General features: G+C 34.1%; 4 protein-coding genes across 5 annotated transcripts in view; 1 reads left to right on the top strand and 3 right to left on the bottom strand.

The window, feature by feature from the left end:
• LOC134255013 (serine-rich adhesin for platelets-like) overlaps positions 1-16,437 on the bottom strand; it is a 20,960-nt gene extending 4,523 nt beyond the window's left edge. Inside the window, exons 1-9 of one of the 2 annotated variants that reach the window (XM_062737546.1) lie at positions 16,044-16,437; positions 5,144-5,204; positions 4,300-4,440; positions 3,701-4,000; positions 3,181-3,459; positions 2,144-2,437; positions 948-1,753; positions 548-845; positions 45-164 (exon numbers count right to left, since the gene is read on the bottom strand). In XM_062737546.1, coding sequence (XP_062593530.1) covers positions 45-164; positions 548-845; positions 948-1,753; positions 2,144-2,437; positions 3,181-3,459; positions 3,701-4,000; positions 4,300-4,440; positions 5,144-5,201 — 2,296 coding nt within the window. In that variant the 5' untranslated portion in view covers positions 5,202-5,204; positions 16,044-16,437. Of the gene's footprint in view, positions 1-44; positions 165-547; positions 1,754-2,143; positions 2,438-3,180; positions 3,460-3,700; positions 4,001-4,299; positions 4,441-5,143; positions 5,205-16,043 lie in introns of both variants that reach the window. The other variant, XM_062737545.1, reaches the window with a different exon arrangement.
• Positions 16,438-22,054: 5,617 nt separating this feature from the next.
• On the bottom strand, positions 22,055-23,614 carry LOC134255009 (caveolin-2-like). The gene is made up of 2 exons (XM_062737541.1): positions 23,301-23,614; positions 22,055-22,668 (listed from the first exon to the last, which is right to left on the bottom strand). The coding sequence occupies exons 1-2, from the start codon at positions 23,370-23,372 to the stop codon at positions 22,126-22,128; spliced, it is 615 nt and encodes a 204-aa protein (XP_062593525.1). The 5' UTR covers positions 23,373-23,614; the 3' UTR covers positions 22,055-22,125.
• Positions 23,615-24,769: 1,155 nt separating this feature from the next.
• On the bottom strand, positions 24,770-48,185 carry LOC134255008 (disintegrin and metalloproteinase domain-containing protein 10-like). The gene is made up of 14 exons (XM_062737540.1): positions 48,025-48,185; positions 42,402-42,580; positions 42,029-42,164; positions 41,797-41,915; positions 32,659-33,099; positions 31,019-31,278; positions 30,280-30,408; positions 29,593-29,770; positions 29,111-29,273; positions 28,434-28,529; positions 27,703-27,784; positions 26,142-26,339; positions 25,678-25,812; positions 24,770-25,351 (listed from the first exon to the last, which is right to left on the bottom strand). The coding sequence occupies exons 2-14, from the start codon at positions 42,469-42,471 to the stop codon at positions 25,244-25,246; spliced, it is 2,115 nt and encodes a 704-aa protein (XP_062593524.1). The 5' UTR covers positions 42,472-42,580; positions 48,025-48,185; the 3' UTR covers positions 24,770-25,243.
• Positions 48,186-50,288: 2,103 nt separating this feature from the next.
• Positions 50,289-71,824, top strand: LOC134255011 (multiple epidermal growth factor-like domains protein 11; the record flags this gene model as incomplete). Its single annotated transcript, XM_062737543.1, has 20 exons — positions 50,289-50,574; positions 57,412-57,532; positions 58,680-58,781; positions 60,552-60,652; positions 62,175-62,276; positions 62,765-62,909; positions 63,241-63,361; positions 64,799-64,935; positions 65,190-65,332; positions 65,578-65,647; positions 65,921-66,103; positions 66,892-67,004; positions 67,104-67,267; positions 67,612-67,720; positions 67,919-68,065; positions 68,184-68,321; positions 68,503-68,634; positions 68,856-68,984; positions 69,098-69,187; positions 71,621-71,824. Coding segments are annotated over exons 2-20 (2,440 nt in total), but the record flags the coding sequence as incomplete, so codon positions are not given.
• Positions 71,825-72,089: the final 265 nt, after the last annotated feature.

The raw sequence follows: 72,089 nt of genomic DNA, 5'->3' as shown, positions 1-72,089 counted from the left end.
TTAGCCCTCTTTGACTATAATGATATTGGGGAGGGACTACTTACTACATATTGATAGTGATTCGTCTCTGCCATCCGGGCAGTTCCTCTCGCCGTCACAAACCCAACTGGAGGGGATACACAGAATCTCAGAGCAGATGAAAGAATGGGACTCACACAGGTAATCTATAGATAGAAAATAATCTATATATAGAAGAGAGGGGATACAGAGAATCTCAAAGCAGATGAAAGAATGAGACTACACAGATAATCTATAAATAAAAAATAACAATCTATATATAGAACAGAGGGGAAACAGAGAATCTCAGAGCAGATAAAAGAGTAAGACTCACACAGGTAATCTATAAATAGAAAACAATCTATATACGAAGTATAGAAGAGAGGGGATACTGAGCATCACAGATAATCTATATATGGAATAGATCTGATTTGAAAAGGTAAATATACATGTAACAATGGCGATTTATGAATAAAAAATACGATTTATTATCTAAAAAAAGGAGGGAATTGACAAAAAAAGATGTCTAATATAAACTATTTTAACTTACGATCATGGTCGTTATGACCTGGTCCAAAAGGAAAATGTGAGGAGTTTTTATGTACTGTTCTGATGGTACTACTGAGGGTAGCATTCCCACCTGAGGGTGTAGAAGGAATCTGTTCTACTTTGCTAGGGAATCCTGATTTATTTGACGTTAGATTAGGTGGAGAATCAGTTTTAGGCGTAGAAGATTTAACTACTTCATAAGCACTGATTGAGGATGTTGTAGCTTTTGAAGTGTTGGTTACGTCTACAGAACCACTTTCGGTAAGTGTGGAGGTGCCAGCGTCACCATTTGTGGGTACCTCTGTTGTAGAAGATCTTTCTGATTTATACAACACGGACTTTGTGGGTACCTCTGTTGTAGAAGATCTTTCTGATTCATGCAACACGGACTTTGTGGGTACCTCTATTGTAGAGGATCTTTCTGTTTCATACGAAACAGATTCCTTTCTAGTATAGCTTACTGATGCTGACTCTTTTGATTGTTTTGTCCGTGTTGTTGATTCTTTGGAGGGCTCTGATTTTCCTGTTGTTGACTCTGATGGCATTGTTGATACCTCAGTGGTTGTTGTAAATGTCTTGCTTTGTAATGATTTAGAGGAGGTTGTCTCCGCCAGGAAGGAAGCAGCTGTGGGTGTCGTTTTCGAAGAAGTTGTGGTGGTAACATCAGCACTTTTTAAATTGGTTACAGTTGAAACAGAAGTTGAAATAGAATCATTTTCGGTCACAATAGAAGACGGCTTAATTGGTACTGTCGTTGTAAGGGATTTCTTTGTTGAAGTAAAAGAAGTAACAGGAGTTATAGTTGTAAGATCATTTGGTGAAGTTACAAATGGAACATCTGAAGATGAATGCGTGTTCGGTGAAGTAGATTCTTGCATTAGCGCTGACACAGTTGATGAGGCTGTTGAAGTTGACACAGTTGATGAGGCTGTTGGAGTTGACACAGTTGATGAGGCTGTTGAAGTTGACACAGTTGATGAGACTGTTGAAGTTGACATCACGAGTGTTGTTCTGGAATTTGTATAATTGATGGCTGTTGTTGTACGGTCATGATGTGTAGTTTGATCGAGTTCTGACGTTGGCATTTTCTTTGATGTTGAGGTCGTTTGTTCTGTTGTTACTGGATCCGAGTGTTTTTCTGTATTGCCGTTTGTTTCCTCAGATATAACAGCTGTTGGTTTCGTTACCTCCATGCCTTTACAAGTAGCTAAAAAGATAACATTATTATGTAAGAGTTATATATCTTTATACAGACGAAATTTGAAGGGCTGTATTTCTTCAATTCCAAAAACGATCATTTTCTGGTTATTAAAATATAGAATCTTTTTAATATTTTAAAACTCTGCAGATAAAATGGATATGCTAGGAAACTTAAACGAAGTAAGACATGTCTGCAATTATCAGATTTATTTGACGAACAAATTCGGATTAACCCTAAGCCATATTCTTTTTAAAAATGTTTGGTTGTAAAGCTTCGTTAAATTTTACACGTGTATTCCTTTCTTTGAGTACCAACATTTTAAACTTTTGACGATAACCTTATTGCATTTTTAACAGCTTTAGAATTAGCCCTAGCCGTATTTTGGCAGACACATACCTAATGACGTATCGTTTTTGGCACATTGCCAGATATTGGTTGGGTCTATCCAGAACTCCTCGGTTGTTATCGCTCTGTACTCCCCTACACACTGACAGGATCCGCCCACGCATTTAGCCGGGTACTCACACTCGTCCGTACTACATTCCTCCCCCACAAAACTGATATCCGGAAGTTTACATCGTCCGTCGGAGGAAGGGACAAAGACGTCTAGACACCGACAGACGCCGTCACAGAAGGCGAACGGCGAGATACAGCTAGTGTTGGTGTTACAGGGCTCGCTGATTTTGGAGGCTAGGGAAATATAGATACATAAATGTATATGCTACAAAACAACTGTAACATTTAAGGAATGACTCTAATTCTTGGCCAGATTATCGAGTATAATATGGTTTGGGTCAGTTTACGCTTTATAATCCGCGAAGCGGATTATAAAAAAGCGTAAACTGACCCAAACCATATTATACTCGATAATCTGGCCAAGAATTAGAGTCATTCCTTATAATTTAATTTTAAAATAATTAAACAACTGGGGATGTAAAATTGTGTTGTTTTTATTAGTTCAAATTTACCGCGCAATAATACAACCGTAGTAACGGAAGTGATGGGAAGCAAGGGGAGGTAAAAACTGATACATAGATCTAGCAGCCATGATGCTTGTTTACATGAGGTAAGATCGAGCAACTGTTTGAAGTTAAAGGTACATTCATTAAATCTGGAATTTTTCATGAATCCGAAGGACTAGAAATGAGGGGATTGATGGATACAGATGATTCAGCTGGTTGTCAAGGGGGTGTGTCCCCATACCAAACCAGATTATACAAAATGTTATGCGTTCCTTTTTGGAAATCAACCAATGAGAGACAAGAATACAAACAGAATTAAATTATAGGAAAATATAGATACATATAAGTATAGCTACAGTACTTGCATAATAGTAAACTGCCATAATAAAGACAATACCGGGGTATCTCAAATCAAATGGTGCAGAAAACATGTTGATAGTACAATATTTTAAAAGTTTGTAAATGGTTTACCTTTTACACAGTAAGTTCTGTCCGGGGTGGCCATGAATCCCTCGTCACACAAACAACTGTAACCTTTACAACCCTGAGGACGACACTGCGCATGCTCTGGACATTGTTTTGACTTGGTACACGTTTCGTATATTTTTGTGTCAGTAATTATGGATCCAGCATTCGCTAGAGATGCTGATAGACTAGGATCTGTGGTGGAAACTGCAAGCGAGGCTGTTGGTGGAATTGGTGTAGTTATCAGGCCTTCTGGGATATTTATCTGTGTTCCGTTACATAAATCTAGGTGAATAAGGAAGAGATACACGTGCATGTAATGGATATTTACATTTTGTTCGACGTAAAGCTATATAATATATTTTAAAATCGTAAAATTAGTATTTGAGGGAGAATTCGATAAGAAACAGTCAACAATTGGAACATATATTTTATTTTCATAAAAAAATGAATTGTATAGTAAAACTAACTATCCAACACAAAAAAATACTGTATATATCAATATTCAAGTTTATCATCTACTTACGGACAGAGAAATCTTTATCAATGCATGTGTCAGTATTCATTGGATCGATCCAGAACTCCTCATCGGTCAGTCGCCTCAGGTGCTCGGGACACACACAGGTGCCCCCCTGACAGACGGTCCCCCCGGCACACTCACTGGTCTGACAGGACTCCTCCAGGACGCTGTAGAAGGGGTCCTTACACCGACCGTCCGGGGTCACTTCCATCAGGTCGTTACACCGACAGGCGCTATCCTCACACAGAGCGAAGTGGGACAAACATTTACTGGACGTAGAGTTACACGAGTATCCAATTCGTCGGGCTGATCAAGAAAAGATATAGATGGGCGTGGTGTCATGTTATGGAATAATTTGAAAGACGTTTCATGCAGATATATGCAAGTATGTCAAAGAACATGTTAATAAAAGAGGATAATATGTTCCAAACGGTTATCGTTAAATCCAATGTTTGCAATAAGTAGATTTATTGATATGTTTGGTAAATAATGCATTGAACGTTTAGATAACATGACACAATTTTGTTAAACTAATAAACATACAGCTTTAATTAATGAAGCTAATGAATTTTATGTTTTTCCTTTGTAAGTTTGCATATATGTACCTGGTAAACAACTCGATTTTTCATCATTGGAAACAAAATTGACGTCACATCGACACGTGTAACCATCACAACCTGAAGGGCGACATCTAGCGTTGACAGGACACTGTTCATGACTCGTACATTTTTCGTAGATTGAAACAGCTGTAAAATATCGGAAAAAATAAGACGGAGAATAAAACAGTTAATCTTCATCTTCTTTGTTTTATTTGTGTTAGTTTTTTTTCTGCAAAAAAACTGGATATTAACCCCCACCCCATTTGAATTTTGATTTGACAATCTAAACTGAATCTGTCGCCATCATGACTGTCCTTGAGCCACACTTTACTTCTATACGTATGAGGTGGTGATGAAGAACAGAGATTGGTCCCCAAAAACCTAAAACAATATAAATTGTGAAGAGAACACAGAACGGGTCCCTGGGGATTCCAGAGATGGGATCCCGTGACTTGGACAAGTAAGCGTCCCCTTTTGACCGTCAAGGATAATTTTCATAGTGAAATCTGGCATTAAAAACGAAGAGCTAACATTTATCTTAAAATTGAAACAAGTCATCCAAAAAAACGATCTAATGGTACGTTATATCGTACAAATTTATCCCGTACTGGTACCAGAATATGAAATTCTTATGTGCACAAGTTAGAGTCTTTAAACTTTTTTTTCTTAATTAATAGGAGATAATTAAAGAAAATAATATTAAGCATACCAACGCTTAAAATATGTAATAAATAATTTGTGCTAGTGTTTTATTCTGCAACAGATAAAGAATTAGTTCGAACACGTATTTGATATATTAATTACTGTTGTAATTGTAATGCACACAACAAAGTAAACTCAGGTCACTTACCAATGGCAACTGATAGGTAGGTATATATCACAAAGAGAAGGGAGGAAATTTGTGTCATCACCTGAAAATATCACGAATTGTCATTAAAAGACTATATATAGGAGATAGACTTTTATGTCATAAGAAAGCTTGGAATTCAGAAGAAACCGTAAGCCTGTAATCAAGGGGAGATAAAATGGAATGGAATGTGATGTTACTGAAAAAGAGTTCAATCATTTGGCTTGGAATGTTAAATAAGAAAATCTTATACAGGAGTATAAAATAAATGTAATGTTTCAGTCAGAATGTAAACAAGGGCACCACAAAAAGGAACATCCTCTGGCACAGATCATGGAAGTGTTTGACATCGATCCTGATGCATTTAGTTACTTCCGTTTCGTACAGTGGCCACTCACTGACAAACAAACACACAACAATTGCGTTACTAATCGAGCCCCACCCACCCTCATCCCACAACTCTGTTACCATGTGCGGATCTAGAGGGGGTGGGTGTCAGGACCCCCCCTGGATTTTGCAAGGTTATTAAATTTACATACAAAAGCAAAAAAAAAGTTAACTTGGACCCTCCTCGGAAAACGAAGACCCCCCCCCCCTGGTAAACGCGACTTTGTATTAAAGTGGTATGAAAAGTCATCGACCCCCCCAAAGAAATTGGTTTTTGAAGTTTGGGCGAGTTTACTTTTTTTATGTCAAGAAATTTCTGGCTTAATAGTTTGCATATTGTTTTTAATTAACCTCACGTGATGCACTGACAAAATTGACTTAACCGAGGACGTAATATTTTGCATAACAAAATATTTTTTTTAAAACAGTAATAAAATAATTAAGAGTGCATTGTGACGTTTTGTTATTGTCTTAGACAAGATCCATGTTTCTATTTATTAGGACCGTATAGTTTACGTTTCCCAAGGACACACCAGTCTCGTGGGAGTGTTATTTTCTTTCGGCGAGATTTTTTTTTTGTACAAGCCTGTGGTTTTTGATTGACAGATTTTTGCAGAAACTCTTCTTAATTATGTAACAAGTTCAGTAAATGGCCTGAAGTTGGAATCATAAATAAAATTTCATCTTATGGTGGTAAAAGCAGTGTTTTGACACATATTGTATTACGCCTTACCGACGCAATTGCTTAATTAATGATGGCGTGAAAGTTTGTTCATTGAAAACAAAGTTTTTTGTTTTTTTCCCAAGATTGAAAACAATTTAAACTAGTTTTCATACTTTTAATTAGGTGCTTTTAAAATAAAGTTATGAACCACATTTAATACCTGTCCAACCTGCAAACTGTAAAACACGTTAAACATGAAATCAGTAATGTATCGAATTGACGTTTCTTGCCAAGCTTTTTAGATCTCCGCAGAAATTTCTTATAATTTTCGGTACAATATTACAGTAATAATGAATAGACTTGTATAGTAAAGGGAACTAATTTGTTTTCCAAATATAAAATCAAAGTACTCAGAAGTACAGAGAGCCGGGCGCATTTACAGAGTAGAATGGATTTCTTACATGAATCACGTTTATATTCTGGTGAAAAAATTATTTTAAAACTATCAATATAAATGATAAGACACTGACAGTGAGTTTTTCAATCCTAAACCACGGTCCGATTTTGTCAGAATCAGAATTAATCTGGTACCGCAGCTGAATGTAAATAAACAGGCCAGTCTGGTTCCCTCTCCTGCTTTACCTCGTATGTGCAGAGAACTACGGTAACACTGATTATCAAAAGTCCTTACGCTAATGAACTATGTTCTTTGACTTGTGATGTTTTCAAAGTCATTACTACAAATGTTTATTTTATATGGATAAAACTTCGTTTTATTTTTGTTGCTTTATTTAGCGTTTGTATTATCTCAAAAGTACGGAAGCCCATTAGTGCCAACTTCTATATATAAAGGAAAAGCAATATATATAAGCAAACCTCTACATATAAAGAGAACGCAATATATATAAACAGAACCTCGATATATATAAAGAAAATGCGATATATATAAACAGAACCTCGATATATATAAAGAAAATGCGATATATATAAACAGAACCTCGATATATATAAAGAAAATGCGATATATATAAACAGAACCTCGATATATATAAAGGAAATGCGATATATATAAACAGAACCTCAATATATATAAAGGAAATGCGATATATATAAACAAAACCTCCATATATATAAAGTTAAATGCGATATATATAAACAAAAACTCGCTACATATAAAGAGAAAATTTTCCATGGCGTGACCTTTACTGACCTTTATTACATCAGTGATGCCCCCAGCATCCCACTGAGAGGCTCCTTGTCTTAATACATGGCATCACAATTCATGTTTGAACGCAAACTTACAAGATGAATAATTGTCAATCTTGTGGTGCAGACGATCAAAGAGATATCTTTTGCTCAATCTGTGGCGAAAAATTGGCTTCAGGGAGACAAGATGGTGAGTGTGTATTCAAATACGTTAATTTTTTGTACATTTCATTAATTATCCAGAATGTAAAACTTTATTTAATTCTATCCAGAATGTAAAACTTTATTTAATTCTCAACCAATCATAGCTTACAGCAAACACAAGAATATAGGTGACTAAATCTCTTGCAAGTTTATTTTACTAGGTTGAGATATTCATAAATTGCAGAATCGTCACAGATAGATTTAGATTTCGTGTTTTGTCGGAGATGTTCGATTTCCTGTGCAGTGACGGGCCTTTTAAAGTCACATTTAGAATAAAGTTCTGGTAGGAAAAAAATTTCGTTTGGAATTCCAGCCGGACAAGACCCAGTATTTGGTCTTATTCTTTGACAATTCCATGCCATTGCAGTTTCATTCAACTGCCTTTGGATGAAGTCCATGAAACAGTATTGAAAACATGAACGTTGGAATTTATTATCTGGATTATACATTCCAAAGTCATATATGTCCGAAAAATAGTCCATCCACCACTGTGCTCTGTTCCTTTTAAAATAACTCCACCAAGCTTCTATTCTTTGATTTCTTACTGACGTTACATAGGAATGACTGGAAGGATCATTGGTAAATATTGTCTGAATTGTAGCTAGAATACCATTTTCAGTGCCTGGGTCTGTTCGAAGATTTCTAGGACATCCTTGCAATTGTTCGACACAATTAAGAAAATATTCCCCAATTACGGCCGGGTCGCTGTTAGATGCAGCCACCTCTAACCAAAGAACTCGTCTTGAAAATCCGTCAATTGCACCGTGAATGGCAAACCCATATGGTTTTAACTTGTCAAAGCCATCAATATGCCATGTAAAATTGGGGCCATTACTTACATAGACACGCCTTTGAAGACGGCGTCTGATTCTTCTTACACTTCCCTCGGGATTCAATCTTTGTAATAGCCGCATTACTGTATTCTTAGAAACACACAACTGATACTTAGACTTCAACAATTTCCACAATTCTCTGTAACCTACATTTCCGCTGGGTCCACTCAACTCTAAACTAATTTTTTCTTCTACAGTTCCTATCGGACTTGGGTTTTTCCTCCGAAACAAGTTAAATGATTTAAGCCTTCTTTTAAGAGTCCTTAAACCCCATTCAAAACCATGATACATGGTCAGAGACATCAGTATTATATCGTAAGAATATCCTTCTGACATATACGCCCTGAGTAATTCCTCTTCAGTCTCATAATTTCTTAACTGTGGAGCCAAAGGTAAAGTAGCAAAGTTTTTTTTTTGTAAAGCATAGAACAAGGAAGGTCGTCAAAATAAAGCTCACCTAAAACATGAAAAATATATGAGCAGAAAAAAACTTCATTAAATTATTCAATAGATTACATGTATGCGCTCTTTTGCAAAGTTATACAACTCATTGATACATTGTGTATGAACATGATGAAATATAGATAAAAAGTATTAAATAATACATACCATTATGCTGCTTCTGTGAAGTGAACGTAATTACAAGAGAGCTATTAATGGTTTCTCCCCTGCCTGGGGTTAATCTGTATATCATTTGATCGAGATCTGTGGGATACGGATCACGTGATGGAAAATTTTTCCTTTATATATATCGCATTTCTCTTTATATATATCGAGTTTTTGTTTATATATATCGCATTTTCTTTATATATATCGAGGTTCTGTTTATATATATCGTTTTCTTTATATATATCGCATATATATCTTTTCTTTATATATATATCGAGGTTCTGTTTATATATATTGCGTTCTCTTTATATGTAGAGGTTTGCTTATATATATTGCGTTTCCTTTATATATAGAGGTTGGCACTAATGGGCTTCCGTAGTTTTGCGGTTGAGCGTAAGAACTATATTTTTGCACATAACTTTAAAATGGCGACTATTGGGTTAACATCCTGCCTTGAACAGGATCACATAAGCCGGCAATTGCTCTTTGAGCAATAAGCCCGGCTAAAAATTATGCATTTCGTACTAGTCTTGGTTCTCATAACATATTTAAAAGTCATATTTAAAGGATATAATGTACAGATACATGTATATATTGCATAGTCGAAAAACATTGTTTTTAAGGAATCTTTTTGTGGATAATACATACCACAGATTTAGTGAAGGACTTTCATAAAATATAGAGTTTGAAGACTTTTTAATACAGATAATTCATTGACTACATGCACAATGCTCAATTTCGTTCTTCAATTAAAATCAGATTCGTAATTCAAAGGTAAACTAACAAAAAGAAAATCCTAAAATATTTTTTTAATTGTAAAAATGAGGGTTCTCAAAGGGATTGAAGCCCTTAATAAAATTAGAATACCAAAGATATCAAAACACAAAATACCATTATTTTTCACCAAAATTCAAAAGTGCATAAGAAAAATTTAAAACATTTTTTTTCGCCGTAGTCGGTCCTTTTTAGTAAAAGTTCGGATAAAGTTAAAGAATGACACATGGACCTTTATCAATCTCAATAGAAACAATTAAGTGACACTTTACAAGAAAGAACATGTGTTTAAAGACAACAAAAATCCAGATCTCGCTTTAATCTCGTGACCTAGGTCAAATTAAGCGTCCATCACGCTGATTAATGAGCCCGATCTATCAACAGGGAGGTAACTCATCAGTGGATTTCAGTCAACAGACTCATATAAATAAAACTTTCACAAAAATTAGAAATTTTCAAGCGACCATTTTGCAGGAAAATTCTTTCTAGTTCCTGTACATTAAATGAAATATTTTTATTCTAAAATTCTGCATCTTTACATTAAATGAATCATATGAAGATAACGAACAGTATTCAAGATTCAAAGGTCCGTAAAACAATACAAAACAGGGGCAGAGCAAACACGGACCTCCAAACAACAGAGGTGGGATCAGGTGCCATGTAGGAGTGAGCATCCATTTATGAAAACGTACTTAACTTACTCTAACAATATTCTGTTATCATTAAGAATGATCTTGGTGTTATTTTTCTGGGGGGGGGGAGGATTTTATTCTGCTTATTCAAAAACAATGCCATACGAGGGCTGTCCCAATATTTCATAGACCGAGCTCATATCTTTTAAAGAAAATAATGTATCTTTATAAAATTTTCTGGTGGGATAAAGCGTGTTCTTGGCAGATAAATTACGGAGTTTTATCATGTTTACTTGAAAACAATGTGAGGAATAAGATTTTAAGTGATATCGTTCTCTAACACCCGGAGCAATCTGCAACGTCAAAAAAGACAAACGTCAACGGTTCAAATTTTTAAAGAAAGTATTCCAATTACCAGAATCAAATTCTTTAATTAATCAATTCGATTATAGATTTAATGTGAAATATCTGAATTACTATGATATGATCAAACATTAAAATATGTAAACAAAGTATACGCATGGACAGGTATGAAATAATAATAATGTGAAAAACCTATATTTATACGGGCTTTTCGTCTGATTTCTCAAATAGAGTTGCACAGCAGCACTCTTGCCCAATTCTCAGATCTGTCCTTTTTTTAAGTTTCCGTTATTCGCTTACATAGAGAAACCATTTCAGTAATTTTAAATACTAAGGACCAGAAAACATTTCCTTGCACACCAAACATTTATGACTCGTACATTTCTGTAAGAGTGAATTCAGAATCAAAACACTTGATCATTGTCCAGTCCGCCGCCTGTGCCAAAAAGTCGGATTTCAACCCGGCGTACATAAAACGTTATAAAATTCATATTTGAGAAAGCATAAACTCCAAAGTTTGAGAAAATATAGTTTATAATACAATATTAAGAATTTTCATTTGCATTTGAAACATACAGAGTAGTAATTATTTTTTCCGGAGGATTTTATATGTAACATACAAATTTTTAATTGCAACTTTTGGGTACTGCGTCGCCTTCTTACACAAGAGAATGAAATGTATCATTTAAATAGGGCTAATTTATGTAGTTATTCGACATTTGTCCATAAATTTATTAGAAAGTGTTGGTTGAATATATGTACGAAGTTTCATTAATATATGATATCGGGTTCCTACAAAACAACGCTTGTCTACGGAATTTTTGAACAACCCTCGTAGATCCATCAATTTGTTTGTTACTCTAAAGAATTTAACTTATTGCTTTAATTGATTTTGCTTTAATTGATTTGTGAACTTGTTTCTCCTTTGCTTCTTTTAACGAACTCGATGCGATATATACCATTATGACTAATTTCAGCTACAACTTTGATAAGCTGTTCGTCGTGTCTTTCCTCTTTTTTTTTTTACTTATTAATTTAAACTAACTAATTTGAGTGCCTTGCATGTCCAATTTCTTTTTTTTAAAACGTTGTCTTAATAACAAACATGAGGATAATAAACACTGACCGATCGAAAAATAATCTACAAAACAAACATAGGAACAGAGCATGGGCCCCAGGAAACTCCGGTGGAGGGATCAGGTGGTCGTGGAGGAGTAAGCATCCCCTCCTCATCAGTCACATCTGCCTTGATATCTCTGTATTTGTTGTAGTCAATTCAGTAAAAAAAAGACCTTACAGTAAGTATTAAACAAGTCAGTCAAAGTTCGACTGAATGTTTATATTATTTTTAGCTGTATAACGACCACTGAATAACAATAACATGGAATGTAGTCTAGAATGTAGTTTAGAACAAAACAAAAAAAAAAAAAAAAAAAAAAAAAAAACAACGACTTGATTTTTATGAAAATCAATAAATTTAGACGATCGAAACACATTCATCATGTATTATTTGTAGCTTAAAGCTCTTTTATTCGCGATTGTTTATAATTTTCTCGTCCTCTCGCTTCCAATTGCCGCCCGCCATCAAATAGGTCCATTAAATATGGCGACTCTAGTAGTCGGGTTAGACATCCTTATACAGTATACATGGACAACTAACGTTCTCTGTGAATGACCCCATTAGATTCTGGCCAGGGACAGGGAGTGATGGCACACAGGTGACCACTGTAGACATTAAATATAGGGCGGGGTCCTATCGTAAACATCCGGTCACGCGGCGTGTAGAACACATCTATAGCAGTTTATTTACACTCAGTAGATGTAAATCAATTTCTTATTTGTATTTGTCGTCATAACTTTGCTGTTATGTGAAAATTTTCGGCTATAAGTGAAATTGATTTATTTTTCTTTCAGATAAAAATGATGGCAGGACAGAAAGGGGTGGGGCTTATTCAAATATCTTGGCTGAAATTGCTGGATAAGCGAAAAATGGAAATTTGTTATAAAATTCTTTATAGAAATATAAGCTACAACGTACATTGATGCTGTATTATTATTTTCAAAATACCATTAATTTTCAATATCAATTTTATCTTGTATTGCATAAGACATCACAGAAAAAATTGTTTAGTTCAATGATCTATATTGATCTGTTTAAACAAATTCTAAAATGAGGTAAGTTATTGACAAAAAAGTTTATGAAACAAAAGCACCAGCATTCTTATTAAATGTCATAATATTGAATATTCTTTGGTCGATACAATGCCACTGTCAGCCAATACAATTTATCAGTGAGTCAAATGGTGACTGACATTTTTCATACTAATTGTTAGATTATAATCTATACGCTAAAATGTGGAAGAATTTTCCCGTTATTCCGAAACTTGTTTTTATTGATCATCCATTAATCATTATTTTTAATCATATCTTAATAACGTGCATCTAAAAGACTGTTTATAGAATATTACCAGGCATTTTTAAAAAATCTTTTCTTGTATAAATTGAAATCTACCCAATTCACCATAGACTGCATCGTTACTGGTGCTTTGTCTGGTCTATAAAACTCCTTACAGCATTAAGATAAGAGAACACTTTCTATTTCTTTACCATTGCAAATTTTCTAACATGTCCATGTTTGATGTGAAGTTAACCGTATGTGTGTCGAAGAGGAAACTAGTACTACATTTAGTACATAGTTTTTGCCCTGTCCGTCCGTTGTCTGTTTGTCCACAAAATCTGTAATCTTGTCCATAACGTTTGATTGGAAGGGGCTAATGGCTCTCACATTTCAATGGTATATTACTTGCGACAAAACTTTCTCTTTTTTTGGCTGCCACCAAATTTGAACTTGTGAACTTGACCTTGGAGTTGACCAACTTTTACCAGAAAAATCAAGCTTTAATTATGGCCATTAATTTTTTTATTAGTATGTGCTAGAGTTTTCACACTGGGATAAGACATTGGATATGAATATATTTGACCTTTTGAACTTGACATTAGAGCGTTGCCCACTTTTCAAGAAACATAAACCTTGACCATACTTTTTGGAACTTTCATATTTCAAGGTACATTTCTTGTTACAAGACCTTCCTTTAGATTTCTGGAATTTCGACCTTGACCTTACAGTTTATTCCTCTTTAAAAAACTTTAATCTTGAGTATAACTATCAAATGGTTAGGGCTGTCATATTCTACAAGTGTATTTCTTGTGACAAGACCTTCCTTTGGATACCAACAATTTTGAACTTTTGACACTGACCTTGAATTTTATTTTGCATTCGCGAAACTTCAACCCTCGCCACAAGCTGCCGTACAGGGGCATTACTGTTTCACAAAGTTACACATATAAACTTTTAACTACAGACACGTTTGTTAAGACAAAGATAAATTCATGTATATATAACATACAGGTGCAAACCAAAATGAATTCTTGTTATTATTCTTTCTTACTGCATTTTTATGGATGAAATAAATAAAAAAAGATTCTATTTTAATTAAATGACATTTTGGGCGTTATTGTGTGCAATATTTTGATAGATTCTCTGTCATTTTCAGACCCTTCTCTCTGAGCTAAAAAAGCAGAATAAGTCGACATAAGTAAGAAAAAGTTGAGGTCAAATTAAAATTCTTATGTTATGATTTTTACATAATTTAAACGTAGATCAAATAAAAGTTACACTTGGAAAGGAAAACAAGATATTTTATTTTTTACACCATAATATACAGTGTTAACTCTGGAAATAAAACAAGCTGATTATTCACATATAAATCAGCAAATAGTTGATTTATTGGATCTTGTTATTAAATCAATCAATATCAATGAAATATGTACTGGTAAATAGACCTCTTTTTTATCATATAATATACAACTTTTTTCATTATAATATACATTTTCCATTCTCTTGTTCCTAAATCATCATTTGAGATTTTAGTAGGATATTGGATTTGATGTAAATAAAAAGCAAGTCATCTGAAACTTAGTTGTATTGCAAAGTTCAGTACATTATGAAATATTCATTTCATTTTTAGAAAACCTTATTTGCTCAGAAAAAGCAAGGCGTGTTTTCATTGAAGTCTTCAAAAAAAATATCAAATAATTGCACGTAATTCAGAATAAATGTATAGAAAAATCAAACAAATATTTAAAACAAAAAATGTTTTGGACATCGATTGATATCTCTTCTTTTCTGAATTATTAGAATTGCTATTGACGCTTAGTTGTTTTTACAATAACAATGCTAAATTGAAAATTGACTTAAAAATCTCGAAAAAAAAATCATACCCTCCCCCTAAAAAATATATATATACAAAAATCTACGATTTTTGCTCTATGTAAGCTAAACTCCAAATACCGTATAAGTAAAATTTTTAGCGAGGATTTAATTTTGGCATTATTAGCGAGGGTGCTGACATCGCTGAAATTGAATATTGCTAAAAATTAATTGCGTATTATTTGTAACAGTTTCTTAAGTTAGCACTTTAAAATCGCTAAAATTACTTTTCGCTAAAAATAAATACCAGATTTTAGGTAGAATTTGCTAAATTTGCGTCTCGCTAAAATTTCCGCTTTTACGGTACTTCATTGAAGTTAAGCTTGAAATAAATCAAAACAAACGTTTACCCCTTCCCACCTCTTTCAAACAAAATAACTTTAAACTTGTCATTGTCTGTAAGGAATATTATAAGGTGTCTCAGTCAATGGTTAGGTACTACACGTGTTTATTACAGACAGGCCTAACACAGGACACGTATATAATGGTCATTTGTGTAAGTCTGGACATATAACATCTATATTTGGGGACCGTTAGATTATGGACAAAGTCATTAATTAAACGTAGGGCTACTTAACACCAGGAAAAACACGTACACCAGGTGTGCTGTGTGTAAAAGTTCCCGGGATATACCGGTACAAAAGAGGCATACACATGTACAATGTATGTGGTTTTCCCTTCTTCTACTGACAAATATTTTTTATTTATTTCCCTGGACTGAATAAGTTATTAAAACAATTTTCAGTTACTAGTATATAGGATGATAATTTGCCATTTATAAACAGTTTGCGCAAAGACATGCCGATTTACTATGTGCTTTTGATATTTTCTTCTTTGAATTCATTTCTCCCTTCATTAATTCAACTCAAAATTGAAATATTTTCCATTATATATGACTTAAAGTTCTTATGATTTTCTCTTTCATAAAAAGAAAATACTATTTTAATAAAAGCAAACTTACTGTACAATTTCTAGATCCTCCACTCAATAAATCCTTAAAGTAAAAGAATTCCTCTTGGATCCGCCACTTTGTTAATGAGTGTTATAAAATTAATATTCTTCTCAGTTGTATTCAATCACAAAAGAATTAATCTTTCCTTCAGCTCATTTTAATTTCTCTCTATGCATGTCGCACTTTTTAAACATGTCGAAGTTTTTAAACACATTGCAAACTCGCATTCGCTAAACAAAAAAAGTACGATTTTTTTTTCTATTTAGAAAAATCACATTTTTTTCGCTCACAATCAAAATTAAAAATTGCGAAGAAAGATTTCGAGAAAACGAAATAAAAAAAATATTTCCACCAAAAATTTCGAATTTCTTCCGGCAGAGAAGAATGTAAATGAACATGGATCAGAAATTAACGCAGTTGTGTACAACAGGAAAGGGACAATACACAATGCACAGGTAAATCAGTAATACAAAGGTGTAAATCACACCTTACAGGAGCGCTGTCAATCATCGTGTCACAATCGATAGGTCGACGATAGCTGCAGGTGACGTAAGACATGGAAAGGGCGACAGGAACAGACCTAATTAGTGAAACAGACATACAAAAAAAAAACATATTTATACTTCATTCTATTATTGCATATTTTTGACAGTCTTTAAAGTGGTTAAAATGTTCATAAATTTTGCATTTTTCCAAGGTATGATTTTGAAGCTTAAAAATTTGTGGATTTGGTGAATGAAAAATAATTCTTTAAGAAAAGAGTATTTGAACCGCTTTTAACACATTTATTGGGCACACTTCTGGTACACTTTGTACATGGGCCAATATTGGAACTTTAATTTTATCTTATAACTAAAAAAAAAACCTCGAAACTGTGATTTACAAGTTAAAACATTTAAATTCTGATTAACGACAGTGAAAATTTTGTAACTTTGATTTCTAAAAGTAAACAATTTGGAAGTTTATTTTTACTACAAAAAAAAAAAAAAACTTTAATTTACTTTTATAATACATGCTGTAATCTTTTGAACTTTAATTAACCACAGTAAAAACATTGCAACTTTGATTAACTATAGTTGGAACTTTGTAACTTTGATTTACTATTATGAAAACATTTAACTTGATTTTCTTGAGAAAAACGTTAGAAACTTTGATTAAGTGAAGAAAAAACTTTGAAACTTTTATTCACTAAAGTAAAAACTTAAGAACTTTTACTATTTACAAAACTAAACACTTTTGAACTTTGGTTTACTAAAGTATAAAAACGTTCAAACATTGATTTATTATAGTGAAATTTTCGAAAATTTAATTACTATAGTCAAAACTGTTGAAATTTGATTTTCTAGTTGAAAATTTTGATACTTTGATTTACTAATGGAAAATAAAAACTTTGGAACTTTGATTTACTACAGTGATAATTTCTGGAATTTTGATTCACTATATCAAACTTTTTGAAATTAATTTTCGAGAGGAAAACCTTTGAAATTTGATTTAGTAAAGTAAAAACTTCGGAACTTTTATTAACTAAAGTAAAAACTTCGGAACTTTGACTTTCTTTAGGCAAAAACTTTGGAACTTTGATTTACTAAAATAAATACTTTGGAACTTTGATTTACTGAAGTAAAAATTTTGTAACTTTAATTAATTACGGTTAACAAGCTTCGGAACTTTAATTTACAATAATGAAAACCTTAAAGCTTTGATTTCCTTTTGTCTATTGAACTGTTATTAAGTTGTTGGAAAACCAGGATTATCTCTCCCTTACTATACACTGATTGACGATGGATTTTCCTTTGTCTCCTGATCATGACAAGGAGCACACTGGGAGTGACCGGTCGGCAGGAGACGATCACTCCTCCATGACACCTGATCCCACCTCTAATGTTTTAGAGGTTCATGTTTACTCCGCTCGATCCTATTTCGCATTGTTTTGTGGACTTTGGTATTGAATACGTTCGTAATCTCCATATCCTTCATTTCAAGCACAACCATATGGAAGGGAATTACCGCCAAAAGTCTATGTATCTTGCTTTTATTCTCATTCTGCCTACTTCTTTTTGCTTTGTTATTATTGTAGTTATATGTCACTTTATTGTTTCCATATTCGTCTTTATTACATTTCACTTTGACTTTTATCATTCTTCATTTTGTCTTTACTTCTATGTTGCTTTATTCTTGTAAATTCATTTTACTTTCTTTTAAATTGATACAGTTTCTTAAATGATTATAACTATTACGAACGCTAACTCAATCACGCAAACAATGAAGCATATTCAATGAAGACGAATACAAGTTGTCCGAATTTAGTGCCGCATTATAACGCTAGGTGGCAGGGGTGTTCGCTAAGAGTGTTGGTAAAATAAGGTAAGCAAACCCGTGCCGGGGTTATTCGAGTTTTTTAAATTTTCTGCCTTAATACTTTATTAATCAAACTAAAATTTTTAAAAGACTGATGTTTGTTATAAGTCCAGGTATGTACCCGATACATGCCAGTTCCTCGGAAGTCTCGCTAGATGTTTAAGATTTCTCCTGGAAGACTGACTACATAGTGATGCTTCCTTCGGAATACTATACAGTGGGACTCCCCCGGGGAAGTTTCAATATATAGCTAGTCTTCCGTGGGAAATCTCGTTATATATAGCAATTCGCCCCCATTCCTAGCAACCCCTCCCCCGAATAGTTTTTTTTAAATCGTAAAACAATGTTTATATATACTAACGTTTTCAGTTTTTGAAGGAAATTTATCCGTTCTATCAGGGACCTATACTAGTATATAGGTCCCTGGTTCTATATGAATAGATATTTAAATAATATCATTTAAATGGTGTTTTATAATTAAATCATTTTAACCATTTAGTTAAACATAGATAATCTTCACGAGTACATATGGATAATGACTCTTTCTCCCCCCCCCTTTGATGCAGTCGCCCGCGTGGCACTGTGGTTACGGCGTCTGCTCTATATAGAGTCACGAAGTACAGTAGTAAGGAGTCGTGGGTTCGAATCCCACTAAAGGATGTGGAGTTCGGTCCTTCGGATGAGATCTAGACCGTATTATCCGAGTTCCCGTGTCGCAGTAGGTGCTGGCACGAAAAAAGATCCCTCACTGCTCAATGGCTATAAGGACAAATTTGCAGCTCTCCACCGGCAAGAGGTGGCTTCTCCATTTGAGTGAAAAATTCTCGAAAAGGAAATTATATAATGTACAATCACACCACCAAATTCTCAATATATATACTGACTTCCGGATGGACGACCTCCTATGGGGTAAGTTTCGGTAGAGGGGAGGGTGGCCAAGAAACATTAAATCCTAAACTTAACTTTTTACTACTGGAAAAATTCAGCTAAAGGCTTGTTGCCCCCCATCCCTTATCCCTTACACTTTTTGTTGCAGTACTAATAGTCATTTATATATTAAAAGTCATGTACTTAGTGGCATATGAGTAAGATTTATTACTGAAAAAAGTGACGACCCCCCCCCTTCACCACCACCACATAGAATTTTCGAGTTTTAAGATTTTTTTAGCTCTCCTGGTTGATGACAAACACGGTGCGTACTAAAGATATTTCTTTATTGAAAAGTGCTATTTTAATATAAAATATTAACGCAGAAAAAAAGACCGGGGTGTTTCTAGTATGCCTGGATGCATGTAGTCTAATTCCGACTTCGCCTTCCATGCGCGGATCTAGAGGGGGGTAGGACCCCCCCCCCCCCTGGAATTAACAAGGTTACTAAAATAAGGAAAAAAGTTACCCACCCCCACGAAATAGAATTTTGACGTTTGAGCGAGCTTAGGTTTTTTTTTCTTCTTTTTATGCTTGTCAAGAAATTTCTGGGTATGGATTTTTTTTTTACTTGCCCCCCCCCCCCCCTGGAAAAAAATTCTGGATCCGCGCCTGCCTACCCATAACGCTCCAGACTCCTTTGCAAAGTCCTGTCCCTAGAATCACGCGCATCAGCATATGCGTACAGTTATTATCTGTCGTGAAATAAAGTTCAGTTCAGTGGAAGGTTCTGAAAAACAACCCAATTTATAAGGGTTAACTAGTATCAAAATATTTAACATTTTTATAACAATTAAACTGTAATTCAAATATTCAACAAATAACTTTAGTAGAGATATATTTTTTCAGGCGAGAGAACAGTGACGTAGCATCGTTTTTAAACGTTGGGAGGGGGGCAACAAGAGAAAAAATATTCAAGCTACCCAGCTGAAAACAACTTGACAAGCGCAAAATAAACCCCAGGAAATTGTCCAAACTTGAAAATACATAGGCGTCGGAAACCAAGAAGCCGCTATTCCTGTGTGCCCAGAGAAAATAAATATGGAGTTTCCGTCGTTGGATCGGGAGATCGGATCCGGCCTTCTGAAGTTCGATTGATAAAGTATTAAGGCGTTTTGAAAAATCTCAATAACCCGACCCCGGTTTGCTTACCTAGTTTTACCAACACTCGTAGCGAACAACACGCCACCTAGCGTTATAATGCCGCACTAAATTTTGACGGTTTGACAACTTCCATTCGTCTTCATTGAATATGCTTCATTGTTAGTGTGATTGAATTAACATTCGTAGTAGAGATAATGCTAATAATTTATTAAAGAAACTGTTTAAGTTTAAAAGAAAGTAGAATGAATTTACAAGAATAAAGCAAATAGAAGTAAAGACAAAATGAAGAATGATAAAAGTCAAAGTGAAATGTAATAAAGACGAATATGGAAACAGTAAAGTGACATATAATTACAATAATAACAAAGCATAAAGAATTAGGCAGAATAAGAATAAAAGCAAGATAAATAGACTTTTGGCGGTAATTCCCTTCCATACAACCATCCAACAAATAAAGAAATACTTTTTCCTCTCATCAAATAAATAAGTAAACAGATAAAAAAAAATTAAAAAGATTAAGAATGCAAAGTATATCATCTCTGTTTATCATGGAAGGCCGAAATTAAGGTAGCAAGCGAGAACTCAGACAAATCTTTATTTCAGTTCACAGGCAATTTGTAAAAAAGAAATCTCTGCATGTATAACATTTAATCCAACGAATACATGAAATATCTTTAATTACAAAGTATTAAAGTTTTAGCTCTTTCACATTATGTTATAACCTTATGTCAATTGAAGTAAAATAAAACAAATATTCATATAAATATATTTATTAAAAAACAATAAGCAAATCTGACTGACGATGTTGTTTGAATTTTTATCCAGACTTAAGGTTTCCTTTGTAGTTTTATGCGAAGTAAATCTTTAAAGAAATTGTATTCTTTAAAATTTTTTTTTTACTATCATAGTAGAAAAAAAGCATACTTTGATATACAAATGATATACGTTGACTTTTTGTTCTCGATGTTTGGAGACTTATGGTTTTAAAATTCCCTTCATGTACATTTTGAAAATGATGTTTGGCTCTACAAGACTTAGTACATGTACACATTAAGTTATTAGGAAATCTCTCCTAAAACTGAGTTTATGACAAACAGAGAATATGGTGCAGATTTATAAAAAGTTTATCAAGCAACAGCCGTATAATGTACATGTATAATGACATAAAGTTACATACACTTGTAGTAACAAATGTAAAAATCACTTCTTCTTTTTCGTGTGTTTCTAAATTTCGCTGTTTTTTTAGGCATGGAGAGAACCACAAATTCATCATCACTAGGAAATTTTAAATTTCTAAAGCGTTACTATAAAGCTTTCTCCAACCACAGAATAAAGTCCCATAAACCTATGTTTTTTACGTCAAACCTTGAAAATTTGGCCCCACAAAAATATGTAATTTTACAGTAATAGGCTCACACATGCGTCAACAGAAAAGACGTTACAGTTTGAAATTGCAAAATTCAATCGATCAGATAAGAATACAATCTTACTGTTACTTGCGTTTTGTACTTTAATCTTTGCAGTAATAAAAAAAATGTGACTGTACGCAAAAAAAAAATTAATTATTGATAAAAATAAATAAATAAATAAATAAAATTATAAATAAAAGTTACACAGTTATGAAACTGCAATAATATTTGAATTTTATCGTTGAAAAACTGAAAAAAGGAAATGTAATTGTTATGTTTTTCTTTTCTTCAGTTCATTGATAGAGGCCCAGCTGTCGCTGTATTGATTTGTTCGCCTGTATTTTATTTCCGGAGAAAAAACTAGAATCCCGCATGACAACTGGCGCCGCCAAAAGGACTTTCTTTTCCGGTTCTGGGTCTTTTGCTGGTTCTTGATCTTCGTTTTTCTTGTCACGTGACGATACTTTTGTTTGCCTCGGTTTGGGATGTACGACCACTGCTTCCGGTATGTCTTTATGAAACGCAACAAATATTCCTCCGCAAGAATTAGTCCAAGGTGTGACACAACAATTCAGAATGGAACGCATGCAGCGTCCGAAAAAACTCTCGCAGCAGATATAACAGTTCTTGAATATTGGGGTTAGACACCATATGTGTTTAAAAGCTGTGAAAGCGAATGTACATCCCCAGCCGATGGCGAGGAATGGCGCCAGGAGAAAAGACACAAAACCATAGCAACAGGAGTGGAAGAATGTGTAGCACTCCTGGGAACACACCCACACAATCTCCACGCTACGTAACGCTCTCCGTTCTCCTATGACGTCACTGAAGGCGCTCTGAAGAAAATGGAACAGAGATCTTTTATTTTGTTTAGAAAAATGTGTAATATATAGAATAGAATAGAATAGAATAGAATTTTATTTACCAATCAGGGTTTCATTCCAGGAAGAAAAATCAAGTTAATAAGAAAGTTTTTTTTTATTTTGACTGTCAATCATTCCTGATTTATAACTAGCATTTGTTTTATATACATGTAGTAGAAGTCGAGTTCTGGAAAATTACAATCGAAAACAAAACATTATTGTTTTGCATCATCATGACTTGACTTAAAATTAATTTTTAAGCAGACAAGGAAAACTGTGTTAAAGAGAATTTCTACGATTGAAAGGCTACAAATCTGTCTTTCGGATGAAAAAAGGTTGCGGAAGTCTTGAAAAATATCAATATTCATGCCACACTGCCGTTACAAAAATATCAATTTTCAGACAGGTAAATGAGTGAGATCCGCGCCATATAATCGCCTGCTATAAAAGATTGCAGATGTTACACATATTTACTTGTTAGGAATCAAATACCTCTCGATATTAAACATAAATTACACTTAGATCCGCGCCACACATACTCGCGTCCCTCAAGAATAGTTAAGTCATTAATTACACTTAGATCCGCGCCATACCTAATGACGTACCTTCAGATGCTGGTTCAGTTTATTCGGGTCCCGGTCTTCCCGCCGTTCGTTTGGATGTACTCTCCTAGGCATCTTGTGGGGTGGATCAAAGTTTATGAACTGATTGTTTACAGTAATTACTCAATATAGGCCCAAGGATCCAATCTGAAGTCTACACCCATGTAGACACCATGATCTAAAGAAAGTAAAATTCTCTCTCTACGAGATTCGTCCTAAGGTTTTTTTAATGACACAACAATCGCCTTTTCTCGTGGCAACTTCAAAGAAGGAGAAAATGACTGATTCCGGAAAATTGAATTTATGGTCAAATTACGCTCTCCATGAATATCGATCAACACGTAAAAAGGAAGTTAAATTATTTCACTGCATTCTCAGCCATTTTAGTAGCGTTAAAACAAACAGTGTTGAGATCCCTAGTGTTATAAATTTCCCTGCTGGTTTAAGGGTTGATCAACTCTTTATTGTACTGTTATTTAAAAGTGAACATATATACATATAAGTAAAGGGAATTTAGAGTTCAGATGTACAAAGTGTGTGTGTTTTAAGACTTAAGGCCAATACAACACATTATATGTTTATCAGTTTAGATTTTATTCTATCTTATCGCAGTACCATTCCCCTTTTGTAACTACTTGTATATACTAAGGAGACTTATGCAGTTTATGGCTATGGATTTTAAGGCTTGAATATTTTTTTAAAAACGAAGTTATATATGAAGGTTTACAACTCTTCCAGAATCTTTATTTTATTAAGTTATCTTTTTAGCAATTAAATCATAACGTAGTTCATGCTAATTTCTGATTGCTTAAAAGGCGGGGTACAAAAAAAAATATGACTTCTGGCTTAAAATAGTAATATATTATTTAAACTTCTGAACAACGAACACTTGCATGCAACAGAAAATTGATTCTCTTGGCCTGTGAATTTTAAAAGAAAATAGAAACTTGGCGAAAAGAAAAATAAGAAGAAATGTCAACAATTAGATTGTCCAGTCATTAAAACCCGGTCAGTTGATCGCGTGGCCGCTGGTCGCTAAAGCAATGTCTGTAAACAAAAGCCGGGATCGTGATGTTTTAAGGAATAATTAAATTGAGTTTTAAAGATCTGTCTTAAAACATGTCTTAATTCACATGATAGGTGGAGGACGGAACATTGTTTTAAAGATGTAAACATTCTATACGTTATTTGTTAAAACTAAAATCGTTGGTAATTTATAGAGTATTTGTAGATGTAACACTCTTCAATTTTATTGTAGGATATAAACATTTTGAAGGTTGGGCGAGGGAGAAAGGACAAGAAGAAGAGAGACAATCAAAATTTTAAAATCTCATCGAGAGAAAGAGAGAGGAAGAAATAGAAAGAGAGGGAATAATTTCATTGTATTCAATAGAAAATGTATTAACAGTACAGTTTCGGACGCCTTACGGAGAGGACATTCATTCCGCTCATAAATTTCAAGAACACAGGTATATCAAAGTCAATTTTATTATCACAGTAAGAAACAATACAAATCATTACAAACATCAACAGTGCAAAACAATTAATATTTACAAAATTAAAACTTTTGATTTTTCGGTTGGACGGAATGCAGTTTTCACTTGAGAAAACAAAATAAATACAGCTGATATTAATAGCATGTAAACATATAAGAAATAGACAAAATAATGCACTCAAAAAATCAAAAACTAACTTAAGATCAACACAGCACAGAAAATATTTAAAAGGTGTTTTTCTTCTCTGCTTTCTATCGATGGAGGTTTAATCATACAAAGATGGTTAAAATACAATATGTAAAAATGTCATAAAGTGTCTCGATGCTATTGATGTAAAAAAAAAATATTATGATGTGACAATAAAAATGTACAGATATCGTCAATACTTTTGTAAGCTTAGTACAGGAGATAACTGTCAGGTCTTGTAGGCTCTATAGAGAATTACATTATTTACATATGACTCTCTGGCGGAAAAGGTCTGACGCGATTATCTCTCTTTCCACCGCTCTTCTCTTTTCTAGGCCCATGGCTCTTGGAGCAAAATTTGATGAACAGACCCTGAATTAAAAAAAAAATAAAACATCCTAGGAGCAAAAAAAAACAAAAAAAAAACAACCTATTATCAACCGTTTTGGTGGATTTAATTAAAATATCTAATTCATGCCGGTATTAAATTTTCTTCTACCATTGAAGCAAAGGGCCGCTGCTGCGGTTTCATCTCACTTTCAATTCAAATGACCTCTGATCACGTAAGAGGTTAGATTTTTAGATATATTGTAAGGCTTTTTAATTCAATCTAACATCATTAATGTACCACTTAATTACGTCAGTTATGAATTACTTGATATTGTACAACTTAATGAGCTCAGTTATCTATGACGTACCATGACAATAAAGAGACCGAGGGCCCCGAGCACCGCCACCCACCATTTCTCCGTCAGGAATGTCTTCACCGTGTTTATGACGTCACCGGACAATAGCAACTTCCGGATGTTACTCAAAGGCCCTGTTGGATCAACCTGTAAAAAAATATTTACAAAATTTATTTTTAATTCATTTTTGCATTCAATCAGCGAGTTATATTATTTAAATTCATTTTATTTCTATTATAAAAAATCGATTAACATAATCTTTTTTTTCTCAAAAACATTCAAACAGTTGCTGATTCAATTCACAAATTTTTACAGCCATTATGAGCGTTAGTGAATACTCTAGGGGACAATTTTATATATAAAGAAACTACTTCATGTATTATAAACAATCTCCGTTTTGAATTAAACGCGGGACCTTTAACACGCCACTAGAGTAGTTTGCTGATCATCAGAGAGCGCTAGCAAGGATACCTTACCTCCCGACACACGTGAAAGACGTCACAGTAACCCTTGAAATCATTACACGGGGCACCGGTAAAAGCGTTACCAGCTTCAAACTGGCACGTGTCGTTGACAAGACAACAGAGGCGACAGAGGTTGGCGTCCTTCCAGCCGGTCCCGGGGCACTGACAGGACTCCAGGCCCTTAGCCAGGCAGACAGAGGCAGAACACTCCTAAAAAGAAAAAAAGTTACGTCAAAACGAGGCTAGAAACAAGACCCTTAGCCAGACACGCCGAGGCTGAACTAATTTCAAAATGAGGCTAGACAAAGACAAGACTCGAGACCCTCAGACAGGCACATCAAGGCAGAACACTTATAAAGAGAAAACGGAAGTCTGGTCAGAGAGAAGCTAGATATTTTCGTTTCTTGATCATTTTTTTTTTGTCACATTAATTTTGTTTGGGTTTTTACATGATTCGGACAAGATGTTGACTGCCACAACATCCGAAACTAAGTAATGTAACACTGAGATGCATTTAAGATGTCGTATATGCTCACTTTAATAATTATTTTTTCGAATACATCCGCCATTAATTGACAAATACATTAGTCCCTAACCAGAAAAAATATAATAAATATGAATTTTTTACAGTGGATACTTTAAACCCAAACATTTTAAACAAACTTTTAGTTAGACAGAACGTTCTATCGTTAAAATGATAATGTATGGAATCCGGATAGGGCCACGCAGTTCACTATCGCATCATCACGCCATCGAGGTTTAGGTAGATAGTGCGATGAAGCGATAATGCGATGACGATGAAGCGATGGTGCGATAACGATGAAGCGATGGTGCGATAGCGCGATGACGATGATGCTATGGCGCGACAATGCGATGACGATGGTAAGATAATGCGATGACGCGATAGTGCGATGACGCGATGGTGCGATAGCGATGACACTATGGTGCGATAACGATGGCGCGATGGTACGATGACGAAAGCGATATTCACTTCTCTCGTTCTATCGCATCATCGTCATCGCGCTATCGCGCCATCGCACATCGTCATCGCGCTATCGCACCATAGCTTTATCGTCATCGCACCATCGCTTCATCGTTATCGCGTCATCGCATTATCGCGCCATCATATAAGTCGATGCTCGATGGTAAATTTGAAGCCCGAACGATAGAATTCGTTCTGTGTACATTCATAACGTAGCACAAGAAACATGGGCGATAACTCGTAGAAAAGTCATTCTCTGTGCATTTACTATGAACAATCCAGATAGTTCCGATTGTAAACATGGCAGGTAAATTTGAAGCGAGAGGAAAACGCTGAGAAAATTAATTGGATTTTCGTTTTTATATGGATTATTTTTTGGGATAAAAGGCATATATACAATCTCAAAAAAGGTTTGTTTTGATTTATTTGGTAGTTATTTCCAGTGCAAATCCTTTTATATTCTTCGGAGCGGATCCGCTCCGATTTGCTACATTGCAAGAATATGGGACGTATTCTAACTGTGGTGAGGGTTTGTACCGAGACACAGTTAGATTATTCTAACTAACTTTTCGTATGAAAAAACTTACTTACCCCCAAGAAGCAAACTTGCCCGTCCGCGCATGCGGTCCCGTTTGGTTCCGGTGAAGATGGAGGGCACGTGACCCCTGAACCAGTGAGTAAGTTAAGATAAATTGACTCCCTTATTTCTATTTCTTACAAAATATCCATTGTTTAAATTAAACAAAATTGAAAAACAATATTAAACTTGTATCATCTTCGCTAGCCAAGGGTTTCTGATACGCTCCTCTCCTCATAAACCCTTGGCCTACGGTGAAGTCAAAAGAGTGATCTCGAATCTATCAGGTACGCACAGATTGCGTCATCGCCAGAAATAAAGACACGTGTTAAAAAAAATTAAATCAAAGTTTTTTCAAGAATAATTAAGAAGCAATAATTGAGTTATGTTTATTCATTATTTATAGAACAAATCTGAAGCTTCAATATAGATTCTTAATCACATATTTAGAAGATATCGGATGACACCATGGCTATTCATAGAATTAAAATAATGTTATCTTACAGATCGTTGTTTTCTTGCGTTTTTAATTTCCGAGATTAAAGAGTGAAGATGTATCCCGAACGCAAATATCGTCATTTACAAAAAACGACCTGGGTGTACTGAAATCCAATCAGTACTCTGGAAAAAAATCCCTATTTCTATGAACACCGTAGGCCAAGGGTTTTATGAGGAGAGTAGCGTATCAGAAACCCTTGGCTAGCGAAGATGATCTTGTATTGGAATTTTTCTTTAAAAAGGATATTCGCAAGTGGCGGCAGCTAGACAGGAAGTGTTCCCCCGGCAAACACCGGAAGTCATCTTCTGACAGTCTGATCCACAGCAGGGGCCTTCACTCGGGCTGTGTACAAATAAAATAAAATAAATATTAAGTTTTCTATTTCATTACACGATTAATAATTTTATCAAATATAAATGTCATCTTTCTACGATTACAAGTTTTTGTAACTTGCATCTTGAATTCACGCTACAAATCCCACTATCTCTCCATATTTGATAAAAGTTTATCCATAATTGCTGTATAATGTATTTACACGGACTAGCTAATCCCATGGGATAACAACACAACGCCTAACCTACAAATTCTCCTGGAACTGTTGTATTTACAGGGATTAGCTAATCCCGTGGGATTACAACACGACTTTGACCAATTAAATCCAGTAAAACTTCCAGCATAATGATTGCGGTATTTAAAATGAATTATAAACCAATTCCTTTGGATTACAGCACAACTCCTAACCTACAAATCCCATGAGATAATCAACACAATCCCTTACCCTGTTAAACTTACAACATTACCTTATTTTAAACGGGTTAACTAATCCCATGGGATTACAACTCAACTCTTAACCTACAATATCTCTTAAAGGAATTGCATTTAAAGGAATTAACTGATCCCATAGGATTTAAAATTTTCCTTACCTACAAAAATTCGCCAGTCCCCCTGTATTATTGTATTTACAGGGATTAGTGGCGGATCCAGCAGGAATACAGCACGTCTCCCTACAATCATCCTCCCAGCCACAGTCACATTCCTCATCCGGGCTCTCCACTATTTTATTCCCACACACGTGACCAGTCGGAGCTATTGGCGGGAAATTCAAAACATAAATTTCATAAATGAATCCATTTATTTATAATAGTTAATACATAACAAATTTTACAGTATATACCGGAACGAAGTTTCAATGAATTTTTGATTGTTTTTTTAAAGGACTTGAATTGAAGATTGAGAAACTTAACTTTCCTTGTTCAAAAATTTGTTTTTCTACTTTACGGAGAATAGATTTTACAAAAACTATTGATTATTATGAGTATTTTAAGTGTATACATGAACGCATTGGCGTTGTATACTTTTTCACACCAACATGTCATGAAATCAAAGTAATAAGTTTAAGTCAAACCTATAAAACAGCCAGTGCTTGAACTTCGACCTTTCTCTTCAATGATTGGCGCCATCTGCTTGATACTACAGCTTGAGAACTTGTTGTTGTTCGGTAAATAGCCGGAAGTTGCGCGTGCATACATTATGTAGTTTCCGTCTGATCCACCTGGGGCACATGTTGATCCGTCAGTGTCATGCTGCATTAATTAAAAAAAGGACTTTGACAAGATATATTTATTTAGGATTACTTTCACACAGTTCTTAACAGAGCAATGCACGAGATGTGATCACATCAACACTTCTTCATCTAGTAAATAATTTACCACTGAAAATGATTGTCTCTGCTCTAATTTTGAACAAAACACTTCCTAAATATTGTAACACATAATGAATAAGTTGCCCGCGTGAGAGCGTCTACTCTAATTCGCGTAGTAAGGAGTTGATCCTTACTTCGCGGGTTCGAATCCCTCTGTGGGAAGTAGAGATCGGTCCTTCAGATGAGAAACCAAGCTAAAGGTCTCTTGTCAAAGAAGTTTGTGGCATGTTAAAGATCCCTCCCTGCTCAATGTCCCTGAGAGCTGGGTCTAGGACAAATTCACAGCTCATAACCGGCAAGTATTGTCATCTCAGTATGGGTGAAACATTCTCGAGAGGGACATTGAACAACATACAAACAAAGAAAAAAATTAAACTATGAAAATCTTACGTCTGATCCAAAATTGTGTCCGACTTCGTGAGCAAAAGTCACCTGGGTAACAACTGAAGCTACCTCGGCTCCGTAATTCTTGACCGTCACGATTCCGGTATTTAGACTCTTGGATTCTCCACTATAACTCTGAAACATCAAAATGATATATATGTTTTTAATACTGCTATTTGCTTTAAACATTATAAAATGTCCGACAGATGCAACTCAGTTTTAAAAAATCAAATACACTGATTTCAAAGAAACCAGTTTATAACAGAAGTATATTAAGGATTTCCATCCCTAATGGGACCAAATTCTCTACCCTTAAATGTCCGTCAAGTACATATTAATCTGATATTATATTAAAGCATTTTATAGTGGAAAAGGATTGCCCGCGAGAAAGTTTGAAAAATTTTAATAATTAAGCAGTAGTTAATTTAAAAAGATTGCCTTGAAGTCTATGGGAAAAAGCGTTTTTTCAAAATAAAAATTCAAATAATTTGAATATCCATAAATCCTGCGGTGAAAAGATGCATTGAATTATTAAAAATAGAATGACAATTGAAAACAATTTTTTTACCGTCTAAATTTTTTTGAATTGATTTTTTTTTTGGTTAATTAAAAATACGGGAGATAACTCTTACCAAAATTCAAGGTCATAAATCAGGACACACCCCACTAGGCATACTAATAGTATTAAATAAATAGGAATTTTATTTAAAATAAACTGAGAATTCAATGCCTACACATATCGTACCCTGTATATCTCACAGACGCCGCCAGCCTTCGTCAAGGACGCCACCCAAGCGAGACCGAGGACACCGCCGTCAAAGTCACGGTCCGCGAACATGTAGGACAAACAAAAATCATCGTAATCAGCGGTGGAATGGAGGTCAAGAAACTTCTCAACGCTGAAGGCGCCATTCAATTTGTACCCAGGGGCGTTTGGGTCCGTGTGCACTTTCATCCTCTTTACTTGAAATCCAATGTTGTCAGCGTTACTATTTTCATCAAAATCTGTGGAGATATTATTCTAGTTATACTAAAGTAAATAGTTATACTAAGTAAATAGTTTAAACAACTCTCTTGCCACTTTACAGCAATGTATTGCATTGAGTTCATTAAATGATGCGTATTTCATACGTTTTATGTGTTCCTTCTTATTTACAAAGTGTCCGAGGTTCCCTTGGAACCCCTGGTTTCATTACCTTGTTACTCGCGTGTTAAGAGAAACATTGATACCACAGCTATTTACTAGTATGTAAAGTTATATGCAAAGTGATAAGGTACGTTAATACAGTGTAATCAGTAATAAGAGCATTATTTAAAGGCTTACTCAATAATTGATAACAAGGATAGCAAATGTAAGATGATCAGTGATGTCATAAGTTTGTACTGTGTCCCTTATATTTAAAATATATTGTAAACCGCCTGCACGAACGCATCTCAATTTATGTGGTGTGGAACTTATCCACAGGCTGAAACATATTGTTTATCGCCTTTACAGATACATTTACTACTTACCTATAGGTTTAAATATATTGTTAATCACCGCAATTTATAAGACACACAACTCACCTATAGGTATAAATATATTAATTGCTTCACGTACTAGTATACAACCCAATTTATATGACACATAACTTTCCTAAAGATTTGAATATCTCATAAATCGCTTGTACGTATACATGTTCAGCTAAATTTACTAGTATATGATGCAGAACTTGCCTATAGATTTAATATGTTGTTAATCGCCTGCATGTATAAACCTGAAATTATAAGGTGCCGAACTTACCTAGATATTAAAACATATCGCCTGCACGTATAACTACTTACCTATAGGTTTAAATATATTTTTAATCGCCTGCACATATATCAATCTGTTTATGTGATGTATAACTCATCTAAAGGTTTAAATATATTTTCAATCGCCTGCACGTATTCACCCCAATTTATATGAAACATAACTTACCTAAAGGTTTAAATATACTATAAATCGCTTTTACGTATACACCTAAATTCATATGATGCGGAACATCACATAGGTTTAAAAATATTGTTAATCACCTGCACGTATACATCTGATCTATGATGTAGAACTCGGCTATAGGTTTAGATATATTGTTAATTGCCTTATGTTTACATCTAAGATGTAGAACTCAACTAAAACTTTAAATATATTGTTAATCGCCTGCATGTACACCCTACTTTCCTATAGGTTTAAATATATTGCTTATTGCCTGCATGTAAACACTACTTACCTATAGGTTTAAATATATTGTTAATCGCCTGCACGTATACACCTCTGTTTATGTGATGTAGAACTCACCTATAGGTTTAAATATATTGTTAATCGCCTGCACGTATACACCTCTGTTTATGTGATGTAGAACTCACCTATAGGTTTAAATATATTGTTAATCGCCTGCACGTATACACCGAGCTGGGCTACTACTGTGTCTATGTTGCTACTGAATTTCTGGTAAAAAGTATGATCCGCCTGCATATATAAAGAACAAATAGTCTTTGCTGGATCAACTGCTCTTTTTCGACGTTCCTGTGTTTCTGCATCAAATGTATATCTGTTTTTCCATTGGTCAGTCTTTGAAAGGACAGGTATACTTTCCATGATCCCTTGTCTCGCGCTATCCGCATGGCAAAATGATGACGTCATATTATAATTGACGTCTGCAAGTGTGTAGATGATGGAATGGAATGGTTGTGGACTTTTGAAGTATAATGTCGAAGGTTCAACAAAGTAAGTCATATCTGCTGTGTGTATTTGTCCTTGAAAATGACCATCCGGATTGACTAGGCCGTATACTTTAGAGTGCTCATCTAAAAAGATGAATGGAAGTAAAAGTCTCATTGACAAATCACTGAAAAGTTATAAACCCATCTTAACAAAGCAAAAGGTTCAAGAGCAAGTAGTCCTGGATTACCCTAACAAAAAATACTATAGTTAACTATAGTTAACTATAGTTAACTATAAGTAACTATAGTTTACTATAGTTAACTATAGTTATAACTTTGACACTTTGAAAACTTTGATTTACTATAGTGATAACTTTGACACTTTGAAAAACTTTGACGAAAACTTTGACACTTTGAAAAACTTAAGCAAAAACTTTGACACTTTGAAAAACTTTGGCGAAAACTTTGACACTTTGAAAAACTTTGGCGAAAACTTTGACACTTTGAAAAACTTTGGCGAAAACTTTGACACTTTGAAAAACTTTGGCAAAAACTTTGACACTTTAAAAAACTTTGGCGAAAACTTTGACACTTTGAAAAACTTTGGCGAAAACTTTGACACTTTGAAAAACTTTGATGAAAACTTTGACACTTTGAAAAACTTTGGCGAAAACTTTGACACTTTGAAAAACTTTGGCGAAAACTTTGACATTTTGAAAAACTTTGACGAAAACTTTGACACTTTGAATAACTTTATCGAAAATTTTGATACTTCGAAAAACTTTATCGAAAATTTTGATACTTCGAAAAACTTTATCGAAAATTTTGATACTTGGAAAGACTTTATTGAAGACTTTGACACTTTGAAAAATTTAATTGAAAACTTAGACACTTTGAAAAAGTTTATCGACAACTTTGATACTTAAAAAAACTTTATCTAAAACTTGGATACTTTAATACTTCGAAAAACTTTATCGAAGACTTTGACACTTTGAAAAACTTTATTGAAAATTTAGACACTTTGAAAAAGTTTATCGACAACTTTGATACTTAAGAGGCCTGTCAGTAACCATTGAGTATTGTATATAAAGTGAGTGGAATGTGAAAAAAAATATTTTGCTTTAATATTTGGGTGCATGGAAGTATAGATGAATGTCCTTTCAAACATGAGTTATTTGGGTCACATAATCCTTGTTACCATAGCAACGGTGATTTTAATGCTTGAAAAGTGTGAAATTTGATTATTGATAACCCTGTCAAAATTAATTACAAAATCAAACTATGTTTTTCTTAATTTCAATATATATGGGAGATTAAATTTTTCCCATGTTTATTTTAAAGCATTGGGGCCTACTTTGCTTTGTTTCTACCAAATGCTGTAAAATCAACATGATTTTTATAAATATTTTACACGAAAACGCAACCAAACTCTATCATAATCATATATGCAATAGAAATTACGAGCTCTGAAGTTATAAATCCAATAATAAAAAATGGTAGTTGGGTACTCTATAGCAAATAATTTGATTTAGAATGTACCACAAATATGAAAACGCGTGAACGATTATCTCCCTTTTGTGGAACTCTCCTGCTGATAAAGAACAGAAAGTTGCTGTTACAGCAGAAGTCGGAGAAGAAAAACACCATGTAAAGATGTATAAAGCAGGTCTTGTGCGGTTACAGAGGACATGACAGCATCAAGAGTTTGTAGGTGACTGAAAAGTACTATAAATAGTCCGAAATATCTGACGTTTTCCTGGCTTTTTAACTATTTCTATATTTTACGTGCGAGGAAAACGCCATACGAAAACTGGGAATTCCAAGCAGAGGCGGCATTCTCGGGTGTATTTTCGATACTTGCAATTACTTGTCAAACTCACAATTTATCAATAGTACAATGCCTCTAGTACTTAACAATATAGTTTTTATGGTTTGTTTGTAAATATATTATCCATGATCCGATGGAAACATTTTCTCTGACTGTCGAGATTTGTTTTCATTTCGTGCGTTTACAAATTAAAAAAAATATACAAGTCCTGTATCGAAATGATGAGTGATTATTTTTTCTTTTCATTGATATTGTCAAGTACTAAAAGCATTGTGCCATTGATTAATTGTAACTACGGCATTTTATGCGGTTCCCAGGTATGGGAAATCAACTCTGACTGGAAATGGCGAAATTTCCAGTTTTCGTAATGGCGCTGGTTCTGACGTTTTCCTGGCACAGAAAATATTAAAAAAAAAAACCTGAAAAATGCCAGATATTTCAGACTTTATTATTTAGAGCATATTCATCAATCACTGATAAGGTCAAATTGGTAGATTTCCAATCGTGTATGTCTGCATATTAGTGTTCTTTTGATAAGTAATATTTCAAACAATATTTCATAAAAAATTCATAGCCATACCCGCTATACCTCATTATCTCAGGTCTATCAATATATATTTTTTCGGAAAGCTACAGTTCTGCAGCTACACTAAAACAAGATGACAATACGTGAGGTTGCTAATATTGATTTGAAAAGGGGAAGGGAAACTAGGATAACAAACTCAACTCTGGCTTCAAAATTTGCTCCTGACCCTTAAAGTGGAGGGGAGGGGAACCAGGATTTATAAATTTTAACTACAGGAAATTTTGACTTCCCAAAAAAGTAAGGAGTGGGTGGGGTGCTATTCCTCCTAAGCCCTTATCAGGTTGGGCACAACTTCTGAATACGATAATTCTGAAAATGTGAGACTAAATTGGAGTATCCCCTTTGTCCAGTTTAATGTCTTATATCATATCCCAGTCACTATATATGCTATAGGCTCAAGTAAGTTTGTAAACAGGTCTAAAATATTTTCAGGAGAATCATGATGATAATCAGTTGCAATGTGAACTAACAAATAACCATGAAGTACAAGCAGATCCAATTAATGTGGAACAATTAAAGGTTTGTATTGAAATTTTTACATGTACTGAATTATAATGCCCAAAGAGCATGAACATATTTTTGTTTGTCCTTTCTGTCTATCTGTTGTCAGCTTTAACCTTTACCATGACTTTTGAATTGTGAGATCATAATTTGTATACATAATCCACTAATTAAGTTCTTTTAAATTACACCAACGTCAGTAACCTTTATGAAATGCATTTCAGATAAGACAATTTCATTGAAGTCTACTGTGACCTTAGCACTGAAGTTTGACATTGAGTTAGGGTCATGTCACACCACCTTATCATTAGGAGCATTGTATGCCAAGTATGAAGCTGTTCCATGAGGCATATAGAAATATAGCTGCAATAATGTAGCCCTCTCCGATTTTTTTTATCTGTTATTTTCTGGAGAGGGCTACAATTCCATAGCATCTCCGTAATGGTGCAAATATATTTTTTTGATACGGGTGTTTGAAGGCAAAAAAAATATTTTTACATTAAACTTACTTCTTATAAGACGGAATTTTTATTCACTGTCAACAACATAGCCTGTTAAACTCGAAAACCATGTAAAATAAATCTGTGTCTTTCCCAGCTGCAATATTCAGCAGCCATGACAGTTCACGCGTGATGTAGTGAGACTTTCGCTTGAAATTTGGAACAACCAAATAAAGCAAATGTCGATGTTTATAAACGATTGTGCTATAATATATTACAAAAACATCGATAAATAAAACCATTTCAAGTGTTATTTTTGCGCAAACAGCGATACGTATGCTTAGAATAAGGGAATTCCTAGTAGATCCGCTCCTATAGAACCTAAATTCTCATTGGCTGTCCCAAAATACAATCCATCAAGGTCAGTAAACATGGCGGATAAATTCAAGTTAAGCTGTTGACACACACAAAAAATAACCGATATATGGATCGTTGTGAATATTTTTGGATCGATTTATGTTTTGCATAATTACATATTTGGATTCCAGGTAAGAGATGACAATAAAATAGCCGTTTACTGATAATTTGAGCCGAAATCCGTGCGGGAGTGATCCACTGCCGCATCTGCGCCATTATAGAGATCCTAAGGAGTTGTAGCCCTCTCCCAAAAAAAAAAAAATCGGAGAGGGCTACATTATTGCAGCTAATAGAAATACAGACCTGAAAACTCTATCAAATTTTACCTTGACCTTGACATTGAAGGTGTGACTTTGGCTCAGGGCTGTGAAACACTGTCTCAGCATGAGTAACATTTGTGTCAAAATGAACTTGTTTTAAATGAAGTTGTTAGTTGGATTGATTTTGTATCTTTCTTTTGTAGGTGGAATCAACTTCAGACGACAACTTTTCCAAACACCTTGTGAAAGTCATCTGAATGCCAGGATTCTCAAGAGCATGAAGATAGTCCATTACATAGAAGGAAGACCTTGATTATGTATCTTGATGCCATTGGTGAAAAGGCAGAGGTCTAACACTGACTGTGAAGAAAATGACTTGACAGCTGAAGGGAACATGAACAATTTGAATCAGATTTCTGATATGGCTCTTAAAGCAGTGAACTAAAAAACATTTTCTTACTAAGTTTAAGATTTTGATATCAAAGTTTTTGGTAGGGGGATATAGGAAACACCCTGTTTGTTTGTCCATCTGTCTGTGGACAACACTTGGATTATACTGCTCTAGCTCTAGTTGGTTAAAATAGATAATATCTAAAATCAAATGTGTCATACTTCTTGTTTACTGTGCATAAATGTACTTTGAAGAACATATTGTATAAGTAGAATTTTTAGCGAGGATTTAATTTTGGCATTATTAGAGAGGGTGCTGACATCGCTAAAATTGAATATTGCTAAAAATTAATGTCTTATTATTTGTAATAGCTTCTTTAGTAAACATTTCAAAATCGCTAAAATTACTTCTGGCTAAAAATCAAATACCAGACTTTGGTAGAAATCGCTAAATTTGCATCTTGCTAAAATTTCCACTTATACGATATGTTATTATTTCTAGCAAAATATTTCTGTAAAATATTTGACTGTACACTTCAGAAAAAATTCAGTCTCAGAATCAGGTACAAGATATGCTGTAATGGTGCCTAGTTGTGTCGCCTGCATAGCAAGGGGACTCTTAGGGATCACTTCTCCATTGTCTGTCAGTCTGACTAGCTGACCATCAGTTTATCTGTCTGTCACAATTTGATATGTCATTCCTGAGACACACATTTTCAATGGAAAACTCTTGTTTTACGTTCATATCTGTGATACTTTTAGTGAGCATTGATATTTGACCAGTTGATTGGTCTTTGATAGTTAAATGAGATAAAACTTGAAATATAAAGTTGCTGTAAACTACATTTTCACAAGCCTTGCTGATGTTAAGGTTTATTTTTATTTGAATAAGTATAAGGTCATCTTGTGTTTAACAGACACATCTTCTCATTATACCCCCTGTAAACGAAGTTTGGGGGGGTGTATATAGGAATCAGCTTGTCTGTCTGTCTGTCCGTCCGTCTGTCTAGCTGTGCAAACATGTACGGTCCAAATCTTTCTTACGGAGGAACATTAGAATCTACTACTCCATACAAAGATTGCTCATGACCTAAGAGTGTGTCATGACCTTGACTCAAGGTCATTTGGGAAGTTCAAGGTCACTGGAAGAAAAAAATCATTATTTGTGTCCGTTCCATATCTTTCTTATGGATTAACTTGGTAAGTTCCCATTTTACAAAAAGATTCCTCATGACCTAAGGGTGTGTCATGACCTTGACCCAAGGTCATCTGTGCATGTTCAAGGTCACTAAAAGAAAAATTGTAAAATTAATGTTTGGTACATATCTTTATTTTGGATAAACTTGAATTTACTACTTCACACAAAGAGGGTTTATGACCTTCAGCAAAGGTTATTTAAGTTCAAGGTCACTGAAAGGAAAATTTCTTAATATGTGCATGGTCCATATATCGCTTATGGATAAACTGGTTAGTTCCTATTTCACACAAAGATTCCTTATAACCTTAGGATGTATCATTACCTTGATGCAAGGTTATCTATGCAAGTTCAAGGTTATAAAAACAACAAGTTCCTAATTCATGTTTTGTACATATCTATCTTATGGAAAAACTTGGTAAGTTCCTGTTTTACACAAAATTGCTTATTGTCTTGAGGATGTGTCATGACCTTGACCCAAGGTTCTTTGTGTCAGTTTAATGTCACTGAAAGGAAAAACTTCATTATTTGCGCCTGGTCCATATCATTCTTATTGATAAACTTGGATACTTTCTTGTTTACACAAAGATCACTTATGACATAAGGGTGTGTCATGACTTTGACCCAGGGTCAATTGTCCAAGTTCAAGTGCACAGACAGTAAAAGAATTATAATTCATGTCTGGTCCATATCTTTCTTAAGGATAAACTTGGAAGGTTCCCATTTTACACAAACATTGCTTTGACCTGAGAACTTGTCATGACTTTAAACCAAGGTCATTTATGCAAGTTCACTGACAAAAAAAATTCATAATTCATGTGTGATCCATACATTCAGTCTATTTTTAAGGCTGCACCTTCGTTTCATTTATAAAGAAATTAATGAGCAATTACATTTGCTCTAAAATGTTTTAGCTTTTCTCTCTTCTCTTAGATCCATAAAATATTCATGATTTAGCACCTCTAAACAAAACCCAGCGGGGGTATTTTGTCCCATTTGGACAGTTCTAGTTGTTTTTAGGTTTATAACTTGAATAATAAACATGGTACAGCAATGTAAATTAGCCAGTAGACAGAGCATTGGCGCCCCTTTGGGTTGAACATTGCGTCATTTTAACATATAACTTCGGCTTTTGTTATGTCATATATGGTCAAGTTTTTGCGTATTTGGTCCACATTCTGACTATATTGTATAACTATTAGACATTGTAGAGCAATGGTACTTATTATTACTTATATGATGGGGTAAGTACAACAGGGTTAACAGTTGATCAGGATGCCATGACCCAAATATTCCACTTGAGAGGCTTTAATTTCCTGGGTGTATGTTTCATGTTTTGCCGATCATAGTCAAGTCAGTTGCTAGGGTATAAATTCCGTTGCTATGGAGATTTCTTTTCCTATTGTTTTGTAAAAAAGTCGTACATTTTATGGAAATTTTTCTTAAGTACTATGTTTCTGTAGATATGGCATCTAACTGTTAAATATCTGTTGTAATATTAAAAAAAATTGCCAAAACTTGCCAAAGTCCATTGAAAGTGTTTTGAAAAAAATGCAAATTTTGATTTCTGAAAAAAAAAATTGGGACACCCGACTACCAATTTTTATTTTATTATTTCATAGTATTGGGATATATCTTTAACTTTGTATGACATACAATATCTACGGTTGTTGCGTTTTTAAGTATTCAACTTTTGAAAAACTTAATTTTCCACGGATATTCCCATCATGAAAATCTTGTCATTTTTCGGTTGCCATAGCAACAATATCAAAATTTTTAAAAATACTTACAGACATAAAGATATTTTCTTCTGATGCATCTTTCATTATTTCAGTATAAGAAAACAAATTTAGACCTTCCAATTGTTCCCCCCTCTGCATTTAAATATGTCTAAATTTGTATTATTTTTCAATGTTTCGTTGAGAATTTACTACGCAAATCACATTTGTTGCCATGGAAACCAATGATGATGAATAAATTTGTAAAATTTGTCTCAAATGTGTTTTTTGTTGTTGTTCAAATATTTTAGGGTGGTTTTTGCCCAATTCAAAATTTTTGACTTTCCATGTAAATCTCAATGGTTACTGACACGGCCTCTTAAAAAAACTTTATCAAAAAATATGGATACTTTAACACTTAGAAAAACTTTTTAGAAGACTTTGACACTTTGAAAAAGTTTATAAAAAACTTTGACACTTTGAAAAACTTTGACGAAAACTTTGACACTTTGAAAAACTTTATCGAAAACTTTGACACTTTGAAAAACTTTGGCGAAAACTTTGACACTTTGAAAAACTTTGGCAAAAACTTTGACACTTTGAAAAACTTTGACGATAACTTTGACACTTTGAAAAACTTTGGCGAAAACTTTGACACTTTGAAAAACTTTGGCGAAAACTTTGACACTTTGAAAAACTTTGGGGAAAACTTTGACACTTTGAAAAACTTTGACGAAAACTTTGACACTTTGAAAAACTTTGGCGAAAACTTTGACACTTTGAAAAACTTTGATGAAAACTTTGACACTTTGAAAAACTTTGGCGAAAACTTTGACACTTTGAAAAACTTTGGCGAAAACTTTGACACTTTGAAAAACTTTGACGAAAACTTTGACACTATGATTTACTATAGTTAACTATAGTAAACTATAGTTAACTATAGTTAACTATAGTTAACTATAGTATTTTTTTGTTAGGGTACTGATGAACTTCTTTCTCGTTCTTTCTGCCAAACTCTTTCAATGTCAACACTATGCCAAACTCTTTCAATGTCAACACTATGCCAAACTCTTTCAATGTCAACACTATGCCAAACTCTTTCAATGTCAACACTATGCCAAACTCTTTCAATGTCAACACTAATCAAAATTTATAGATTTTCAAAAACAGTTGTTTAATATTATAAAGAGAATGGTAGCAGTTGATACCTCATTCTACGTATACAAATCGTCTTTCATCAGAATGTTTAACACGATTCAATGGGTAAAAAGATTTAAAAGAAGCAAATTTTTAATACCCTTCCCAAAAAGAAAATCGCAATAGTCAGTCCGTAAAACACTTCGTCATGGATTCCAATAGTAACCAGTGGGCAGCGGACCCGTGACATTGTTTACATTATATACATCTCAACGATTTAACATTTGTAAACTGCAAATATAATTGTATCTAATGGTACCTAAGATAAGTGCGAATTTTTATTTGGTTCAGGTTATTCATTAAGTTTACCTTTGAGAACACCGGTATATAAAAATGACGTATCGATGTTCACTGGACCGTTACCACCCTCTATTGTGACGTCAGAGTGGAAAACATCAGTGTCACGTTTTAAACGAACCTTAAAGTTTCTTAAAAATAAAAGAAATAATCACATTATTTTAGTATTCAAAAATTTCAGAAAGTGTATTCTTTTCCAATACTTAAGAGATTAAAACTTTAACTGTCAATTGAATCAATTAACCTGTTGTAAGAACTGAATTCAAATTCCATGATGTGGATCGATGATCTCCGCATGCGTTCGTGTTGGTTTTTGAGATGAAGCTGATCATATTGTAAAGGCCGATAATCGTGAAGTATGTGTTTGATGGGAGATAACTCTGTATGAAAACAAACTTAACTCACTGAAATAATCTTAAAATTTCTACATGAATTCAACAATATTTTTATAAACAGTTTAAATTTTTACTGCAAAAAGCTACCCAATCCAAGACTGACATTTTGTTCAGTCAACACGTAAGCAAAACAATAGAATATAAGTAATAGAGGCAAGAAATCTGCTTGAGAATAGATAAATCGTGTACATTCTATTCTTTGTAGACGAAGAAAAACCTCACCTGAGAGGACAGGTACAATGAAGACGCTGATGATCACGTGATAACAACTTCCGGTAATTTGAGATTTCATGGCGGGCCACTTTCGTTGTTCATTTATTAAATCACATCATTGTTTAGTTCAATACTGGTAAATCTCTCTAACCAGGAATCTGTCCATCGCAGTTTTAGGTCCGCATGATCTGAAATATCAGAGGAATTGAAATATATCACCATAATAATTTCTCCTTATAGCAATGTTCGATTAAAATGTTTATGACTGCTTTTTGGTTGGTGAGCTTGTGCATTCACTGATGATATACGAGGCACAAATTAATTTGCCGAAACTTTTTAAATACAACCTGTCAGTTTGTGATATAAACGTAATTTGAACTTATCTATAAAAGTGAGTTTAAAAAAAGTAAACTCATTGAAAAACCATAAAAGAATTAGTTACATGATATACATGTAAATGTTTGACTCTTTAAATATTAAAAAATATTTGTAATTCAAGTCATCATATCAAGATGACACAGAAATTTTATGATTCATGATGGCGTTTTGAAGTTACTTAACGGACTATGTACTTAATGTGTATATATTAAATACCCCAAAATCTAACAAATTATTCTTCTTGTCGTAAAGCCTCGTAAATATGTCGATCAGCAAACAATCATGAAATAAAATCTAGTAAATTTTATTAGGAGGATGAAAAATAAACAAGCACTTCATATTAACTAAATTTAACATGCATAAGAGATTACTAACAACTGTGAACCCTGAAGTTTTTTTTTTTAGTGAAGATAATTTACAGATTTAAAAAAAAAAGTACACCCTATACAAACAAAATAATTTTGTGATCGGGGCATTAATACGGGTCAACAGAAATTCTTTCTTTTTTTTAAATACTAGTAACCTTAATGATTTAGAATCAAAATTCTACGCGAATATTGTATACGATTGGTACCTTAACTAAACAAACTATCTGTCAGTGTGTGTATGAAACAGGTTTAGATTTGATATCCTCCCATGTGTTTTTAAGACCCTGAGTATCTGGGTATTATCGATATAAACTCCGGGTATCTAGAATTCAGCCGTGTGATGATAACCTTACAACAATATAAATACATCTCTGCTGGTCTGAAATCGATACAGTGTTTCCGCGGTGTTACGTTCTCTATTTACAATGTCACGAAAGCTGTGCTACCTGCATTATCGCAGGGTTTGTTGTGAATAAATGATTCTATAGAGAAAAACAAGAAAGGTTTTTTTCTAACTTAAAAAAAATAGTTTGGTGTGGTTAAGGGAAGAATGTGGAAAATTGATTTAAAGAACAAAATCAAAAATGTTAAGGAATTTTTTTTTCATTTTTCAAGTTTATGCTACATGTGTAGGATTCCTTGCAATAAGCTAAACTTTTGGCTGAACCACATCGAAGCAAATGTAATTTTTTGGCCAAATTGCTTTCAAACTAATTTAAACATTCTGCTATGGTGCGTCTATATACCTGAGAGACACCTTTATATTCTTTGTATACTAGTAGTTGTTTGTGATTTTAAAAAAATTAAATCAACAACAGACAGAGATCGATTTCCGTAAAGAAAATCTTCTCTTTAAATGTCTCCATCGTATACATTTTCCACATTTTATTCTGCTTTGGTAAATTATAGTCATATTTAATACGAGGTTAGACATTTCTATCGAACAGTCATGCATAAAGTCCTACATTTTTCAACCACCTTGTATACATGTATATGTGAAATATACAGATCGATGCTGATCGATTAAAATTTTAATCGTAAAAACTGTTTGTAGTTTCAGAGCGTTTTAAGTGTATATTTTATGTAGTATTTTTAAGGCAGAAAAACTTATCTGAAAACTGAATTATTTAACCTACCTTAATATTAGTGTTGGCAAATCGGACGATTTTTAGTAACCGGTTACTCGGTTCATCTTCCGATCGAGTACCCGGTTACTCGGATGATTTTTGGTTAAAGTATCGATATCTATTATTCATCTTATTCTATACTTACCGGTTGTAGTAATGCGCAAATATACTGTATAGGGACAATATATTTACAATATACACATACGATATCGTCAAAGATTTTCGATTTTAAAATAAAGAAAATTAACAGGGAATTCGACACACAAAGACAAATAAATATGTCACCGTCAATCACCATTTTTTACTTTCTTTTTCAGTCCCCGAAATATATCGCAATCAAGGAGAATAATTATTTACATACTCCATAATTAATAAATTTAACAGATTTTGAATCAGCTGTTCTTTTGTTACAACTCCAAACTTATTATGTCTACGGCGGCATCTCGTTATATAAATTATCAAATGAGGTAATTATCACTCAGGCCTTCAAAATATGTATACCCCAGGCAATCAAAGCTATTAATTATAAAAACTGTGAAAACTAATCAAAACAATTTGATTCACTACAACCATGCACTAGATCAAATCTAACGGTACCTAAAATTAGGGAAATGTGTAAGTTAGTATACATTTATAAATTATAAAACATTCATTTTCTATGCCTTTACTATGTAGAATTTATTTTATCCGAGTAACCGAATAGCAGTTTTACTAACCGATACTCGCAACTTTCGACGGTTAACCGGTTAACCGGGTACTCGTTGCCAACACTACTTAATATTAATAGATGTTATAAACTCAATATAAATTGAAAACAGACAAATAATATTTATTTGTATGCATCTTTCCACAAAAAAATTCAACCTCCAGCTTTAAAAAAAAATCCGCATTTGTATTTCTATGTTTGAATAACTCTATTTGAAATACTGTATATAAACAATTTTATGACCAAAAAAATGCATTCTTTTAAATATATTTTGGATACCATGTCACTTTGACATCTATACTGTTAGAAGCACACCTTTACGTATATATGTAGCAACGGTTTCAAAATAATCTGACAACCAACTGATGAATAGTAATATGAAGTGGAGGACAGTATACTGTAGGATAATATTCTGTTTAATTATTGATTTACATGTACATGTATTTATCATTGATTCACAAACCACAAATCAATTAATGCTGTGTTAAGGTATTCTAATCAAAGTTCCCAGAGTCCATGCATTAGACATTTACACGTCTGTAAACAAAGGGTTTGTCGAAGCATTTATAAACCGACTCTCTTCAATCTCTAGTCTCCAGACTTAGTGCATCAAGTTCAATGACTTTCCAATAACATCTGACTTATATATACTTAAAGCTTTTAGTCATTGATTAAGTATGAGCAGTGAGTAACTGTGTGTCTTTTTCCAATTGTGGGTTATATAAACAAACATCGACTTCAGAGAATCCAAGATGGTGCTACGTGATTGTATTTCTGTATTCAATCAGGAGCCCAGGTATCATATACTTACTCCACAGAATCTACTTATACAACCTCAGCAAAGAGTTTTGAGATAACCATACTTATTTAAATCTTCTTTCATATAAATTAACCCTTTTAATTTTCCCTTCTTATGCTCTTATACTTCAAATATTATGCGCCCGAATCGATAGATCCGAGGCAAATATTGTTTCTGTCCTGTCTGTTTGTCTTTTTGTCTGTCTGTCTGTCTGTTGTCAACTTTAACCTTCGCCATAACTTTTGAACCATAAGAGATAGAGACTTCATATTTGGTATGCTTACTTCACTAATTAAGCTTTTTCAAATGTTACCAAGGTCAATGACCTTATTACCTTGACTGTGGCATATATGATAAAAATAACTTTTTCGAACTTTCACCATAACTTTTTAACCATAAGAGATAGAGACTTCATATTTGGTATGCATACTTCACTTATTAAGTTCTTTCCAATTATACCAAGGTCAATGACCTTATGACCTTGACTGTGGCATATATGCTAAAGATAACTTTTTCGAACTTTCACCATAACTTTTTAACCATGAGAGATAGAGACTTAATATTTGGTATACATACTTCACTATTTAAGCTATTTTAAATGACACCAAGGCCAATGACCTTGTGACCTTGACTGTGACCTAAAAGTAAAAGCTAAATATATTTTTTTTGAACTTTGTTGCCACCGGGCACATAGTATTTAACAAACACATCTTGTTTTTTTTAAATAATCATTTTGCCCTAGAGACTGAGTGTTTTTTGGGATATTTTTTTGTAAGTTTTCAACCGATGTTTTATGTTTCATTTATTTTAAAAGTTGCTTTTAAATAATACCTCTATTCTACACACTTTCGAATTCTCTGTTTTTTCGCTTCGGTTCAACATTTTGGAGAGCATGAAATATTAATTATTATCTTCCACAATCAAATAGAACTTACAGTTTAACATCAATAGCTATAGAGTGACAATAATGGAAGCTTTGACTGGGCCGCCATGACAGTTTTAATTATTAATGGCACCCGGAGGAAATTAATGACGCGGTTATAAACTCGGTCAAAGTAGAGACAGCACGTAATACAGAATCCGTGAGGCGAGGAAGATTGCTAAATAGAGATGTAAGACTTACTGGGACGAGAAACCAAGCATTGATGGTGTCCAAACCTTGTACTGTGACAATCAGTCTCTAAAGTTACCATAAAAGACAACACGATTACCATATTTACAGCAAAAATTGCAAGAAGAAGGAATTGATTATCACAAAGATGTGTGAAGTCAGACATCTCAGTTGTATATCTCTGGTAGTTTGATAAGAAGTCGTTGTAAACAGTAATCAGGAACGATAAAATGGTTATCCTTTTTTACATCCTATAGGTCATAAGAGGGCAGTATTGTTCTTGAATTTGTACAGCTCATTACGAGAGTTTTCAATTAATTTTTCCTGCACAAAATTATAAAATTAGAACTCTCTTTCCATATCTTATTTCTTATTTTTAACAAGAAGTATGGCTAATTTTAGTTATAACTTTAAAAAATTAAAGATCGATTCCCTTAATCGCAACTCGAAAATTCAGAAATTTTGATATTTTCCCGTACAGAATGAAAAGGTTACGTATACACAACTATAATACGTACATAATATTTTTTTAAATTATAATTTTGAAATGTTTTCTCTGAGCATTGCTGAGTACACCCTAAATTCTAACCCGATCTGCTTTATCTAACATTGCCCGCAAAGTGTCCTCTTCCATTTTATCTGTATAATAAAATTGTTATAAACTTAAGTGTTTTCTATTTTATCACTGTCTATCTTTCGACATCTTTTATTTAAATATCGACCTTATAGCTTCCACGAAAAATGTGATTTCTTTAAATCTAGAAATATAAGGAAAATTCATAATTATGTAATAATTTGAAGGATTGGCATTTTGTTGAAAATTCCATATGAAAAATCTCTGATTAACTGGTTTATAACGCTCAAAATATCTTTTTAATTTGCTGTCTTTCTCTTTGTTTTTAAGAAAATCGATATATGCAATTTTACCTGGTAAATAAAACCTTTTTATGAAGATATGACACACAGAAAAAAATCCAGCCTTGTCGATTTCTCCTATACTTCCCTGTACACGGTAAACCACTCGATAATTTATATACTTCTCTTACCTTCACCTGTTGTTTGCGATTCCCTATATATAACGTTATAACAGGTGCGCGTGTACCCCCTCCTCAAGTGTCCCCGCTATAATCCCAGACAATATACCTTTTATATCTCCTGTGTCTATCCCGGGGTTTCTCTCTCTCCTTCTTCCTCTTGAGATCCGGGTATCCTCTATCGATCTATTCGTAATCTCTCTGTGATTTATGACAATACTCCACACTTGAGCTAGGACGCGGCGCGATGAACCCGTTAATGGGAGGAAAACAATGACTCGCTGATCGCTTGTTCCTGTCTGGGGGATTTAAATCTCAAAGTTTTGTTCAGCTTTACTGCTTCAGGTAGCATTTCATTTTCCCCTCTCGTTTTACAACGTAAATTTTATTATGCATAATTTTAATAACTGGTGACAGACCAAAGAGAGGCAACTCTGTAATATACACTGTACAAGAGATGTCGGTCTGGAACTGGTCGATCTACAGTTATTCCGCTTTATTTGTTTGCTACAGTCTAAGTCTAGAAAAAGCCATTCCTTTCCCCGAAAAACAGTCATATAATGCGGAACTGTACGAAGTTATGGCATTCTGTCGTTTAAGTTTAGAAAAAGCTAAACGACACACACACACACACACACACACACACACACACACACACACACACACACACACACACACACACACACAAACCCCCCACCAACAAAAGAAATGCATGCTACTCTGTCACTTATTTTAGAAAAAAATTTCAGCCAAACCGACTTACAACTAGAAACTTCAGATGACACTCTGTAATCTTAAATTCTGTAGACCTTTTAATTAAATACCTCAATACTTGTATATATACAGAAAATAAATGTGAATGAAATACTGGGATAAAAGTCAGTTAAACAGAACTATAAGGTCAAGCGGACACATATTATCTTGGTTTCAGGATGGTGTACATGTATTTTGTGTATCGTGTTTTTCTAAATGTGTCTGAAAACACTCATTAAAAAATCTATAAAAAAATCGCTGAAATTTACACGTTTAAAAAATATCACAGTATACTAGTATAGACAAGTAGGAGCGAAGGTATACGACACTTGATATCGATTTTAGATTTTAGGGGTGCCTCTATTCTACACTTTTATTACGGGTGTCGAGTGAAATGATTGAAAACAACTGAATGCCCCTCAATCGTTTGTCGATAAAAATGTGCCATGTAAAAATGTGTAACAGACAGACGGACGGACAGCTAGACGGACGGACGGACATCCCAAATATATACTAAATACCTTTCCGCTTTTCAAGCGGAGTTACCCACCTATAAAGTCAACCAAACCTGGAGTAAGTAAGTTAATATGACAACGAGTTATTCCCCTTTCCAGTATAATTTCCCAATAGATCACGTGTATGCCAGAAACACCGTGCCACTGTTTTTTTTATTGAACATGATTTTATTGAATAAATCAAAAGAATAGGAAACAAGTTCTTTCAGCTTACGAGTTCCTTTCCTTAAATATAACTATATGTCGTGCAATTAAAATACATGTAGTACATAGAAATATAAAGTTTATAAACGTGCCACTTCCCAAATGAATTGGCAAAATCGTCAATTACCATATCATGTCCTTTCAGGAGTTACAGAACATGTCGGTAGAAAGTTGTCTGGCTCAGGTGCGGATCCAGATTTTTTTCCCAACCCAGTAAAATAAAATCAAAGCAAGAAATTTCTTAACAAGCAAAAGGGTCTAAAGTCACTTTCGGTTGGTTTATCATAAACGTTTAACAGCTCTGCAAAGACCGGGGGGAGGGGTCTGGAACCCCCCTCCGACCCCTGCCCTCCTCTAGATCCGAGCGGTAGCCTCATGTCCTTTCACTCTAACGGCCGTTTCTAAGGACAGGAAAATAGCTACCTGTATATATAGGCATCCATTTCTATTTAAGAAAAGAAAAAAATAAAAATGTTTTATTAGATAGTTTAATTGAGCGTGTTGTCTACAAAAACGGTTTACGCCCAGGACGATCAGAAACGATCACAACACAGTCAGGGGACAAGATGCTTAAATCAGTGGGAAGAAATTTCACGCCATTTAAACATACCTCTCATTATTTTGGAGGCAAAATATCATAAAAAATTTCGAAAACTATAAATCTAGAAGTAATAGGTATTTTAAAAAAAAATCAAACATTTGGAATACCTTTTAAAAGTAATGGAAGAACTATACATATATACACTTCTTGTTTTGTTATTAGTTATTAAGTAACAAAAACTTGTTTTTTTTCTTCTTCCTTATTCTTGACCCTTAACCCCTGGGAAACACGGACGTCCCACGTCACTTCGTTGATGGATGTCCCCGCGGTCACGTGACAGTCTTATACATTCTGTCATCCATACTCGTCAATAACACACATATATAGAATATACTTATCGCTGATTGTTCCGCAACGCTAGGCTAAGTTCGGGATCTTTAAAACTTTTGAATGATTTACTTATATACATAAGTATAAATTTTACGAAACACTAAAACACATCAGCTGACAGGATTTTAAACTTAACCTCAAAGTGTCTGATTCTATTACACAGTGGGAATACAATGGTTTTATAATTCACTGACAATTATTCTGTTTTTTGTGATTCTTTTGATTTTGATGACCGTGGAATAACGCCTTTTATCAGGTACGATATTCTCTCATTCAGGCCAGTGGTGATTCTCTGTTTTTTATTCGCTTAAATCGCCATTTCTTTGTGTTCATGTTTTTGTGTATAGAGTCATTTAACCTCAGAATATACGCATTCGACCATATCTGGATTACTTAGAGAGAGAGAGAGAGAGAGAGAGAGAGAGAGAGAGAGAGAGAGAGAGAGAGAGAGAGAGAGAGAGATTTTCTATCATATTTGGATTATTGAGACTCAAAGATAGATAGAGAGATCTGACGAATGATAATCCGCGTTGATTAATTTTGCGCACATTCTCTTAGTTATTAATCAGCAGTATACGTGTTATACACGTCTGACAAGATCTTGCTAACTAATTAGTATTAATAATTAGACAGGTGTAAGAGAAGCCCCTCGGCTAAATGTTTTACCTGTCTTAAGTCTAAACCAAACTACAAACATATATAGTCAATTTACCTTCCTCATACATTAAATTATAAACTATAGAATTGCTTGTGAAGCTGTATTCTCTGAATAAATCGTTTTCTTTCGCCACTCAAAATCCGCCACCTGACATTTGTCATCGGTAACACTGCGTTTACTTACATTTACTTATTAGTCAGATGATGGGAGGGGCGTGTTGGTGATGGTGGAGGTGGGGGATGGGGTGGGATGGCTCTAGGGGTTAGGGTTTAATGGTCCAATTTCAAAATAAGAGAATAATATTTTTTTAATAGAATGTAACCAAACACGATCCTAACCAAGAAAAAAAAATGTGCCCTCGATTTTCATCAGAAAAATTACAAGCTTATTTCTTAGAAATCATTTCAAAATGGAAATTCAAAACTTTTTACTTTTGTTTTTGAATCATGCTTCTGCATTTAATAAAATTGACGTTTATAGTTCATCGACACATTCAAAAAAAAAGACATGCTTTTGAAATAATTTGTTCACAACCAAATACTAGTATATTATTTCCTGTATAAAATCCCGCAGTTACAAATTCTACATGAGGTTTAGCATACAATATGCATGAGCTGTCTTACCGTCCATAATGCCTTTGGTGTATTGGACAGTAACGAAAGTTTCTGTAACTTAGTCTATCACTGGTAAGCGTAATAATTCTTGAGAGAAGACTGCACTCTAAAAGTACATAGGCATTTTTGAATTTTTGACGAAATTTGACTAATGATACAATGGAGTACAATGAATTGTTGATTTTGAATGTTTTGGAGGGTTAAATCAAACATTGACCAAATCTGGCCATTGGTTTTTAAAATTAATCAATCGTATTAACAAAAGGAATAAAATAATGAAATAAAAGAATTTTTGGAATAAAAAAAATTGTATTTATAGTATTGTAAGGGTGTGGGGTGAAGGACTTGTCATGTAAATTTTGTATTTACTGACACCCGGTGAATTCAAAATTTACAACATGACAAACTTATCCTCAAGCCCTTGGCCATGGACGTCAAACCAGCAGGAGGTGGCACAGGGGGTGGGTGGGGGTGAGGTAAAAGTATTCAGGTCGTCCATGAAATTCCCTCATGTTTCCACTAGAGAAAAAAACTACATAAAGCATAACTAAAGATTTTTGCATGACGGTACCCTTTCTGACATTTTATTTCTAGGATATTTCTGAGATTTATATCTTGCAAAAGTCGACATGAAAGTCATTATGTAGGAGAACCTGATTTAGATTTTTTAAAGATATAAATATATATCACAATTGACTGCAATAAACATTACCGTGCAGTTAAAGATATTTTAAAGGACTAGGATTGAATTGTAAAACAGGTTTACAATCGATGAACTGTAATAAAGAAAATGTTTAATGCTTGACACACTTGTTTTAACTCAAACATAGACAGAAATAAGGTGGCAATGCCCTATTTTAAACCTTGGTTTTCTTTTAAAAGCAATAAAATAAAACATAGAAATTCCAAAAGACGGAACTTTGATGTAAGATAGATATAGGTTTTTCCAGTCTGAGTGTGTTACAAATATAGAAATAAACCAACTGCAGTAAAGGGTATGGAAATCAAAAACAGTTAGGTATACATGTAGTTAAGGACGCTGTGTACTATAAAGGTAAGTTTATTGATATAAAGAGGTTAGTATCTCGATATGAAATTACCGATATCTTAGTATCGGCATCACTTTCAGGCAACATCACAATTAAGGATTTGGGAAGAAAACCGTATCGATTTCGGGGGGGGGGGGGGGGGGGGGGTTGTGATATTGCTTTCAGTGCTCTTGTACTGTACAGTTTTAGGTTATCAATATTAAAGAATCGTTATTAAGGTATCGATATAAAATAATCGGTATTAAGGTATCGATATAAAATAATCGTTATTAAGGTATCGATATAAAATAATCGTTATTAAGGTATCGATATTAAAGAATCGTTATTAAGATATCGATATCAAGGAATAATATCATCGTGACTTTTAAGGACTCGTTTACGATTTACGATGTAAGTTTATAAATGTTAAGCTATAAGAAGGGGAAATGAACAATATAAGCTTAAGATTATGGATACATTTTTTTAGTAATTATGTCAACAAGGAAAATATATTGTAGACCTATATAACAATATATACAATATAAACTTATCCGAAATTCTTCCTTTTACTCTGTATTTATCTAAATAATAAAGATGTATTCTCTTTTTCTTCTTATGTCTCAGTGTGTAAATATGTAGGTCAAGCAAGGCACTACGAACTTTATACTTTTTTTCACTGTAAACTAACGTTTCAAGGTATTGACCTAGAAAAAACAATGTATAACTGACAATAGAAGGTGTAACTACAGACACAGATACAGTTACACAGATCTAGATGTTAAATTGAATACCCGTGTAAAGGTGTACACGGCCATTTCATGAGATCCACTGAGCAGCACTATTGTCTCTTTAAATTTGTTGTGTTCGATACAATTTTATTTCAGAACTTTCACACTCTTATTAACTTTTAATTGACATTTGTATTGGCTGGGGCAGAAATATATATATAAAAAAAAAAAAAAAACTTGAAGTACGCGCGCTTTCTTCAGCGTAAATATGGCAAACATTAAAGAAACTGTTTTACTTTCCCTACATTTGTTTCTGACGACAGAGTTTATATGACAAATTTGTATTACTGTGGCATTGCTGTGGCATCTGAGGACCTCTCTCCTCTTCGGGCACCTGTTTTATCAAGGCATTTGGGACATAGTGGGAAATTTACCAAAATCCTTTCATTACTTTTATCGGGGAAAATTTCTAAATGTCAATTAAACACACTAGTTCTCCAGATAGTGTTAGCTCTGATATTCACTCAAAAGCATCTTAATATACTGTACATGTAAAAAATTAATAGAAAATAACTTCAGGACAGAGTTACAGGTATATGATTTATTTATCTAGAAAATGTAAGTGAAAAAGTACAACAAAGAAGAAGAAAAAGATACGCAATGTAGATGCATATAATATAAGTCGTTATGCCTGACTAATGGCCATTTACATGTCACATAAGTCTTTTATCTCATTCTCCTTTAAATTGATAATTTAAAGCTTTTTGAAGTTAAATATTTTTCACATAATGTACATCTTTGAAATCAGATAACGGGATGCGAGTCTCTATCAACAAGGAAAAAGACATAATGCATGGTTGAAATATGGGGACATCCCTATGACCTGCACACATGCTTTTGACTTCTTTCCAAGAATCTTTGTGTATTTGCTATAAGAAAAATTGTGGCCTGGGAGTCTTGACCTCATCACGCCTTTGTTGAATTTCCTTGCTTGTGAATTTTGTGTTTGGCTGCGAAACTTTTATTTCTTTGGATGAAGGGGTTGGGGTTAAGAGGAGGGCGAGGTAGAAGAAAAGCATCGAAGAGGTCAATAGATACCATACCATTTTCTTCGTAAAATGATAATTTCATGAATCTCAAGTCTAAAAGATACGCTTTGCGCATGCGTGCACATAAAATTCTTGAAAGTAAATAAAAAATTATCCGTTTCTGAACGTCTGTGTTAGCATGACTTGAATTGAAATTAAATTGGTATTAACAAACTTTCATCCCTTTATTTCTGGTTATCCGGCATCCAGTCTATTTAAATCATGGACTACTCCTGTAATCTCGTAATATCACGCGTGTGACGATACTTTGGGTGGTGAATAACTTCCGAGTATTGGGTAAAGATGGTACTCGGGGCTATATGAGTACGCTATTTCTGCCTGATGACATAATAATTACGGTGCTATTCACACGACAGGGGGATTTTTATCCCGTGTGTCTATTCTTTTATATTAATTGCGAACAACATTAGAACGAATAAACACAGAGATAAACAAATGAACGTGTTTAATAGGTTTTTTTGCGACTTATTAATGTGAGAGAAAGTTGTTGATATGCTATATTATAAGTACTATTCATTATACACTTCAAAAAGACTATGCTGAGCTTTGCTGGAATCATCAACTGTAAATAAAATTCAGTTTTTAATATTTTGTTTTGTTTCGACCTCCATCTCCATAAGTTTTACTGGGTCCATAAGTAAGCATTTCTGCATCACATGCAATTAAACCTTACTCATTTTCCGTATAAATAGATTTCCAGTCACGAAAAAGAACGCTGATCGAGGCTTCAGATTCCAAGCCTGACTGTGCAGTTTTTAAATTCGTTTCGAATGACGTATAGTTGTAGACATTTAGTTTACCCTTTCTGTTAAAATGATTCAAATTTAGCCAATACACCATGTGTGCCTGCATTTTAAATTCAGAAATAAATGCGAAATTCAGATTTAGATAGAATTCAAGGAATTTCGATCCCAAACATGTGATGTGTTGTATTTCTTAATTTAAAACATTGCCCCGAGGCTTAATATTCTACCAATAAATCAATGCACTGAATTCATACATGCTAATCTCATGTTATAGTCATGTCAAAACGCCTAATTAAATTAATTATAACAGTTCACCTGGTGCATTCCATATTTTAATATTTTGTCTAAAGATGGAATTTATATGGGGAATTCATATAAAGAAATGATTTGCAGTTTATTCATGAGATAGCTCTCACGTGATTTACAAATGTACTTCTCATTTATTCATAAGATCCTGCATAAACTCAAAATATTCCAATTTCTTATTATTTTTTTATTAAAACCTGCAAACCCAGTTTTTGTGTGTGTTTTTTTAGTCCCTGTCATCGTTATATGGCTAGATTTATTTGTAATTAACAGTTGACACCATTTCTCCAATAGCATGAGCATATACATGTATACTAACAGTTCCAAGTAATTTTTTTTCTTTCTTGATCAACAAAATACTAGTATCTGTCTTAGGCTCACATTTAACACATTTTTTGAAGTTATATTCCATTTACATACGTTTTCTTTAGACATTAAAATAAAAATAAGTCTCAGGACTGGAGAGAAGGGGCGGGGGCGGGAGTAGATCTCAGTGTTGTGTATTTGATATTCATCATACATAAAAACATTATGTACGATTTGTTTGGACATAATCTGAAGTAATAAAATCGTTCTTACCTCTGTTTTTGTCAGAGGGTGTGGGGACAAGTGTTATAGAGCGCGGCTTACATCGACATAAAAGTCAGACATTACATTGCATTGATAAGTCGTCCCTGAGTTATTCGTCAGCTGTGACGAGTTCAAAGGGAGCGAAAACGTCAGGAATCAGGAGTATTTCAAAACAAGAGGGAAATTTACAGGCGATCAAGAAATGTCAGTTAAGAATTATATGTCCAACCCCTTTGGTAAAAAAAAAAAGTAATTGAATGAAAAAAATAAATCTTGGCTGAGAGCTGTATTACAATTGCATTATTATCATATGAATTAAAATGGAGTCGAACCAAGTGATTTGGAAAAAAATGTTTGTTTTATCGTAATTTATAAAATTCAGAAATTTGGACAAATCCTAAAATTAGAATAAAACGACATTGTTCTAAGATCTACAAATACAGGACAAGTTTATATATCGCAATAGCCTGCATTCTAAACAAGCAAACACCCCTCTCCTTCGCACTTAGACAAGAAACACAAGGATAATATTTTTTGTAAAATTAACTCAATCAAATACAAGAAGTACATAATTTCCATTCTCTACCATCGGCTCATAATACATTCACTTCCTTTGTGTCTGAGAGAGGAACGAAGAACAATTCTACATGGGAGATGGCATAATTTTATCTTACGTGTCACGTCTGTTGAGTGACTTCTCATTTGAACAAAAGTTACTCAGTAATTAAGCTATTTAATGAATTCCATTTGTCTATTCACCTAATTCAACAGTTGCCATTTCAATATATAGGTAGTGAGACGCTTGCACCTCGTTTTTAGCTTGCAAACCATATCGCCCATTAATTCTTTCAAGAAATACTTGTATTTGAATTGGAAATCTTTTACGATTGAATGCAATTAACTATAAGACACACCAAATTCCTAATTGAAGTTTTCTTCAAAAGGTACTGTAAGATCGATAACTCTTATCAGTAACATACTGAAAATCGCGACTTACTTCCCTTTTTCTTGTGTACAAATTCTCCGATGTTGGTTTTGAGGTCTTTAATCAAATAGTTACCCGATGTGACTGGAATATTTAGTATACTTTGATAATAATTTTGACTGACACGCTTAACTCATAATTAATCTGCCAAACGGCACTGAGTACACATACAAAATAATTAATGCCAACGGTCTAAAGTATTGCATGCTTATATAATTATAAACCGTTATTTTCTTTATTTTTTGTCAATGTACACGATGAATTAATTATTATCATTTAGAATTTATCCCTTCGTACTTTCTATTAATTTAATGGACCCCCCTTCTGACTACAAACTTTTTTGTTTCAGGACCAAGGATAATGCAGCTGCCTCGAAGTCTCGTCCAAATCTCGTTGGTAGCTCTGTCGTGTCTTTCCTTGACGAGAGCTCTGAGCGAGGGAGATCCTAATGTATGCGATAAAACCGTATCGTAAGTATTCCCTATGTATTTAATTTTTAAGGACATATTTCTTTGTTTAAAAAAAGACAATGAATAAATTAATTTATATAGTTAAAATTTAAATATGTGTAACGATATTTTAAAGCTATTTTTCTAATTTTATATCATTTAAAAACGTATATTTTCTGATATAATGAATGACAGTTATATTGCTCAATATAGCATAAATTGCTGACATAAATAAACAGTTAATTTGTTTTCAGTATAGATCTGCATTACAGCTTTATGGAAAATAGCAATTTATTTCTCCTTTTTGTATCAATTTTCTTTTAGGTTTTCTTCATAAGAATGCTTTGAGGTTTCACTACATTTTAGCTTACTTGAGCCGGAAGCTCAAGTGAGCTTTTCTGATGTTGATTGATACATAAAATACTGCAAAATTTTAAGCGTGCTAATTTATGCATAATTACAAGGCCAAAAATAACATAAGTGCATATAAAAGAGTCCATTAGTACATGCAATAGCATTTATTAACAAACACAGATATTTGACTCGGAATTTTTTTCTTTTTGTTTTTCATAATATTATCAATTAGTTAATAAATAAAATCTGCGGGATTTTTATCTTGCTATTTTTTGCATGATTACAATACATTTTATTCATATCAACACAATTCAAACATTAAATCATACCAAATAGTTGTATTATGTCTGAATCGAACTTGTTGCCCCCTTTACTTTACACCCTTTTATGACTCTCTTCAGGTAGAGTGTAGACTCGTCAATCGTCATTAAAGAAGATGTCACATTCTCAGGATCTAGTTAGCTGCAATAAATCATAAACGCATTCTTTGTATGCCGATGCTGCACGTACATTTTGTTTTGCATATGCATGAAAATGTATTTCAGAGCTGTTAAGGTGTCCTATTACTCAGTAGGAGTTAATTCCCCTTGTTTTACATATACGCACAGATGACAACTACGGCTGTTAAGGTGCTCTTTCAGTTATGAATTAATCCCCTTTGTTTTACAGACACGCACAGATGACTACTGTTAAGGTGGCCTGTCACTCTCTGTGTGAGTTAATTCCCTTTGTTTTACAGATGCGCCCAGATGACAACACGGCTGTTCAGGTGTTCTGTAACTATATGTATGAGTTAATTCCCTTTGTTTTACAGATACACACAAGTGTACACCACGGCTACACAGGTGCCCTACCAGAAATGTACACAGACATGGTGTTCTAGCATCTGGAATTTATTCCGATGTACCCAGTGCTAGTAAGGAATTCTCCGGCATGACCTCATAGTATACAAACTCTTGCTTTCCTTGGTACATGTATTTTGAAGTTAGTTTAGACGTTTCAAAAGAAAGATTACCTGATTATGATGATTAAAAAATTCGATATGGTGTCATTTCTTTAAAAAAGATTATGAATTTTGAATTTTGACGATTAATACAATTAAGAAAGGATACAGTTTTTTAAGGCAGGGATTGATATGGAAAGCAAGAGTTTACAACTAGACAGTCTTGCTGGAACTTTCTACTTTCTCTTCTGTCTAATTTAACTGTCTTTCTTCTCTACAAAACAGACAAAGTGACGTCATAACTCGGTCTTATAGTAAGCCCTTTGAACGCTGTACACGAACCTGGTGCCCTAACGTGCTCGAGTTATTCCGTTGTACAAAATGCTAGTGAGTAACAAGGTCATGTGACCGGAAGTGGTGACTGAAATATAAATCACGGAGAGGATGCACATCTAACCCGAATTGTTTTCTCATTTAGGTTTCTTTTGGTACCGAGAGTTTAATAATTATGCATGAAATGTAGGTGGATGGATTATTGTCTTTGTTAAGGAATAAAACAGAATTGAACTAAAATTTATTTATTTATGGGACAATATTCCAGGTTTAAAAAGCTTAGGCAGGTTTCGTACAAGAAGCCGTATGAAAAATGTACAAGAACGTGGTGCCCTAATGTTCTCAAGTTCTTTCGCTGTACCAAGTGTTAGTGAGTACAAACAAGTGACGTCGTAAAAGTGACGTCATAATACCGTAGTTTATCTATGAATGAAGGTATCTTGGGCCGAGGGTTTATTTGGCATGAGCCTGATTTATATACTGTATATAATACTAATTCAATTATCTGCCAAATGTTTACTTTTACATAGGGGTAGGTAATTAAGCATAACTGCATTCATGTTTTTATATTGTCTTTATTATATATAGTTATCGCTTCGCAAATGGGTATGGTCTTTATGTTCAATTAAGCATGTAGTGTATGTATTGTGCGTTTCTTCATTAGATATTTTTATGTTCATTTTAACTTATTTTTAGCCCTTTTCAAAGTTTCAATACTTATGATCCACCTCTTCCATTTGATACGGTTTCCTGTGTAATTCAATCTCATGTTGTAGAAACTGCTTGGGAACTTTGCGTTATACATATTTGATGATCGATGCATTTCTTTAAGAATTGTAAAAGAGTTAGAATTAACTTTGGGGTAGAATCACGCATGATTTATATTATCATATATCAAGTTGTATAATGAGACAGACTAACCACGCCCCATTATTGATATAACCTGGTTATCTAAAGTTGATGGAAAAAATAGGCTGAGTGAATGCCCCCTTTTCATCATGCTTGGAATAGTAAACAATAGTAAACAAACCACGCCTCTTTTTGACATTTGGAACAGTAACATTACTTGATTCATGTCTTTGGATATTGAGAGGAACAGTGACCCCGCCCACTTATTACATATGTATGAATCTTGGTGACTGGACACTATTTTGGTGTAAAGGACTAGCATGCTTAATTTATTTACAAAAAGTAAACTATGCATGTTTTCATGTAAACAGATAAAATTCTGGAAATTGATTTCAGCAATCTAAATTTACGTAAATTTATGGAGATAGCGTAATATACATCATAAATTACAAAAGCTTTTAAAAAAATAAAGACACTTAAAAGAAAAAAAGTAGTGTGGGAATATTTTGTTTTTCATGAATGCTTTAAGAAACAGGACATCCGGTTCATTTCCATTTGCAGCACACTGTACAAGACCGGATATAAACAAGAGACACGGACCCTGTACCGGAAACAGTATAACTGCTGTGACGGATTTGTCCTCTCTACCGGACAATGTATATGTATGTATTATAGACCTTCATGATGTACATCTTGAAATGTTTAAATTTGGATTATTTTTATGATATGTAATCTCTGTTTAATTTTTTTCATAGCACATTGTACTTCCGGTTGTGTAAACGGAAATTGTACAGGACCGGATACGTTGCAGTTTTTTTAGTGTTATCAAGTACAGTAAATATACCTTACATACTGTCTATTCTGACCCTATTGGTTACAGACTGATATCTGGAAACATGTTACAAAATATGACTCGTGTATAGCGTACTTACTGCCCTTTCCTCCCTTGTTAAACGTGTATTAAATATAGTGTTCTAGCGATATCGCTACCGACGGAAAATTATCAAAATGGAGTTTAACATTTAGTTTGTGATTAAAATATCAATTTGGGACACAATTACATGCCCTTTATTGAGAAAATACCCTCAAAAATCGAGTTTTTAGGAATAACTCAAAATTCACCATGGATCGGACATTGTTTACTATGCATCGGACAGACAGTATTTTGACAAGAAAAATATCATACCTTTATCAAAGTGCTTTAAAATGCTTGATATGGATATATTTTTATCTTTTATCTAAGAAATAACCCTCAACTAAATTTAACTGACGATATCGTTGCACAAATGTAGAACGATTCAAGAGACCTCAGTCTGCCTTAGAAATGCTTTAAAATGCTTATAATGCGATAATTCGCGCCCTTTTTTCATGGTTTATCATACTCTGGTTTGTAGAAATAAATTGTGTCAAATTCCAGACGTCATATATCCATAACTTGTATTTTGACTGAAAATATAGAGTTTTTATTTTCTTTTTCAGCAAAAAACAGCTATCAGCTGGGTTCTGTATGAAAATGGTAGTGCTTACCATTGCATCGGAAAGTGTCCGATGCATGGTTAATTTGTGTCCGATATACGGAGAAGTGAACATACTAGTGAAAACCAGCTCTAAAAAGAATTATACGAACATTGAAGTGAAATTTCTTTAAAATTTATGTAAAATTACCAATCTTTGACTTTATTTACCAAAGTCTGACTCGTTCCGTTGAAGTCGAATTTTAAGAACGATAACTCTAAAAATCGCAAAATCATAAATTTCTGGTTATTCCCCTTTGATGATGTAAAAATATGACGTAACTTCAAGGCCATTCTCGGGGTATTTTTATCACAACATGATAATAACAATCGGTATCATTAAAAAATTTAAATCTTCAGCTTCTAGACAGAAACAAATAAATACACGGAACTCTTAAGTTGAAAGAGAATTTATTGTCTAAAGTTGTCCGAAGCAAGGTATGTGTCCGATGCATGGTGAATTCACCCTAATTGTATTTAACTTAGACAATGTCCTCTCCACCCCTCAATTTTGTTACTCAATATAACCTGCATGTTACTAAATATAACCTGTATGTTTTGTAGACTGTCCGCTTGACACGTGGGGTCCTAACTGTCAGAGACAGTGTGACTGGATATTGTTACTAAATATAACCTGCATGTTACTAAATATAACCTGTATGTTTTGTAGACTGTCCCCCCGACACGTGGGGCCCTAACTGTCAGAGACAGTGTGACTGTAGCGGACACGGTCAGTGTGACCCAGATTCAGGACATTGCATCTGTGCAGCAGGTATGTTACTTATTGTTACTATAAATTGAATCAAGAACACTATAATTTCTTCATTTTTTTTTTCAACAAATTCTCAGGAATATTTATTGACATTTTGTTTTCATACAAATGCACGAATAAAATGCACTTGATTGACTTTTACCATTTTATAGATGTCTAATTTTGCCAAAAGTATTTGCTGTACCTCGAGTTATCTCGTTTCTGAAAAAGTCAGTGAGAATAATGTCAAACACATAAAACTTTCAGCAGATGCAATAGGCAGATTAATTGACTTGAGTTTTCTCGCTTCTCTGTTAAGGACAATGATGTCCGGAGCTAAAATATCAGCTGTTGTGTAAATGTCAAAATAATAAACCCGAGTTATCTTTCTTTGATAAGTAGCACGAGTTGCCGATGTTAGAAACGGTGTCCTTTCAGTTCCCTTAGACCCTAACATTCAGATGTTGTGTAAATGTCATAATTAATTCGAGTTATCTCTCCTTTTTTAGGTTACACGGGAGAACGATGCCAGACGAGGTGTCCCGATGGCTCCTATGGACCTAATTGCCAGCTGATGTGTCAGTGTCAGAACGGGGCCACCTGCAGCGCCACCAACGGAGCCTGCTTCTGTCCCCCGGGGTACCACGGTGGTCTGTACGTAATCATTAGTGACTTTTCATTAATTGCGGAAAAACTTTGATTAATACATGAATTACATTTCATCGATAAACATAATTCTAATTGCTTAATGTGATTCAGAATCATAGGTTACCTTACCATAAATTTTTATTTTTTAGCACATGTACTTTATCATCACTTACATTTCAGTAATTGTAGGAAAACTTTGATTAATACAGGAATCATAAAACATATAAATTACTTGCATTGAAATTATAATGTTCGTAGTCTTTATAGGTCTACATCTTAATGTAAAAAAAGTCCTGTCTGTTTTTTATCAGTTGTTTAATATTTGATCTATTTTTAGCTGTGAATCTCGTTGTCCACAAGGCTCTATTGATGCCCATTGTAATTCCACGTGTCAGTGTCAGAACGGGGCCGGATGTAACACAGACACCGGAAGTTGTTCATGTAAACCCGGATGGAAGGTTTGTTTAGGAAATATTTGAATAATTTACATAAATATTAATATTCAAATGAACTCAATATAGTGTTTTGAATTATAAAAATAATATAGTTTTGAGTATTTAAAATTATCTGAATATGCACCATCTATCATTTAAGAACTATTTTTGACTAGTTGATTTAGTACCTCTGCAATGAATAACTAGTGCTAATTGTAACGGGGACCGTTACAGATGTTCCCCAAACGCTCCCCAAATCCCTTTTGGTGCAATATTTCCTGTAAGCTTCATTAAATAAGACAAACTCTATGCATTTGAGACTTTAACAACATTTACCCAGAAGTGTACCAAGTTCATTCAAATTTTAGCATTACACGCGTGCGCATGTTAATGCATGTGCATAATGACCATATCATCTTGTCTACACAATCTATATATTAAATATACTAAATATTAAAATATTTAATCCAAAAGTATTAAAGAATATGCTCATTCAAGTGTATTTTTGATTTTACTCATTTCACGTGCATGCACGTGCATACTTGAGCATGATGACCATACCTTCTTGTAGAAGTTTGTTATACCTATCTATGTTCTAAATCCCACTCCGTTTGGCTGAAAACCAAGGGAGTTATAGCTGTTTAAAGTTTCAGCCAATCAGATTGCAGCGCACATACACGCACGTGTATGCATGTGCATGGAGACATGCCTTCTTGTAGGAATCCATTATATCTATCTATGTTCCAAATCCCATCCTGATTGGTTGAAAACCAAGGGAGTTATAGCTATCTTTAAGCCAATCAGATTGCAGCGCACGTGCATGCACGTGCTTGTATGATAATTGTTATACATCATGTTGTAGGATATCCTAATGCATGGCTATGTTCAAAATTTCAAAGGATTTTGTCAAAAAACAAGAAAGATATTGAGACTTTAGTTTCAGCCAATCAGAGCGCAGCGCACGTGCATGCGCATGAGATCTTGCTATTTTGACCATGTCATCATGTATATGCTACTAATATATCCTCACATTATGAGTTTCAAAGCATTTCATGAAAAAATAGAAAAGTTGCGGCTATATCTATTATATTGGTCATTTCTCGTGTTGCACGTGCGCGCTCTTGCAAGCACGTGCGCGCAAAATGACCTTGATTCCGCAAATCTACATAACATGTCTACTGACCCTAAAAAGGTTTTACCTACATTGGACGAACAGTTTACAAGATCATTCCCGGACAAAAAAGTACCCAGGAAGAAGAAGAAGAAAAATAATAATAATAAGAAACAGAGTAAAAACAATATGTTCCCCAACTTCGTTTGGGGAACATAATTACCAAACCTATATATTTCATTCAGTTGTATGGGGATAATTGTACAATAAATAATGTAAAAGTTTCATTTATTTCTATTGTTTTAAGGGAATTAGAGAGAATATAAACTAATCTTCACTTAACATTCCAGGGCGACATCTGCTCAGAACCGTGTGAGGAGGGGTGGTACGGATCTAACTGTGATCAGATCTGTAATTGTTATAACAACGCCACCTGTGATCCAAAAACCGGAAGTTGTATCTGCGGACCCGGATATGTTGGAGAAGAGTAGGTCACATGGCTGATTATTTAGCAATAAATTTAGCATTGGATTGAAAAGAAAATGAAATTGAATTTGACTGAGTTTCCCATTAGACATTATATAGTCTTTTATTTTGAAATAGATTGTCTTTTAACTACATCTAGAAAGAAAAATAATGAAGAGTGTTCGTTTTGTAGAGCTAGCTTTCGTCAATAAACATATAATATTGGAAGATAAATTTTTATTACAAGATTTCTTCCTACTTTCATTTGACACACAGCTGTACAGAGGAGTGCCCTATTGGTTCGTATGGAATGTTTTGCTCAAAACAATGTAATTGTCAAAATGGCGGGACTTGCGATCATGTGACCGGCCATTGTCGCTGCGTACCGGGATTTGTCGGCCCGACTTGTGAAATCCGAGGTAAGTGCGCATGTCACGACATAAGAATGTTTTGTTTCTTCCCTTCAAATTGAATATAAAGATTCCTTTACAATTTACATATCAGATAGGATTATCCTTCGATTATCTATCGATTATCTATCGTTGCTTCTGTTCAGTTAATTCCTCTATTTTCTCGTGTGTGTATTTGTATTTTTGTGTGTGTCTGTTGTAGTAAAATTAGCATATAATATATTTTTACATGAGTAAGTGTTACCTTGTTTTAGCATGTGATGACTGGAAATTTGGAAGCGATTGTAGCAAACCTTGTCGCTGTAACACAACACACGCTGACAGGTAAGTAAAAGGGACACCTGCTATCATCTCTAGAAAGTCATGGTTCTTTTACTTAAGGAGAAAGGGTGTGAGGAGGGATAAATCTGTAATATATAAATAATAACAAAAGAGCAAGGACAGACAAGATGATATTAATTTTCGAGTTTTCTGTCAACTGTAGGCTTCATATTGATGCTTCACGCTTACAATAAAACGATATTCAAATTGTAGATAACATATTTGTACATTTTTATTTACACAAAGATCCGATAAAGTCTGTAAATTGTCTTATAGCTGTCATCCGGGTACCGGAGAATGCATCTGTAGTCCAGGGTATAACGGGTTTGACTGCAGTGAGACATGCCCGGCGCCATTTTACGGAGACAGATGTGAGAAACAGTGTGATTGTCAAAATGGCGCCCTCTGTCATCACGTGACCGGCGAATGTCAGTGCGCGACCGGATATATAGGAGAAAAGTAGGTCAAGCATTGTATCACTTTACAAGTTATGGATAGGATAAAAATTTCCTCGGGCAATAATATACATATATCACATGGCTTCGAGGGTGTCATACCAGAATATTTGCCCCGATGTGACAGGAAAGCCCTGGAGTGTTATGTCACCCGATGCCGAAGGCAGAGGGTGACATAACACTCCAGGGCTTTCCTGTCACCGAGGGGCATGACATTTTTAAAATCAAAGGAAAATTTAAAATCATTCAAAATCGTTAATATTTACACAAATAATCCAAAAATGTCTTCTTGACGTTAAGCAATACGCTGTGTTGTTTACTTTTGCTTAGCAACCGACGTCATAAAATCTCGAACCCGAATTAAAATGCGTAACGTAAAAACACGTGAACGTGATCGAAAGGGTGACATAACTGTTTCCGGCGTGACATAATTGTTTCCGGTGTGACTCAGCATTTTTCAGGGTTTATAGCGAAACTTATTACATTTGTGATATAATAAGAAAACTTATTCAAAAATGTTATATTCATAATTATCATCATTACAATCAGAAATCCTGAAATAAAAGTTCAGTCATTTTTATTTGGCGTTTTTGATTTTCAAAAAATATACATAAATAAATATTAAAGAGTTTTATCCTTTCTATCTTCAGGCAAATGTTATCCGCTTCAAAAACAATAAAGAAGATACATAAGACAGTTTTTAACAAACCCTCAAGAAATGATATTAATTTTCTTTTTGAAAATACTCATGTAATCAATAAAAAAAGTAAATGGTGAAATTTTTCGATACAGATGTAATAAGACTTGTTCAAATGGTTGGTTCGGCAAGGACTGCACCCAACCTTGTCCTTGTGAAAACGGAGGAAAATGTCACTTCCAGAGCGGCAGGTGTAACTGTTTGTCAGGTGAGTACGGTTTAAGGAGACTGTCGTCTTCAGAGGGATGGTTGTTACTGTTCACCAGGTAATAGATCGCTGTCATAAATCTGCTTTTTTTCTATTCAGGTTTCACAGGACCACTGTGTAACGAGCTTTGTGATTCTGGTTACCATGGTAACAACTGCAGTGAGAGGTGTGATTGCCGGAATGACGCGTACTGTAACCCTAGAAACGGACGCTGTTTGTGTCGTCCTGGTTACGTCGGCGACACCTGTGACACGGAATGTCAGGTCAGGCATCTGTATTACCTTATCGAGTGGTTACAGGCGGCATTATTCTTCATTGATTTTTGTTCTGTTATAATAAGAAAAGCTTATCAGGCAATTATGTAGCCTACATTTGTCAACACCTTGTAAAGTCTTAGCAAGTTAAAAGAAACAAATAAATACTTATACATTAAAAGATTTTGTGAATTGCATTCACCCCCCCCCTCGAAACATATCTGAAAGCTCAAACAAAATACATGTAATCGGTTGAAGCAAAAGGGTACAAATGCACACTGTTTCTATATTGAATCAGTATTGAAAATGGTCCAGTCTGATTGTGATCACTATAACTGTTTTATTGATTGTAGAGGTGGACCTTTGGTAAGGGTTGCGCACAAAGGTGTGAGTGTGATCCTATAAATAGTAACGGATGTGGGACCGAGAACGGGGAGTGTTTCTGTCAGCCCGGCTGGTACGGTACGTGGCAAAAAAAAAAAGAAAAAAAAGAAACAAATCCAGTTATAGTAGGGATTTTTCTAGTGTACTTCGAAACATCTCACTAAGTTCTTTGTAAATTAGTGCATATTTTGTTTCGTAACTTTACTAATTACTACATGTATGTATATTTTTTGGAAGCAATATAGGGAATAGATATATTTTTCTTTTATATTTTAGGTGTGAATTGTAAGAGTAAATGTGAAAACGGAAAATGGGGAGAGAACTGTGATAAAACATGCACATGCTTCAACAAAGGGTCATGTGACCAAGAAGATGGAAGTTGCGTTTGTCCTCCTGGTTACCAAGGACCACAGTGTCTGAAAGGTAAACAATATTTACAATATTGACAATGTAAAAGACAAAATGGAAACCGTTTTAAAAATACCCGGAAACTTGTAATTTATATGCGGAAGATTTTCTTTATCATGGATTTGCTTTCCAGCTTGTAACGAAGGTTTCTATGGAAACAGCTGCCGTTTCCAGTGTCAATGCGGGCCAAACCAGACGTGTGATCACGTGACTGGTCAATGTATTTCTACCACCTGTCCTGCAGGATTTACCGGTCAGATCTGTCAGTATGGTAAGTCTTACAAAAATACGACATTTCATTTTACTAACAGAAAACGTTTTCTATGCACATCTTTATTTTGTTCAGAAATGATACTCATGCTAAATCTTCTCGTATCTGGCGTTCGTTGGTACCTTTTTTCGGTTTACTTTTATCCACTGTTCTCTTTACGTAGTCTGTCTTTATGTTGCAGTTTGTCCTTCCGGTAGATACGGTATCCGGTGTAACGAGACGTGCCCGGATTGTCAGAATCATGGCGTCTGTCACTCTACAGACGGCTCATGTATTTGTCCCATGGGGTTCTACGGAGCAACCTGTAACAAACGTAAGCGTCACGTGTATGAAAATGACATGCATCAAAGATTTGACAAACAAATCTGATAGAAAATATAGTTTGTTTATATCATTTGCACCATCCAGATACAAAAATAAATGTGTACTTGTACGTTGTACAATGTATATTTCTGAAATGTTATATCTTGATACAGTTTGATTTACACCATTCTTTCGATGTTTTTTTAAATTTAATTTTTACCTTCACTTTAGCCTGCCCAGACGGTTTCTATGGAACCGCATGTAAATCTAAATGTTCATGTGAGAATGGCGGGAATTGCAGTAAAGTTGACGGAAGTTGTGATTGTGCTTCCGGTTTCATTGGTGTCAGCTGTTCACAAAGTAAATATATATGTATAAAAATATACATTTCATTTGTTTTTTGTGTAATTCATCATAATTAATTTTTTTTAATTGAGGTTGCCAAAAAATTTGAATATTTTATTTTTATTAAGGTTGTCCGGAGGGATTTTATGGAAAACACTGCAGTAATACATGTGTCTGTAAGGGACTAGAATTTTGTCATCCGGCCTACGGTTGTATCAGTAAGTAGTAGTAAGCTGAATTGATCAATAAGAACTGGGTAAAAGATTTTTTTCAACCAAATCAGTACTTATTGTATTTTATCAAAGCTTTTCAGAACGTACAGATTTCTGTCAGATTGAAATGTTGAATTCGCTGAAAGCAATAAAAGTCATCTCTCATTAGGTGCAATATATTAATTTTATTATCCAAAATTTAAATAGTGTCTCAGTAATCGGATAACAATATTAAAAAATGGTAAAAAGAAAACACAAAAATCCTCAGTTAAGCTTTAGCGCTTTCATTTTCAATCTTCAGAAGCTTATAATAGTATCATAGTAACAGTGATTATGACGTCATGTTAAGCGGAACGTTAAATGTTTATTATGACGTCATAGATACAATATGACAAAAGTACGGGGAAATCACAAGTAATTTATAAAACACTATTAAGTTTTGGCTGAAAAATACTAATAAAATGTTTTTCTTTTTCCCGTCTCTGGATATCAGTGGCACAACTGAGTTTATAGAAAGGGAAAATTTTGAATTGTTTTTACCACACGCCTCCAGGTGCGAACTTAATTGAATTTGTCTGTAATATGTGTTGCTTATGTACAACACGGGCACGGAGAGTGTTGCCGGTTTCACCAATATAATATTCCTTGCATCCAGGACATGTGATGACATAAATGACATTTTTTGTATCGCATGACATGTTTTCTTTAACTTTTACGCCCATTGAAATTATAGTTCCCTTCTGTAATGTATTCACATGTACCGCATCGAGGGTTCTTACACTTAGAGACTGTATAAGTATGGTCGTTGAATTTGGAAGAACATATTCTCTTTAGGTTTTTGGGTTGGCGTACTGTTGATAAAACGACAATTCTTGTATACGTTTTTCGTTTGTTCGTCCTCTCTAATGTTTTCAATTCATGAATAATTGAACTCACGTTTTGATTTCTCTTGTGCACAAATGGAATCATTTCAACGTCATTCGCACGTCGTATGTTTAAAAGTAACTGACTTCTATCGCACTCCTTGGCTTTCTTTATACCATTATCTACAAGTTGTTCTGGATATTTTTGGTTTAATAAATACAATTTTAATTCCTCCAGTCGAATATCCCTGATATTGGTATTACTCACAATGGTGCATATCCTTCTTGCGAGGTTATATGGTATAGCTGTTTTAGTGTGATGGGGATGGCTTGATCCAAAATGCAGATATTGGTGTGTGTCGGTTGGTTTATATAAATATCCGTATTTAAGCTGGTATTATCCTTTGTTACAAGAACATCGAGGAATGGCATTTGCAAATCATCTGTTTCCATCGTGAATTTAATATCCGAATTCATTTGGTTAAGTAAATCATAAAGTTGTGATTGTGCTTCCTCCTCATTAAAACAATGTCAAAAATCTTTTCCATTTAGACCGTATTTTGTTTGTTCCCCCACAAACACAGTTGATCATGTAAATATATATGTTGCATATAAAAATATACATTTCATTTGTTTTTTGTGTAATACATCACAAGTTTGGTGTTAGAGGTGACATGAAGGTAAATGATTTATAATTTTTTTTATATCCAATAAATGACCCAGTCTTTGCGTGAAGAGTTCACAATTGGTCTGAAGCTTAAATCAGCGGGATCAGCACATGTAATATATACTATTTTTATGGCATCCTTTATAATTTTAGACTTGTGCACTTTAGGTAAACCATAGAATTGACTCTCTCGGAATTCAAAGTTTGTGTCCTTTTCCTTATCTGTTAAGCCCTCCGATATTTTTTTCATAAAAATTATTGTCTTGCAACATTTGTAAAATTTTACTTTTGTAAAAATCCTTATTCATAAGGAATTATGATGGTAGGGTCATCGCTGAGGTTTTTAAGAGCCTTTTCTTCTTCCTTAGAAAGGTTTGGTTTAATAGTCCTGGGTTTATTTGGGAAATGAATATTTTCCAATGTACAGCATCCAAAGTTCTTCCTCGTTTTGGGTTAGGGATTTGTTTCTAACAAGGTCTGTTTCTTCTGCGTCTGTAGACTGTCACTGGTATCACTTTCATGAAAATATTCACGTAGCCTACGGTCTGATTATTTACTTGAGGCGTCAGTAAGTAGTCCGTTAGTTGTCTATGGGAAAGATTAAATATTTTTGGTTCAAAAATCAAAACGTGAATCAAAACGATTCAATTAATGAATTGAACTGGGTAAAAGATTTTTTCTTCAACCAAATCAGTACTTATTGTATTTTATGTCAAAGCTTTTCAGAACGTACAGATTTCTGTCAGATTGAAATGTTGAATTCGCTGAAAGCAATAAAAGTCATCTCTCATTAGGTGCAATATGTTAACTTTATTATATACTCACAAAAGTGACCTAATAAAAAATCATAAAGGAATGTACTTCTTAGTATAATGTTATGCTCACCAAATTCCTGTTTTTTTTTTCAAGGTCAACCAAATATTGCAAAAATAACAAACAGTGAGGAGAAAGGTTCAGCCAGCGGACTGGTTGCCGGAATCACTGTGACCGTGATTATTCTGACACTTATAATCGTCATCATGGTTATCTACTATAAAAGACGCATGGGTCGCCTTAAGTCCGAGAACCGAGCTGTGATGCAGTATATTCAGTCAACAGAGGGTGCTGACGCAGGTACAAAATTAACATTTAATTATCATGGAAATTAATAATTAAAGATCTTTTTAAGAAGAAATAAATACAGTAAAACTTCGTTATGACGAACTCGGAATTTTTTGGATAAAATTCATGGATAAAACGAAGTCACATGTATATTGGATCCCCAGCTACATAAATGAAACTAAACATGATACGGATATAACGAATTACGGATATAGTAGAGTAGTTTCATAGGTCCTAGTGACTTTGTGATAACAGAGTTTTACTGTACTGTAGCAGG

The sequence above is a fragment of the Saccostrea cucullata genome, unplaced genomic scaffold, assembly GCF_032062105.1.
Source record: "Saccostrea cucullata isolate Sc308-1 unplaced genomic scaffold, CSIRO_AGI_Scuc_v1 ctg1357, whole genome shotgun sequence".
NCBI lineage: Eukaryota > Metazoa > Mollusca > Bivalvia > Ostreida > Ostreidae > Saccostrea > Saccostrea cuccullata.
This window is presented reverse-complemented; position numbering and strand designations above follow the sequence as displayed.

Excerpts from the sequence above, each read along its gene's own strand:
- LOC134255009 (XM_062737541.1), bottom strand. The coding sequence starts at position 23,372 with ATGCCTAGGAGAGTACATCCAAACGAACGGCGGGAAGACCGGGACCCG. Across the intron at positions 22,669-23,300 it reads AACTGAACCAGCATCTGAAG|AGCGCCTTCAGTGACGTCAT; the intron begins GTACGTCATTAG and ends CATTTTCTTCAG.
- LOC134255008 (XM_062737540.1), bottom strand. The coding sequence starts at position 42,471 with ATGAAATCTCAAATTACCGGAAGTTGTTATCACGTGATCATCAGCGTC. Across the intron at positions 41,916-42,028 it reads GAATTCAGTTCTTACAACAG|AAACTTTAAGGTTCGTTTAA; the intron begins GTTAATTGATTC and ends TTTATTTTTAAG. Across the intron at positions 30,409-31,018 it reads GCGTCTGTGAGATATACAGG|AGTTATAGTGGAGAATCCAA; the intron begins GTACGATATGTG and ends TTGATGTTTCAG.